Below are 72089 nucleotides of genomic sequence, written 5' to 3' on the forward strand. Positions count from 1 at the left end.
TTTCCTTCATACAGTGCAATGTATAATAATTAGAACAGAGCTGAACTAATTTAATTCATACAAACATATGAAAAGAAAGGTGAAAAAAGGCCATCAGTGCTCACCCTATCCCTTTGACTGCAACCTCTTGCATCATCTTCTCTCACCGCCAGCAATGCTAACTTCTGGGGAGGAAAGAAAAAAAAGCCTCTAGCTAATTTCAGAAATAATTCTGAGAAAATAGTCCCTAAGACAATTGAGCAAGCTCCAGGAGACCATGGTTACCTGTGGCTAAACATAATTAAACTAACCCCCACCCTTCCCAGATGTCCGAATTTACTCAGGAATGTAGGGCTATACAAGAGTGGAAATGGCCAACTTCATCCATTGGGCCAATCCCAAAGGTTAGACATCTTACCCCAATTTTCCCCTGACACCCTTCAGCAGCCTAGTGCTTTGTACAAACAATACCCTAGAGGTTTCAGTAAGCTTACTATTACTGTTAAACCTGGATTCTTTAATAATGCTAAAGTCTGCCCCAGATAATTTAACTCCCCAGCTTGTCCTGTGGATGCCATGTTAAACCGAGCTGGTTGTCCAGGTGGATGTTAGGATTCCACGCCACTATTTGAATAAGAGCATGTTCTCCTGGTGTACTGGCCACCATTCCTCCCTCATCCAACACCATTAAAATACATCAACTGGTTATCATCTCATTGTTATTTACCCATAAAACAGTGACGGCAATTCAAAGTAATCCATTGTACTTTGGGATGTTTCGGAGAGAAATAATAAGTCACTATAAAAACAAGTTCTTCTCTTTATCAACCAAAACACAAATTTCAGTCCTTCTCTGTATCTTTTACCAACAACCGTTCCCATTTTGCAGCAATGCAGCTTGTGTTCACTGCATTTTTGAGGATGCAAGTGAAACAGAAACAAAGTGCAAACTAGCTTTCTATTAGAATCATGCACCATTGACAGAGGAGCAATTGAGGTTTCAGAAAAATAGTATATGCCACATTAAACAGCTGGAGCTGGGTTACCCAAGGACTGCAGTAATCCGTTAGCCCCACTTGTGGCTGGGGCCTCCCTTGGGATCAATAATGATACGATGCTGGGGTCTCCAATTCTGTCTGGATCCAGTCTCAGTTCTGTTCTCAGTTCCGGTACCTCACTTAGGCTCAGTAAGGAAGTGGTGCTGACATCACCACGTCTGAGCCCAGTCCTAGTAGGCCCAGCATGCCTAAGACTCGAACTGCTGGTTTATCAGCCAGCATGCTTAGCCAACTAAGGAGAGTGCTGGGGAATGAACAATTTGCAACAGTCAGCTACTTACCAGGTTGTGTAAAGCTACAGTGGGCTGGATGAAATTGAGAAGTATACCAGATCTACAGGTATGGTAGTGCAGTGGTTATGTAACTGGACTAGTAATCCAGGAAAGGTGAGTCCATAGCCCACCATGGCAGTTTTGGAGATTTAGTGGAGGTGTTCAAAATTATGAGAGGATTTGATAGTGTAGATAGGGAGAAACTGTTTCCACTGGCAGGAGGGTCAGTAATCAGAGGACACAGATTTAAGATAATTGGTTAAAAAAAAACGGGGGAAATGAATGATTTTTGTTATGATCTGGAATGCACTGCCTGAAAAGGTGGTGGAAGCAGACTCAGTAAAAACTTTCAAAAGGGAATTGGATATATACAGGAAACTCTTTTTTATCCGGCACCGATGGGACCAGCGTGGTGCCAGTAGATAAAAAAGTCCAGATTACAGAGAGGTATACTTACTAAGGTACGAGAGCCCCGTACACGGCCACAGATCCAGGCGTCCCTGTTGAATGGCAACAGGTGCAGGAACCCCGGTTACACGGCCACAGATCTAGGAACCCCGGTTACATGGCCACTAATATGAAGTAAAACTTACCTGAACCTACTCCTGAATTTTGCCGGTTAAGAGAGATTTCCGGTTATTTAGGTGCCGGTAACAAGAGTTTCCTGTACTTTTTTTTTTCATAGAAGATAGGAGCAGGAGTAGGCCATTCGGCCCCTCGAGCCTGCTCCGCCATTCAATTCGATCATGGCTGATCATCCAAACTCAGTACCCTGTCCCTGCTTTCTCCCCATACCCCTTGATCCCTTTAGCCTTAAGAAATAGATCCAACTCCTTCTTGAATATAATTAAAGAATTGGCCTCTACTGCCTTCTGTGGTAGAGAATTCCACAGGTTCACCACTCTCTGGGTGAAGAAATTCCTCCTCATTTCTGTCCTAAATGGCTCACCCCTTATCCTTAGACTGTGACCCCTGGTTCTGGACTCCCCCGCCATCGGGAACATCCTTCCTGCATCTAGTCTGTCCAGTCCTGTCAGAATTTTATAAGTTTCAATGAGATCCCCTCTCATTCTTCTAAACTCCAGCGAGTATAAGCCCAATCGACCCAATGGCCTAGAAATTCACTATAGCCCCGTTTGGGGCGCCAGGGCGCTAAAAGTAGCGCCCCGGAAGCAGTCGCGACCGTCCGCCAGAAATTCAGTTGGCGTGCCCCAGAGGGAAGCACGGCGCTACTGGAGGCGTCCCGCATCCCTCTTGGGGCGCTGCAACTGAATATCGCTGTGCAACGTGCCGCAGCGCCACACGCTGCAGTACTGCAGGCCTTCCTCTCCTTCTTAAAGGGGAGGGGCCTTGTGCAGCACGATCGAGGATCGCGAGTGCCGGCAAAAGAGCCCGGCACCGAGGAGAAGTGCCGGGCTCTTGGAACGCAGTCGGCACTCCGCGGCGGGGCGGGGGGGCTCAGGAGCCCGGGGACGGCAGCACGGAGAGGTGCTGGCAGGTGGCCAGCAACAAAAATGGCCGCCCCGCATCTCCTTTAATTAGCACCTCTACCGTCGCAGGTAGGCCCCCCTGAACCGGTCGCACATAGTGTCCGGCGTTAAAGCAGGGGCGCATCTAAATATTGCGATCGGGGCGTTAGCGGGGCACTGCATACACCGATGACGTCATCGGTAGCGGCGCAACGCTAACGGCTAGCGCCGCCATTAGCGTCCCGCTGAATGTAGCGGGAGGCGTGGCCAGTGACTTCCGACCCACTTAGCGCCCTCGTAAGGCGCTAACGGGTGGCGCAGCCCACTGAATTTCTAGGCCAATCTCTCCTCATACGTTATTCCTGCCATCCCAGGTATCAGCCTGGTGAATCTTCGCTGAACTCCCTCCATGGCAAGAACATCCTTCCTCAGATAAGGCGACCAAAACTGCACACAATATTCAAATTTGCAGGGCTATGGGGAAAAAGCAGGGGAGCGGAAGGAATTGGAAAGCTTTTTCAAAGAGCCGGGTCGACCGAGTGGCCTCTTTCTGTACTGTATGATTCTACGATCTGACCCACCGAGTTTCTAAGTAATGTGGTGTGAGAGTATGTTTAAAAGTAGTTGTGATTTGCAAAGTGTCTGAGTATACTGCAATGGATAAGGATTGTTGGGTAGAAATGATTTGATCAATTCGATACTGATCTTAAGTTAGCTGCACAGAATTTTTAAAAAAATACCCAAACATTATCGGGGTGAAATTCGGTTTCACCCCGTTTGGGGGCAGTAACCAAATTATCACCGGAGATTTGGCGCCCGGCACGGAAGTACCGCCCCGGCCACTAAATTCGGCTTACCGCCCCAGTGAGGAGGCGGAGCGCTATCTTGGGCGCTCCACTTCCTCTTGGGACGATGTCGGGGGTGCAAAGCGCGGTAGCGCCAGAGCGCTACGTGACCGTTCTGCGTAGCACTGATGCGTTTCAGCGCCCCCTCCCCTTCCGTTAAAGGGGAGGGACATTTCGAGCTATGCAGGGCCGCCGATGGCCCACACTAGCCCACCAGGGTGGCGTGGTGCTGTGGCTGTAGCCCGGCACCAAGATAGCAGCCACAGACCATGCCAAGGGCTGCCACGGAGAGCCTGCTTGGAGGTCGGCCAAAAAAGATAAAATGGCAGCACAAGTCGCGGCTGCATCTTCCTTTAATTAGCGCTCGGAGCAGAGGTTGGCCGGGCTCGCGACCCACGAGGCTGGCGCTGACACCGCCCGCGGCAGCCTCGCGGGTGCAGCCGAATTTCTGCTGCAGGGTGGTAAGGGGTCGCGGCGGGGAGCTTAAGTGGCCACGACACATGGCGATGACGTCATCGCTGGTGGCGCAGTGGCGAAGGGCGCTACCGGCAGGTGCTATCGGGTAGCGCCTCAGTAGCACCCCGCCGAATTTCCCGCGCTGCCCCCGCCTGCTCGACAAGCCCTTTGTGCCCCGTTAGCGCCCCCCGGAGGTGCTAACGGCAGGTGCAAAGGAGCTGAATTTCGCAGCCTATTTCTTTTCAAATACCTCCAGTCATTAACGCAGCTCTCTGGGGTTTTTTTTTTAGTGATGCATTCAATGAAAGTATTATAAAATGAAAAACGTGACAGTGATTGACCACCGCCTCTCTTTATGGACTGTTGGAAAACTCAATAAAATTCACAGTAAAATAAAATGAAATTACGTGAGACATTTAAGAATGACTGGGATTTATTGAGGAAGATTGTTTTACAACAAGTACAATATAAATTATGTAAATCAATAAGGCGTGCAGTGTCTCATGAAAATTAAAGTTAATTGTATTACCTTAATACAAAACTCCCTGCTGTAATTAAGTTTTGGAGTTTTTATTAAAATTTGGTGAGATTGCAATGACTTCTTCTTTGACATGGGGCGAATGTAAGGCAGTCTGAGATGGGTTTGGAATGCATGTGCATAACTGCAAGTAGTATGGTAAATAAGGTTGGTGAGTTGCAGGTCACTACATGGGACTATGATACAGTGGAAATAACAGAGACCTTAATATTCCTGGCTACAGATATTCAGGAAAGATAGGGAAGGAAAAAAGAAGGGGGTGGCAGTATTGATCAAATAAACTATTATAGCACTGGAGAGGGATGATACATGTGAGGGGTCAAAGATAGATTCTATTTGGTTAGAATTAAGGAACAATAGAGGAGCTATTATGCTACTGGGCATATACTACAGGCTACCTAACGGGAAGAAGATAGAGGAACAAATTTTCAGGCAAATTACAGAAAGATCCAAGAATTACAGTGTAGTGATAATGGGGGACTTCAATTATCCTAATATATACTGGGATAGTAACAATTTAAAGGGCAAAGAGAGGGAGGAATTCCTGAAATGTTTACAGGAGAACTTTCTGTGATCAGTGTGTTTCCAGCCAACGAGGAAGGACGCAGTGCTGGATCTAGTTCTGGGGAATGATATGGGGAAAGTGGAGCCTGTTTCAGTGGGGGAGCATTTGGAGAACAGGGATCATAATATCAGGTTTAGAAAAGTTATGGAAAAGGACAAGGAACAATTGAGCGTAAAAATACTTAACGGAGGAGGGCTAACTTCCGTGAGTTGAAAAGGTATCTGGCCCAGGTGGATTGGAATCAAAAATTGGTAGGCACAACAGTAATTGAACAATGGGAGGCCTTTAAAGAGGAGATGGTCCACAAGCAGGATAAATCCAATCCGGCCAATTACCGCCCCATCAGCCTACTCTCAATCATCAGCAAAATGATGGAAGGTTTTGTTGACAGTGCTATCAAGCAGCATTTACTCACCAATAACCTGCTCCCGATACTTAGCTTGGGTTCTTCCAGGACCACTCAGCTTCAGACCTCATTACAGCCTTGGTCCAAAAATAGACAAAAGAACTGAATTGGTGAGGTGAGGTGAGAGTGACTGCCCTTGAAATCAAGGCAGCATTTGACTGAGTGTGGCACCAAGGAGCCCTAGTAAAATTAAAATCAATGGGGATCAGGGGGAAAACTCTCCATTGGCTGGAGTCATACCCAGCACAAAGGAAGATGGTTATGTTTGTTGGAGGCCAATCATCTCAGCCCCAAGATAACATCGCTGCAGCAGCTCCTCAGGGCAGTGTCCTAGGCCCAACCATCTTCAGCTGCTTCTGTAATGATCTTTCCTTCATCATAAGGGCAGAAGTGGGGATATCCGCTGGTGACTGCACAGTGTTCAGTTACATTTGTAGTTTCTCGGATAATGAAACAGTCCTTGCCCGCATGCAGCAAGACCTGGACAACATCCAGATTTGGGCTGTAAAGTGTCAAGTAACATTCACGCCACATAAGTGCCAAGCAATGACCATTTTCAACAAGAGAGAGTCTAACTACCCCTGCTTGACATTCAATAGAATTACCATTGTTGAATCCCCCACCATCAACATCCTAGGAGTCACCATTGACCAGAAACTTTACTGTGGTTACAAGAGCAGGTCAGAAGTTGGGCATTCTGCAGCGAGTGACACACCTCCTGACTCCCCAAAGCCTTTCCACCATCGACAACGCATAAATCAGGAGTGTGATGGAATACTCTCCACTTGCCTGGATGAGTGCAGCTCCAACAACACTCAAGAAGCTCGACACCATCCAGGACAAAGCAGCCGGCTTGATTGGCACCCCATCCACCACCTTAAACATTCACTCCCTCCACCACCGGTGTACCGTGGCTGCAGTGTGTACCATCTACAAGATGCACTGCAGCAACTGGACCCAGGCTTCTTCGACAGCACCTCCAAAATGTGCAACCTCGAGCACCTAGAAGGACAAAGGTAGCAGGTGCACGGGAACACCACCGCCTTCAATTTCCCCTCCAAGTCACACAGCATCCTGACTTGGAAGTATATCGCCATTCCTTCATCACCGCTGGGTCAAAATCATGGAACTCACCAGCACTTTTTCAAAGGCAATTTGGGATGCACAATAAATGCTGGCTTTGTCAGCGATGCCCATGTCCCATGACTGAATAAATTGAAAAAAAAAGTAGCAGACTTCAGGAGGACATAGACAGTCTGGTGAAATAGCAGACTCGTGGCAGATGAAATTTAATGTAGAGAAGTGTGATGTGATGCATTTTGGTAGGAAGAATGAGGAGAGGCAATAATAACTAAATTATACAATTTTAAAGGGGGTGTAGAAACCGAGAGACCTGAGGGTGTACATTCACAAACCTTTGAAGGTGGCAGGACAAGTTGAGAAGGCTGTTAAAAAAGCACATGGAATCCTGGGCTTTATTAATAGAGGCATAATCTACGAGCAAGGAAGTTATGCTAAACCTTTGTAAAACACTGGTTAGGCCTCAGCTGGAGTATTGTGTTCAATTCTGGGAATCCCACTTCAGGAAGGATGTCAAGGCCTTGGCGAGGGTACAGAAGAGATTCACTAGGATGATACCTGGGATGAGGGACTTAAGTTATGTGGAGAGACTGGAGAAGTTGGGGCTATTCTCCTTAGAGCAGAAAGTTTAAGAGGGTATCGATAGAGGTGCTCAAAATCATGAACGGTTTTGATAGAGTAAATAAGGAGAAACTGTTTCCAGTGACAGAAGGGTCAGTAACCAGAGGACACAGATTTAAGGTGATTGGCAAAAGAACCAGAGGCGACATGAGGAAACATTTTTTAACCAGCCAGTTGTTGTGATCTGGAATGCGCTACCTGAAAGAGTGGTGGAAGCAGATTCAATAGTAATTTCTGAAGGGAATTGGATAAATACTTGAAGGGAAGAATTTGCAGGGCTATGGTGAAAGAGCGGTGGAGTGGGACTAGTTGGATAGCTCTACTCTACAGGCACGATGGGCCAAATGGCGGCCTCCTGGGCTGTATCATTCTGTGATTCTAATGTGCTGTAGTGAGCCTGGCTGTGAATAAGTTCTGGTGCGGCCATTTTATCTCCAGTGATTCAACATGAATTAGCAACTGGGTGCCAATTTAAACACACAAAACATAGACTTTGATGCGAAACTGAAGTATGGCACTCATCCAAAACGCTCCTCCCCTCAGGCTGCTCTCTTCTCGATGGATGAGTAAATAGATCCCAATTTCGGCCTGCTTCCACTTAGACCACTTTGTCCTGTGTGGCCTCTGGTGCGGAGATTCCACGGGTGTACTGAGCCTTTATTTCTAGCCGCAGATGCAATGCTTCTGTTGCCAACTGTTGCTGAAGCTGAACATTGTGTCAGCTAATGCAATGATTTGCTAGTTGATTAATATAACCATGGAAGCATTGGAGATATATTTAAAGGAACTGATCTAGAAGCAATAAATCATTCCACTGCCAGACCACCAACTCCTTTATTTTTAGGTCTAAGTGGCAGCGGCGTAAAAAAGTGTCGTTAATCCATCAATATAGTGAGTGGCATTGATTTTAATAGGGGCGGGGCTATGATAATGACCTTCGAACTGTTTTTGGCAAGAGTAATGGCAGAATGGCACAAAAGTCCCAGGAAAATAAGGCGTGGCATAAATAATGGTATATGTCACTTACACCATAGTTTCCTCTTTCTTTTGGGCCGTTCAAGGGCCCCTATGACGTTGGTGCGCCTTTACAATGGTGCAAGTCCCCAGCTGAGCCCAATCCTGTCCTCCCCGGACATGCACATGCACCCACTTTCCAGCAGGGTTACTTGACAGAAATCAGCAGCAGCAACCTTGGCTGCTTTTTTTTGTCCTCCTCTAGGTTAAGGCACTGAGGCCAACTTTAACATTCTGGCTGCAACCTCACCCAGGAACAGCTGATTCAGCACCGAGCAGGAATGGAACCTGAAGCCTTCTGGTCTCACAGCTTAGCCACACAGTGCCTTTTCCAACTGCAACATCGAAGGAGTTCCAATGATGCATTTTATACATTTTTTTGTACTTTGCTTGTGTGCCTACTGATGCAGTTCGATTTAGTTTAAGAATTTGAATACAGTTATGTTGTTATGGTTCTGGAGAGATGCAGGCTCATCAGAAAATGTAACTAATGGTGCAGAATATTTCCGATCAAGAGACCTTTATGCCATTGATGTTGATAACCATCACAACTTTAGAAGGTGTCTTCTAAATTTATTTCTAAATTACTATAAGTGGAAATGTATGTTGCCTGGTTAAACCAATAATATTGCTGCAGTAGCAGGTACAGTACAGTATATTGCTTTTACAGAGAATAGCATTGTGTATTCGCAGGCAATTTCTTGCAGATTATTCAGTGTTTTTCTCTAATGTGTACCATTCCTTCCATTTTACGTGTTGATATAAATGCGATTTGCCACTTATGAGTTGAATTGTTCTCCTTCCTGCAAGTACAAGGAGATCCTCTCTTAAAACTTATAAAACCATGTGGGTGGCAACACAGAATTCAATTTGCTGCACAGCTTGCACACTTTTTTTTGAATTTGTGCAATAAAGTCAAAATGTTTCCTAATTACTTACACAATGGGGGGATATTGGAACTTGTTCATTGCGGTTGTGACATCACGGTGAGTCATGAAGAGCTCCTGGAGAAGAATAAACTAGATATGTTATTTATCCATCTGTAGTTTGTTTGCAGGTGATGGGACACTTTGGTTTGATACTGAATGAATTTGATATTTAATCTAGGGACAAAGAAAGATTGCTGTCTTTTTGGCATTTACTTTCTGCAGTTAATACTCCTAGCAGTGACATGTTAATGTTAAGCTATAAGTTAAAGCAATCTTGTGCTATGCACTGGCACCCACTTGGAATTTAATTGAGACTATTGCAAATTCAGTGCACTTAGGATCCTGAATGCAACCACAGAAAGAAGACTTCTCATCTGTCTAGGCTAGATTTCAACCCAGGCCCAGAACTTCCAGGTCAGTCTTCATACCCACTGCTCCATCCAGTCCCCTATAATATAATTAGTTCTATATTAATATTTGAACTTTCAATACATTCCACCATGTAATGGGAACTGTTTTCTAAACTCTCTCCAGATGTGACTGCTGCCAATGGCCCAGAAATTCGGGTCGGGGGCTTCCCGCGGGTGCAAGCCCCCGACCTACACTTACCTAGCGCGCCGGCAGTTGAGCTCTGGGCCTGCGTGGAATTCCTCTCCGGGGCTTGGCCCAGAGGCCGGCGCGCTGTGCTGGCGTGTCCCAGGGGCGTAGTTGGTGCGATGCGTCCCCTGGGATCGCGTGAGCCATGGGCAGCCAATCGGAGGAGAGAAAAGCCCATTCATAAGATTGACAGAAAGACCTGTCAAAACGTATGAATGCTGAGGGCCCAAAACAGTAGTTAACCTTCAAATAATTTTTTTTTTAAATCACACTTTTTAAATAAACTATAAATTACATTAAATAACTATTTCAAACAATAATTTAAATTTTTGAAGAAAATAATTTTATAAAAAAACGGGGCTAAAAATAAACTTACCTTGCTTTAAAGTATTTAAAAATAACAAACCTGTGGAAATTTTTTTTTAATTTTAATTAATTGACCACTTTTTAAAATGCAGTGCTTACGCCTGGTTTTTACATTTCTAAAATCTAAAGACTTACCCTCACGGAAAAACCGGTTTAAAAAAAAAAAAAAATGTAAGTTCAAAGCGCACGCGCAGACTCCCACGCGCACGCGTTCGACCTCTGAACCCCTTCGTTCAGAGGATCGGAAGTGCCGGTTTCCCGCACATGCGTAGTGCATGCAAGGAACCGGCACTTCCATCGGGTCCACGCGTGAGTACCCCGTGCGTACTCACGCGTTGGGACCCGAATTTCTGGGCCAATATCTATGCAATAGGATGCAAGTGTTAAATTCACAGAACAGTTTTGGGCTAAATACTTCCATGTTCTAGTCTGAAAATTTACCTCAAATTGGCTGCTGCGTTTCCAACAGTGACCAAACTTCAAAAATTGGCTGTAAAGGACTTTGGGACATCCTGAGGTTGTGAAAGGCGCTATATAAATGCAAGTCTATTTTTTTCTAGTTGTCACATGTTATACCCAACCTGGGAGCGGCTTTGCGTTTAACTGTGTCGTATCTAGTGGACAATTGACATTGGAAGATCCTGGCACATGACTTTGAAATGAAAGCAAAAACTGCAGTAATTCAATAACACAGCATTAGAATATGGTAATAATGCCCTTCATTTCTTTCCTACATTGTATCAGTGACTATACTTCAAAAGTACTTCATTGGCTGTTAGGTGCTTTGGAAAGTCCTGAGATCATGAAAGGCACTATATAAATGCAAGTTCTTTCTTTTTAATGTATATATTTCACTCAAGATAGATAATTCTTTGAGATATTGCTCCAGAAAGTGTCTAGGGTATCCAAATAAGATGCTACAGAAAGGGTCTAGGGTGTCCAAATGAGTCAGTCTGCCAATAGAATAAAACAAAGGTGACAGATTGTACCAATATTTAGCACTTTCCTTGAACCCAATATTAAACTTATAACAGCAAAATACTGTGGGTGCTGGAAATCTGAAATAACAACAGAAAACGCTGGAAAAACTCAGCAGGCCAGGCAGCATCTGTGGAGAGAGAAATAGAGTCAACGTTTCAGGTCTGGGACCCTTCCTCAGATGAAGAATGGTCCCAGACCTGAAACATTAACTCTGTTTCTCTCTCCACGGGTGCTGTCTGGCCTGCTGAGTTCTTCCAGCGTTTTCTGTTGTTATTAAACTTATAACATTTGACCATAGGGACTGATCTGACATTTCTTGGGAGCAGTTGGCGCTGACATTGGGTGCAAAAGATAAAAATAAACTTCCATTCTCCAGCTCTGGCATCCCTTTTTCTGTCCTCTGCCTAATTTTCTATAAAACTTCTAAGTTTCTTAAAGAAAGGGACCAATATTTCAAAGAATAGAGTGCCTTTCATGATCTCTGGACTTCCCAAAGCACCTTCCAGCCAATGAAGTACTTTGAAGTATAGTCACTGATGTAATGTAGGAAAGAAATGTAGGGCATTATTACCATATTCTAATGCTGTGTTATTGAATTACTGCAGTTTTTGCTTTCATTTCAAGGTCATGTGCCAGGATTGGGCTGTAGGCTGGGCCAATGCCCTGGAATTTGGGGCAGGGCTGAATTCCACTTCCTATTTTTCTCCACATGATGAAAAATTCCAACAGGGGAGAAGGAGCAGGTGCTTCTTGCACCAGTACCCTTCTGTTCTGACATCAGAAGAGGAGATGAGATGGCATCATCCCTAGTTCTGTCTCACTTGTATCTGCATATTAAAGGCATACTTGCAACATCTAGACAGAAATGAGGTTCATGTGGCAGTTTCATAATGGTATGTTCAAAATATGTATCTTATTTTTTGAACTGCCCATTGCCAGATTGGCCCACCCTTCCGAACCCCTCCCCCGATGCAGCGGCAGAATGCAGTTCTGACATTCAGCGGACGATCGAGGAGTGCCATAAAGGAACGGGATCGTGGCCGGGTTAGCCCGATGGCCGGAAGTCCGATCCTGCTGTACTTTTGGCAGCAAAATGGGCCTCCAGGAATTCAGGCTCCTAGTTACTAATTCCTGTGACTAATTTTGCCTTCAAAACAGGAGACGTTGAAGTATCCAGTCATAATAGGTGGTGGACCTATCCAGGGAGGAGGAGGCTCCATGACCATCCCCATCTTCAACAGTGGTGGAGCCCAGCATGCGATGCAAAAGACAAGGCTGAAGTGTTCGCAGCCAGAAGTACCAAGTGGACGATCCATTTGGACCTCCTCCTGAAGTCCCAACCATCACAGATGCCAGTCATCAGCCAATTCGATTCACTCCACGAAATGGCTTAGTGTACTGGATACAGCAAAGGCTATTAGTGTACTGGATACAGCAAGGCTATTAGTGTACTGGATACAGCAAAGGCTATGGGCCCAGGCAACATCCTGGCTGCAATGCTGAAGACTTGGGGCTAAAAATTGAGTAGCACCCTGGAAAAATTAGACCCCCCGTGATGGAAATTGAGTGGTAGCGCCCCAAGAGGGTAGCGGGGTGCTACTGGAAGCATCCCACTACCCTCTTGGGGCGTTGCGAGGGATGTCGTGCCGCGGCATTGCAGGCCTTCCTCCCCTTCTTAAAGGGGAGGGGCCTTGGGCAACGCGACCCGGGGCCCAGCTGGGCCCCGGGGGATCAGGAGTGCCGGGCTCATGGAGCGCAGCCGGCACTCCGCGGGGGCGCGGGTAAGGAGGCTGGGGACGGGAGCAGAGGCAGGTGCTGGCAGGCGGCCAGCAACAAAAATGGCCGCCTCGCACCTCATCTTTAAATAGTGCCTCCCCGGCCGCAGGTAGGCCTCCCTGACCCCATCGGACATAGCGTTCAGCGGTAAGTCAGGGGTGCACCTGAAGATCGCGAGCGGGGCGCTGCGCATGGTGATGACCTCATCACCAGCGGCACAGCGCCGCGGGGTGCTAACAGTTAGCACCACCGCTAACCTCCCGCTGAATTTCACGAGAAGGCGTTGGCGGCGCCGCGCCCGGGTGCTAGTTGCTTTGCGCCCTCTTAGGGCGCTAACTGGAGGCGCAAAGCAACCAATTTCTCCCTCTTGTGCTCCAGAATTAGCAGCGTCTCTAACCATGCTGTTCCAGTACAGCTACACCACTAGCAAAGCATCTGCCTGACAGTAGAAAATTGTCCATGTACATCCTGTCCAGGACAAATCCAATCCGGCCAATTACCACCTGTGATAAAAATAATAACTTCCGGGAAGTTATGTCATCACTTCCTGTGAACTGTGAACTGTGAACTATGAACTATGAACTGTGTACATACCTCACTTCCTGTCATGTGTCACTTCCTGTTGGACTGGTATAAATACTGGTCTGTTCAGTATTGTAAGAGGCTTCTACCAGAGGCATGGTAAAGACCTCTCTTGTATATAGTGTGTTTATAAGTTACTTAAAGCTTACTTTAAAGTTACTTGATGGTAAGCCTCCTTTTTCTTACATCAATTTAAGTAACTTAGTATTTACACTCACAAATACTAGACCTTCGGACAAACTCGGAATTAAGGATCCAGGGAACCACCCATCATGGAGAAAATCCTTAGACCTATTCGTCTGGACTTGGACCCGAATGCACCAGCAGCTGGCAGGGTATGGAAGCATTGGTACCGTACTTTTGAGAATTTTCTGGATGAATGTGAAGCGGATGCTCCTGCTAGATTGAAGATACTTATCAATTATGTGACCCCAAAAGTGTTCGAATATGTTGATGAATGGGATAATTACGATGAGGTGATTCGGGCACTTAAGAAACTGTATGCCAAGACCCCAAATGAGGTCTATGCTAGACATCTACTGGCCACAGCCCGACAAGGGCCAGGGGAATCAATTGACGAATTCCTGCAAGAACTTCGCAGGCTCAGCGTAGATTGTAACTTTCAGGCAGCCTCAGCTGAGCTGTACCGCCAAGAAATGATTCGTGATGCTTTCATCTGCGGGATTGCCTCTCCATTTATACGCCAGCGTCTACTAGAAAGTAAAACACTTGAGCTACAAAAAGCTTTTGACCTAGCTTGTTCACTGGATTTGGCAAAGAGAAATGCAGACCTCTATCAGCTGCCCAGATCTCGATCTGCTGCTGTAGCTGCAACCAGACAATTCAAGCGGTCTCAGGTGAACCCTATCATGGGGGAATCTAATTCTGATAATTCTGATGAAGAAGAGGAGGACGACCCCACTTTAGCAGCCTCTTGGCAATCTAGGAAGGAATGCTTCTTTTGTGGAGATGCTTTTCACCCTAGGAAAACCTGCCCTGCTCGCAATGCAATCTGCAGTTATTGCGGGAAAAAAGGACACTTTGCTAAAGTTTGCCTATCAAGGGCCTCTACGAGGGCCAATCCAGCTAAGGCCTACCGAACTGCCCCAATTAGGGCCTATCAAGATGCTCCAGCTAGGACCTATCAAGCTTCCTCTCGAGCTCTCTCCCGAAGAAGCACACCGAGAGTTTCAGCCACTCTCTGTGCAACGACACCAATTACAGCTGCTTGCCCACAGAACCTGTCTCATGCAGCCACAAAAATTTCAATTAAAGGGCATACCTTAGATGCCTTAATTGACTCAGGAAGTACTGATAGTTTCATTAAGGAACAGATTGTTGCGAAATTGAAACTACATGTCTTCCCATCGGACCAGGCAATTGCGATGGCCCAGTCATCACTTAATACCAGAATCTCCGGCTTTTGTGTTGTTGATATGACACTTCATGGTCGTATGTATCCCTCCACCCGACTTTCGGTGCTCAAGGACTTATGTAGTGATCTCCTCTTAGGACTGGACTTCCAAAAACAGCATAAGAAACTCACCATTGAGTTTGGTGGATCCAAACCCGGACTTACTATTTCTAATATACCGTCTAAATTACCATTTTGTGCATTATCAGCAGCTTCACTTGATGAACCCTCATTATTTGCCAGTATTCCGCCTCAATGCCAACCGATAATAACGAAATCACGGCGCTTTAATCAGGAAGACCAATCTTTTATTGCGGCTGAAATCTCTCGACTTCTAGCAGAGGATATCATTGAACCATGTTCGTCGCCCTGGCGGGCTCAAGTCGTCATTGTCAAGAACCCTCTAAAACCTCACAAACAGCGACTATGCATCGATTATTCGCAAACCATCAATCAATATACCGACTTGGACGCCTACCCATTGCCACGCATTGATGATATGGTTAATAAACTGGCCGAATACAAAGTGTTCTCAACTTACGATTTAAAAAGTGCCTATCATCAGTTACCCTTGAAGGTCTCAGATAAGCAGTACACAGCCTTTGAGGCTAATGGACGGCTGTACCAATTTCGTCGCCTCCCATTCGGGGTTACTAATGGAGTGGCTGTCTTTCAACGGGCAATGGATGGCCTGGTTAAGCAGGAAAACCTAAGGGACACTTTTCCCTATCTTGATAACATTACCATTGCAGGTCACGATCAACAGGAACACGACTCCAACCTCCAAAAATTTCGGGACGCCCTCCATCACCGTAATTTGACCCTGAATGAATCCAAATCTGTTGAGTCGCAACCGACCATCAACATCCTTGGCTACTGCGTAGGCAATGGTATCATTCAGCCAGACCCAGAAAGACTTCGCCCGCTCCAAGAGCTCCCGTCACCTAAGAATCCGGCTTCTTTACGTCGGGCTCTCGGTCTGTTTGCATACTACGCTAAATGGATTCCTCATTTTTCGGACAAAATCCAACCCTTGCTGCATGCTAGATCATTTCCACTGGGAACAGCGGCTGTTGCAGCCTTTAACCTTCTCAAAAAACAGTTGGAGAAAGCGGCTCTTCACTCCATTGATGAGAATCTCCCTTTCGTGGTTGAATGTGATGCCTCGGAGGTGGCGATCTCGGCTACTCTGAATCAGGAAGGTCGTCCTGTAGCATTTATGTCCAGGACCTTACAAGGTGCCGAGCTACATTATCCTCCGGTTGAGAAAGAAGCCACAGCCATCATAGAGGCAGTACGGAAGTGGAACCATTTTCTAGCTCGCCAGCACTTTACATTGATCACGGACCAACGATCAGTCGCCTTCATGCTCGATAATCGAAAGCGAACCAAAATTAAGAATAATAAAATACAACTTTGGAGGATGGAACTGGCCTCTTTTGGTTATACCATTCTCTATCGGCCTGGCAAGGAGAATGTGGCCCCGGACACCCTCACACGGGCATTCTGCTCCACTATGTCATCCTCCACTCTCATGGATGTCCACAATGGTTTGTGTCATCCTGGCGTTACGCGCATGCTACATTTCGTACGATCACGGAATCTCCCTTTTTCCACTGGAGATGTAAAGAAAATATGCTCAGAATGCCGGCTTTGTGCGGAATTAAAACCTCAGTTCTTCCGCCCCTCAGATGGTATACTCATACATGCAACCCAACCGATGCAACGACTTAGCATCGATTTTAAGGGCCCAGTGCCCTCTTCAACTCGGAACACATATTTGCTCACCATGATCGACGAATATTCACGTTTTCCGTTTGCCTTCCCCTGCTCCAATATGCTGGCGTCCACAGTAATCTGCTGCCTTGAGCAGGTATTTTCTCTCTGTGGCATGCCGGCTTATATTCACTCAGATCGGGGTCCATCCTTTATGTCGAGGGAACTCAAGGACTACCTCTCAGAACGGGGAATTGCTACAAGCAAAACAACACCATACCATCCCATCGGAAATGGGCAGGTAGAGAGGTATAACGGTATCATCTGGAATTCCGTACGTCTCGCTTTAAGATCTCGGGGCCTACCAGACCAGCAATGGGAAACAGTGCTTCCGGATGCATTGCACTCTATACGGTCCCTGCTTTCTACAGCCACAAATACTACACCTCATGAGCGGTTCTTTGGATTCCAGCGTCGCTCATCTCATGGGACATCACTCCCGTCATGGCTAACTACTCCTGGACCTGTATTACTCCGAAGATACGTTCGGACGTCTAAAAATGACCCTCTTGTAGACGAGGTCGAACTAACCGATGCCAACCCCACCTATGCAAACATACGATATTCCGACGGCCGAGAATCTACCGTATCATTACGGGATCTGGCTCCCTGCCCACCAGGACCTAGTGGGACATCGGGTGATGGCATTTCACCAGGAAACTCTTGGGACCTATCGGGTACCCCTCTCCAGGATCCTGATCGGACACCAACTAGCTTGGTGCCGGTAGAACCCCGTGCTCAAGGTTGCGACCCTCCCAGTACCACGCATGAAAGTACTGGTCTGCCACAGACCAGCTCTGCACCTCCCTTTGAACAGAGGCAGTCTGACTTTGAACCTATTGGGGCTCGTACTCGAAGCCATGATCTCCCCGACCCTTCACAGGGCAATCCAGGCCACACGGACTCTGACCAATGGCCAACCGCATGTAAGCGGACCAGCGACCCTCTACGACGGGAATCCAAACGGGTGCGACTCTTCCTTGTTCGGCGGCTGCGGACCAAAAGGTAGACCACAGCCTCCTAAACCTGCAGGAGGGAAGAATGTGATAAAAATAATAACTTCCGGGAAGTTATGTCATCACTTCCTGTGAACTGTGAACTGTGAACTATGAACTATGAACTGTGTACATACCTCACTTCCTGTCATGTGTCACTTCCTGTTGGACTGGTATAAATACTGGTCTGTTCAGTATTGTAAGAGGCTTCTACCAGAGGCATGGTAAAGACCTCTCTTGTATATAGTGTGTTTATAAGTTACTTAAAGCTTACTTTAAAGTTACTTGATGGTAAGCCTCCTTTTTCTTACATCACCACCCATCAGCCTGCACTCAATCATCAGCAAAGTGATGGAAGGTGTTGGCGACAGTGCTATCAAGCAGCACTTACTCACCAATACCTGCTCACTGATGCTTAGTTTGGTACCGCCAGGAACACTTGGCTCCAGACCTTATTGCAACCTTGGTCCAAACATGGATGAAAGAGTTGAATTCCAGAGGTTAGGTGAGAGTGACTGCCCTTGACATCAAGGCAACATTTGACTGAGTGTGACATCAAGGAGCCCTAGTAAAATTGAAGTCAATAGGGGTCGAGGGGGGAAACCCTCTACTGGCTGGAGTCATACCTAGCACAAAGGAAGATGATTGTGGTTGTTGGAGGCCAAACTTCTCAGCCCCAAGACATCGCTGCAGGAGTTCCTCAGGGCAGTATCCTAGGCCCAACCATCTTCAGCTGCTTCATCAATGACCTTTCCCCCCATCATACAGTCAGAAGTGGAGATGTTCGCTGATGATTGCACAGTATTCAGTTCCATTCGCAATTCCTCAGCTAATGAAGCAGCCCTTGCCTGCAAGCAGCAAGACCTGGACAACGTCTAGGCTTGGGCTGATAAGTGGCAAGTAACATTCGTGCCATACAAGTATCAGGCAATGACCATCTCCAACAAGAGAGAGTCTAACCACCTCCCCATGACATTCAACAGCGTTACCATTGCCGAATCCCTCACCATCAACATCCTGGGGGTCACCATTGACCAGAAACTTAACTGGACCAACCTCCTAAATTCTGTGGCTACAGGAGCAGGTCAGAGGCTAGGTATTCTGCAGCGAGTGTCTCACCTCCTGACTCCCCAAAGTCTTTCCACCACCTACAAGGCACAAGTAAGGAGTGTGATGGAATATTCTCCACTTGCCTGGTTGAGTGCAGCTCCAACACTCAAGAAGGTCCACACCATCCAGGACAAAGCAGTCCTTTTTATCGGCACCTCCACCACCACCTTAAACATTCACTCCCTCCATCACCGGCGTACCGTGGCTGCAGTGTGTACCATCTACAAGATGCACTGCAGCAACTCGCCAAGGCTTCTTTGACAGTAACTCCCAAATCCGTGACCTCTTCCACCTAGCGCTCTTTACCTAACAGCACTGTTGGAGTAACTTCACCACATGGACTGCAGTGGCTCAAGAAGGTGGCTCACCACCGCCTTATCGAGGGCAATTAGGGATGGCCAATAAATGCTGGCCTTGCTAGTGACCGCCCACATCCCGAGAATAAATAAATTAAAAAAGATGATATAAATATTTTGACTAGTTTTAACAGCAACTCTTCTGTTCTAATCATGGAAATTCTTGTTGGTAAAACGTCGTTGATTACGCGGCAGCAGCAGCTGTGCGACATCAGTTGGATAACCAGAAGAAAAGATGGGAAGATAACAGGCTAAGTAAAAAATTAGGTCATTTATAAGAGAGTTCCTCATTGACCTGTGTTGGGAATTACAATCCAAATTCGACACTGAATCTGCAAATGCTCTTTAGCTGTGGCCATGAAACCTGTATGTTGCCAGCTGCTTCCTGATATCTTATGCAGGAATTCGCAGTCAGACACATTGAATTGCATCCATGAGATCACAAATGCTTTATTCACAAGAGCAGCTCGATACATAACCCTCTCAAAAATTGAAAAACAGTAACAGTTTATGTGATTGTCGGCTTTCCTTAGTACCAGAAACAGTTTCTACGTACATTTTGGGAAACGGGCATCTAAACATACTGGAGCAAGAATTCCTAGGTTGGGAGAGGGTGGCATTAAGGAGTTGTGCCTGTGTGGCGGGGCAAGAATTTGGGATGGAACTGGGATTGATTATCATTGAAAAGATGGCCAGAAGATCGCCTGCAGCTTTTAAGAAGAATTCTTGCAGCCTTCACCTTCACCCAAGATAGGCCTTGGGAGTGCCCGACTGGAATAGCAGAGTGCCGCTCTGACTTGTGCCTCTCATTGGGGTGGGTGCTTCTGCTATGCCACTACAGCTTGACTATGAAAATGACCCCCTACCTGGAATTGGGGATAGGGTCAATGCCAGGTCACAGTAGCGAACGTACAACCTGCGCTGCCACAAAGAAAGTTAAAAGAACTCGCATTTATGTAGCGACTTTCACATCCTCAGGGAGGTCCAAAGCGCTTCACCGCCAATGGGGTACTTTTGAAGGGCAGTCGCTGTTGCAATGTACTGTTGTAAGTCAGCAGTGGACTCCAGAATTATGGGCCTAATATCTTCTGCTTACCTTACAGGAGAGTGTGCTGTGCCAAGAGGTGATTCATTACACCTATCTGTATAATTACCCCAACTTCACACACAGCCCTTCATTTTCTCATCTGTAAAGCAGATCCAGAAGTAATGTATATGTTTCAGTTTAGGGATGAGATGTTTCTTGAAATATTGGTACAGGTACATCTCTTTTTTTATATAGTAAAATAGGGGAAGTTGGGAGTGAGGGAATGGAGCATATTTTCACTTTGTATCAAGTATCATCCAGAGCTGGCTTTCAAGTGTCTATAAATATGAACTGAAGACATGGCTGATGATTCTTTATAATTCAGACACTCTTGACAGTAGATACGAACCATACAGATCTGCACGTTTGGTTACTCGGGATAGATTTGGCACGCTTAAGGTATGCTTCAAATATCTAATCACGTCTTCTGATGAGTGCCCAAATCGATTTGCGAAATATATTTAGTATTATCTGTTGTGTGGAATTTCTGTAAGGTGCGATTCTTCCAGAGGAGAGTCTACTCATCTTCGCTTTGGAGAGTAAAGTGTTGCAAAAGCTTGGTAATATAGATGAAGGAATTGTTGTAGGCAGAAAAATAAAAGCAAATGTAATCAAGCAGTACTCGATTCCTATCAGTGACTTACCATTCAACACCAATCTTCCTGAGCTCCATTTGGTCAAGTTCTTTTAAAAACCCTTCGAGTGTAACAGTTTTGTGATTGTAAATCACAATAAAGGCACCATTTCAAACCTGAAGATAAGTGATGCATGTCTTATGATAGTATCTGACAAATGGAAGCCTTTTATCAGTGTTTTATTATAAATAACAGTCCCTTTGTAATGCCTCGTTTTGACATCCCATTGTGCATTATCTCCCTAAACGTATTGTACCTTTTGTAGCTCATGCACGCTGTTGACTTTGGTATAGGCAGTGGAAGCTTCAGATGCAGAAATCTTGGGTGACATTCTGGAATTGGAGGCACATTACTTGCTGCTGCCATAGCATCCTGCACTCTTTGGCTACCAGCAATGGCTTCGAAGGTCAGCCTGCCTTTGGTGCAGAGGACTTGATTAGATATCTTAATAAGACATTTTACTATTCATCAAATCCTCTTGTGTTCTCACACACACCTGTTGCAGGCATGTGTCCAGATTCTGTACATGGTGTGGAGATGCCGGAGTTGGACTGGGGTGGACAAATGTAAGAAGTCACACAACACCAGGTTATAGTCCAACAGCTTTATTTGAAATCACAAGCTTTCGGAGCGCTGCTCCTTCTTCAGGTGAAGTGGAGAAATGCATAAAGACACAGCTTATATAGTCAGAGAATCATGTCAGATGTTTACAGGTAACCTTTCCAACTGCCATTTATCACACCTCGGCAGAGAGATAAACACAGCAGTCAAAGGTGTGAATGGTGTCCAAACAGGTCAGTCAGGGAAACGTTACATCAAAGAACAATGAGGTGGGGTCACAAGGGGTCAAATATTGCAGATGCTGGGGTCTGTATGAAAAACAAAAAAACAGACAGGAACACTCCTCGCCACGATGGACGTCTCGGCACTCTACACCAGTATCCCCTACGATGACGGCATCGCTGCGACAGCCTCAGTACTCAACACCAACAACAGCCAATCTCCAGACGCCATCCTACAACTCATCCGCTTCATCCTTGACCACAATGTCTTTACCTTCGACAACCAGTTCTTTACCCAAACACACGGAACAGCCATGGGGACCAAATTCGCACCCCAATACGCAAACATCTTCATGCACAAGTTCGAGCAAGACTTCTTCGCTGCACAGGATCTCCAACCAACGCTATACACCAGATACATCGACGACATTTTCTTCCTATGGACCCACGGCGAAGAATCACTGAAAAGACTACACGATAACATCAACAAGTTCCCCACCATCAAACTCACCATGGACTACTCCTCAGAATCAGTCTCATTCCTGGACACACGAATCTCCATCAAAGACGGACACCTCAGCACTTCACTCTACCGCAAGCCCACGGACAACCTCACGATGCTTCACTTCTCCAGCTTCCACCCTAACCACGTTAAAGAAGCCATCCCCTATGGACAAGCCCTGCGAATACACAGGATCTGCTCAGACGAGGAGGAACGCGATGGACACCTACAGACACTGAAAGACGCCCTTGTAAGAACGGGATATGACGCTCGACTCGTCGATCGACAGTTCCGACGGGCCACAGCGAAAAATCGCATAGACCTCCTCAGAAGACAAACACGGGACACAACCAACAGAGTACCCTTCGTCGTCCAGTACTTCCCCGGAGCGGAGAAACTACGCCATGTTCTTCGCAGCCTTCAACATGTCATCGATGACGACGAACACCTCGCTAAGGCCATCCCCACGCCTCCACTACTCGCTTTCAAACAGCCGCCTAACCTCAAACAGACCATCGTTCGCAGCAAATTACCCAGCTTTCAGGAGAACAGCGACCACGACACCACACAACCCTGCCACAGCAACCTCTGCAAGACATGCCAGATCATCAACACAGATGCCATCATCACACGTGAGGACACCACCCACCAGGTACATGGTACATACTCATGTGACTCGGCCAACGTTGTCTACCTCATACGTTGCATGGTACATCGGCGAGACCATGCAGACACTGCGACAACGGATGAACGGACACCGCGCAACAATCACCAGGCAGGAGTGTTCCCTCCCAGTCGGGGAACACTTCAGCAGTCAAGGACATTCAGCCTCCGCTCTTCGGGTAAGCATTCTCCAAGGTGGCCTTCGAGACACACGACAACGCAAAATCGTCGAGCAGAAACTGATAGCCAAGTTCCACACCCATGAGGACGGCCTCAACCGAGATCTTGGGTTCATGTCACGCTACATGTAACCCCACCTGATGCAGGGTCATCCAGACTCGAGTCGACATTGGCTTGTTCTCTCTACACAGATGCGGCCGGACCTGCTGATTTCCAGCCAAAAAAAATGTTTTTTGTCTGTTTTTTTGTTTTTCATACAGACCCTAGCATCTGCAATATTTGACCCCTTGTGACCCCACCTCATTGTTCTTTGATGTAATGTTTCCCTGACTGACCTGTTTGGACACCATTCACACCTTTGACTGCTGTGTTTATCTCTCTGCTGAGGTGTGATAAATGGCAGTTGGAAAGGTTACCTGTAAACATCTGACATGATTCTCTGACTATATAAGCTGTGTCTTTATGCATTTCTCCACTTCACCTGAAGAAGGAGCAGCGCTCCGAAAGCTTGTGATTTCAAATAAAGCTGTTGGACTATAACCTGGTGTTGTGTGACTTCTTACAGATTCTGTATGATAATGGTCATGTTTTGGGCAGGGAAGACCATTGGTCCAATTAGCCTATCCTTCCAAACCTCCCATCAGTTCTTTACCGTGATTCTGCAATTAATAGCCCTGTATCCATTTCCTTGTAGGAAATCCTTTTGAAAACATGCCATCTTCCACCACCCTGCTGGTAACCTGTTCCATAATTTTATCACCCTCTAACTATAGAAAGATTACAAACATTTGAAAGTGATGGGCAGGTAAATACCTAATGCTCCATCCAGCCTGACCCACACAGTTATGATGCCTCATGCATCACGATACCACCCATCTGGAGCCAGGCAATAAAGCAGATTTTAAAAACTCAGGCCAATTTGGAGAAAAAAATTGGAACATTTCTTTCCGACCTCCTTAGGTGATCAAAACTAGTCCTTGAGATCACCTGATTTACGTTACAGGATACCTACCTCTTGCACGAGGTATCTCCGCCCCAGCCAGAAACAGGTCCAGTTCTCGCTTGAAGGAATACAGCGGATCAGCGTTCATTACACAAACTGGCAACCTGTTCCACAGGTTCACTATTCTCTGGGAAAAGAGATTAATTTATAAACCTCAATCAAATCTCCCTAAATTTATGCTTCTCTTAAGTATATCTGGGCAACTAAAGTGTTTTGAACTGGGAATTAATATTCTGGGCCTCTGCACCCTTTCCAAAGCCTTAATATCCCCACCACGTGAGAAGACCAAAAATGGACACAGTATTCTAACTGAGACCTAATCAAGGTCTTGTACAAGAAAGGACAAAATGGTATGCTTTGTTTTATCGTGAATTGTCCTGTGAATACACCTTAGAACTCTGTTCACTTTAGCTATAGCTTCATGGCCTTTAGAGATTGATGCACTATAACATCCAGATCTCTCTCTTTCACCACTGGCTTCAATTCTTTTCCCGGTAGGGTGTATGTATGTTTAGCATTTGATCTGCCCACAGACGTGGCACTACACTTTTTTAAGTTAAACATCATTTACCAAACAAAGGTCCACTCCCCCAGCACATCAAGATCTGTTTGTAGTAGTCGAGATCCCCTATAGGTCTACAAACTTGTGGATCAATCCCCAATAACTACAAAAGTTGCCACCGTCCTCAAATCCTGTGCCCAACAGAAGTAACTTTTCTGGATTCAAATTCTCCATACTTATACATAATATTAAAGACTCTATTAAAGCCTCGCTCATACTCCTCTTCCCCATAGAGAAAGATAATCTCTACTTGTAAGTCAACCTCGTAGCCCTCGTCTTTACTCTGTCCAATAATTCTATATCTTTTCTGTAATGTGGACCCCAATATTAATATGAAGGCGACTTCCAAGTGAGGAGGAGGCATTGTATGGCGAAAGCCGAAAGTCAACACAGCGGGTTGGAATCTGCGATCTCAACTCAATTGAACCAATACATTTTGACTTCCGGGTTTTGCGTCTCCAAGCTGTGCAACAGGCGTGCTGCGCACCCACATGGTGCAATCTCAGCTGTATTTAAAGGGACAGTGCACAACTGGAAATTGGAGGTGTTCAGGATGGATGGTGGACATAGAGCAAGAGCAGCACCCAGATTTAATGACGCCTCGCTGGAATTACTTCTGGGTGCAGTCAGGAGCAGGAGGGACCTACTTTTCCCCAGCAATGGGAGGAAGAAACCAGCGACTCTCACTAAGAAGGCATGGTTGGAGTTAGCTGAGAAGGTGGGCAGCAGGAGCGTTGTGCAATGTAGGAAGTGGTTTAATGACCAAACCAGGTGAGGAAAAGTGAGTACATTTGTTGATTCACCTACATCCTGTGATTTAAGCCCCTGTCCCCTTGCACTCTGTCTTGCTAATCGTTCTTCATCACATCATTCCTCACACCCACTCAATTTTCAGCAGGACTTGGCCTTCACTTTCTATGCACTTCGTCACCTTCCAATTTATCCATCCACCGCTGCCACTCACCACAAATTATGAATTATTTCCTTAAATGTTTGTCATTGCTTATCTACCGTCAAATCTTTTAATCTAGTTTCCCAATCTATCTTAGCCAACTCGCCCCTTATAGCTACGTAGTTTGCTTTGTTCAGATTTAAGACTGTAGGGGGGAAAATTCAGTTGTTTGCGCCTCCCGTTAGCGCCTTAAGAGGGCGCTAATGGGGCGCAAAGCAACTAGCGCCCGTGCGCGGCGATGTTTGCGCTGCTCACGAAATTAACTAGACATTTTGCAGCGGCGCTAAACATTACCGCCACGATCTCCTGCGCTGGCAGATCGTGACATCAGTCGAGTGTGCAATGCCCCAGTAGCACCCTGGACTGGATAGCCCCCTGCTTTACCACCTGCCGCTAGCAACGACAGGTTGAGGGGAGCGTTTTGCAGTCAGGAAGGGACTGGGGGAGCACTATTTAAAGGCGACCGCTTCCTGCCTTTGACTCCACTCACTTCCTCCAAATCAAAGGTGTTGCTATGGGAACTCGCATGGGTCCTAGCTATGCCTGCTTTTTCGTGGGATATGTGGAACACTCTTTATTCCAGTCCTACTCAGGTCCCCTCCCTCACCTCTTTTTCCAGTACATTGATGACTGTATCGGTGCCGTTTCCTGCTCTCGCCCTGAACTAGATAATTTCATTCACTTTGCTTCCAATTTCCACCCTTCCCTCACCTTCACATGGTCCATCTCCGACTCTTCCCTTCCCTTCCCTTCCTCAACTTCTCCGTCTCCATCTCTGGAGATAGGTTATTGACAAACATTCACTACAAGCCCACTGACTCCCACAGCTACCTGGACTACACTTCCTCCCACCCCGCCTCCTGTAAGGACTCTATTCCATTTTCCCAGTTTCTCCGTCTCCACCGCATCTGCTCCGACGATGCCACCTTCCATACCAGTGCTTCCGACAAGTCTTCCTTTTTCCTCAACCGAGGATTCCCCTCTACAGTGGTTGACATGGCCCTTAACCGTGTCCGTTCTATCTCCCGCACTTCTGCCCTCACCCCTGCCCCTCCCTCCCGGAACCATGATAGAGTTCCCCTTGTCCTCACCTTTCACCCCACCAGCCTCCACAGTCAATGGATCATCCTCCGCCATTTCCGTCACCTCCAGCGTGATCCCACCACCAAACGCATCTTCCCCTCACCTCCCCTTTCAGCATTCCGTAGGGACCGCTCCCTCCGCAACATCCTAGTCCACTCCTCTATCGCCCCCAACGCCTCTTCCCCTTCACCCAGCACCTTCCTGTGCAAGCACAGGAGATGCAACACATGCCCTTGCACCTCCCCACTTCCCACTATGCAGGGCCCCAAACACCCCTTCCAGGTGAAACAGCGATTTACTTGTACTTCTTGCAATTTAGTATACTGTATTCACTGCTCACGATGTGGTCTCCTCTACATTGGGGAGACCAAACGCAGATTGGGTGACCGCTTTGCGGAACACCTCCGTTCAGTCCGTAAGGGGGACCCCGAGCTTTCGGTCGCCTGTCACTTCAATTCATCACTCCATTCACACTCAGACCTCACTGTCCTCGGCCTCTTGCATCGTTCCATGGAAGGTCAGCGTAAGCTCAAGGAACAGCACCTCATCTTTCAATTAGGCACTTTACAGCCCTCTGGACTCAACATTGAGTTCAACAACTTCAGATCATAACCCCGGCCCCTACCATATATGATGTGCCTCAATAATTCCGAGACTCGAAGTTAGCAGAACAAAACAAGGCTTTTATTAACTTAGAACGTAACACGTAAGCGAGAGAGATGTCTTCCTTCTGGAGACTGAGGCCAGACTGAGCCAGCCTACAAACGGGGCCAGGTATGGGCGGAGCCCTACACACAGCACATTCCAGCACATTCCAGTATACAATACAGCACATTCCAGTACACAATACAATGAGGTCTGGGGGAAGGGAAATGGCACTGAAACTGATCTCAGTCACAGGCAGTGATGATGATGAATATTTCATCACATTCACCCCTTCTATAGATTTAGTCTGTTCGGGGGTTTGATAGTCCTCTGCGACCGACGTGGCTGTTGCGGTGCCGCGGGTGTCGGCTGGGTGTCCCCGGTAGCCTCCTGGGTCTCTGCCGGGGGTGCCGCCAGGGTTGTTGAAGGGGTAGTTGGTGGGGGTGCCGTTGGTCGGTGTTCTTCCGGGGGTGATGAAAGAGTAGTGGGTGGGTAAGAGTTGCTGTGATCGTCGTTGCCGCTATTGCCGTGGTTGTTGTCGATGCCGGCTGGGGCGACGTCTTTTATGGACACGGTGTCCTCCCTTCCGTCGGCGTGCCGGACATATGCGCATTGGGGGTTGGCGTGGAGTAGGTGTACTGGCTCCACGAGAGGGTCCGTCTTGTGGCCCCTCACATGCCTTCGCACGAGTACCGGACCTGGGGTGGAGAGCCATGACGGCATGGATACGCCTGAGGTGGATTTCCGGGGAAAGACAAACATTCGTTCATGAGGCGTGGTATTAGTGGCCGTACACAATAGCGACCGTATCGAATGGAGCACATCCGAGAGGACTTCCTGCCAGCGGGAGATAGGGAGGCCCTTGGTCCTTAGAGCTAGAGTGACTGCTTTCCATACTGTCCCGTTCTCTCGCTCCACTTGGCCGTTACCCCGGGGGTTGTAGCTGGTGGTACGGCTCGTGGCGATCCCCTTGGACAGCATGTACTGGCGTAGCTCTTCACTCATGAAGGACGCCCCCCTATCCGTATGGATGTAGCTCGGCATACCGAACAGGCAGAACAGGCTGTTGGGGCATTTAATGACCGTGGCGCTGGTCATGTCTGGGCAGGGGAAGGCGAATGGGAACCGGGAGTATTCGTCCACAATGTTCAGGAAGTAAACATTGCGGTCGATGGACGGGAGGGGGCCCTTGAAATCTAAGCTGAGCCGCTCAAAGGGCCGTGTAGCTTTGATTAAGTGGGCTCTATCTGGGCGGTAGAACCGAGGCTTGCACTCAGCGCAAGTGCGGCAGTTCCTGGTCAGAGACCGAACTTCCTCAATCGAGTAGGGTAAGTTACGGGACTTTATGAAGTGGAACAGCCGCGTGACCCCTGGGTGGCAGAGGTCGTTGCGGAGGGTCTGTAGCCGATCCCTGGTGGCGCTGGCACACATCCCTCGTGAGAGGGCATCAGGGGATTCGTTAAGGGCCCCTGGCCGGTAAATGATGTCGTACTCGAAGGTGGAGAGCTCGATCCGCCACCTAAGAATCTTATCATTTTTAATCTTCCCCCTCTGTTTATTATTGAACATAAACGCTACCGACCGCTGGTCGGTAAGTAGGGTGAAGCGTTTGCCGGCTAGGTAGTGGCGCCAGTGGCGCACTGCCTCCACGATGGCTTGGGCCTCCTTTTCCACGGAGGAGTGTCTGATCTCGGGCCCTTGTAGGGTCCTCGAGAAGAAAGCTACGGGCCGCCCCGCCTGGTTGAGGGTGGCCGCCAAGGCGAAGTCAGACGCATCACTTTCCACTTGAAATGGAGTGTTCTCGTCCACTGCCTGTAGCGTGGCCCGCTCAATATCCTGCTTAATGCTTTTGAAGGCGGCGTGGGCCTCAGCAGAGAGCGGAAAAGAGGATGCTTTCAAGAGGGGGCGGGCTTTGTCGGAGTAGTTGGGGACCCATTGGGAATAATAAGAAAATAACCCCAGGCACCTTTTCAGGGCTTTGGGAGTGTTGGGCAGGGGCAGCTCCCGTAGGGGGCGCAATCGGTCGGGGTCTGGTCCGATTTCCCCATTCTCCACCACGCTGCCTAGTATGCAGAGGCGCGTGGTGTTGTAAACGCACTTGTCCTCGTTGTAGGTGAGGTTGAGTTTTTGTGCGGTTTTCAGGAACCTCTCGAGGTTCGAGTCGTGATCCTGCTGGTTGTGACCGCAGATGGTGACGTTGTCGAGGTAGGGGAAGGTTGCCTGCAAGTGGTGGTCATCGACCATGCGGTCCATCTCCCTCTGGAAGACCGAGACCCCATTCGTCACCCCAAAGGGGACTCTGAGGAATTGGTAGAGGCGTCCGTTCGCCTCGAAGGCGGTGTACGGGCGGTCCTCTGGTCTGATAGGGAGCTGGTGGTACGCTGACTTGAGGTCGATGGTGGAGAACACCCGGTATTGGGCGATTTGGTTCACCATTTCTGATATGCGGGGTAGCGGGTAGGCGTCTAGTAGGGTGTACCTGTTGATCGTTTGACTATAGTCGATCACCATCCGTTTCTTCTCGCTACCCCTTACCACTACCACTTGGGCGCGCCACGGGCTGTTGCTGCGTTCAATAATGCGCTCTTTCAGGAGCCTGTCTACCTCGGTCGCGATAAACCGCCTGTCCTCCCAGCTGTACCTCCAGCTTTTGGTCGCTATTGGCCGGCAGTTAGGGGTAAGGTTCGCGAATAGCGAAGGCGGCTTTACCTTCAGGGTAGCCAGACCGCACACTGTGAGGGGCGGCTGGGACCCACCGTACTTGAGCGTGACGCTTTGGTGGTTGCACTGGAAATCCAGGCCCAAGATCACGCTCGCACATAGGTTCTTCATGATTAATACTTTAAAATTATCATATACAGTTCCGTTAACGCACAATTGTACCGTGCAGTAACCCAGAATGGTCGATGTCTGGGTTTTGTCAGCCATAGAGATGGTACCCTGAGTAGGGACCACCTTTAGGGAGAGTTGTTGTGCCAGTTCTGGGTGGATAAAGCTCTCCGTGCTTCCACTGTCAATTAAGCATTTAACCCGGCACCCGTTTACCTCGATGTCCACCATTGATCTGGATAGCGGGTGCGGCCTGGTCTGGTCCACTGTGACCGATGCCACTGTAGGGCCCTGATCGATACAAGATGGCGTCCACGCTGTCTGCTCACAAGATGGCGGACCCCACGAGGTCAGGCAAGATGGCGTCCAAGATGGCCGCTCCCACGGTGCACACGCGGCGGTGGCGGGTTTTCCGGCGGTTGGTTTTCCGGCGGGGTTCCCTCTGCACACCTTCCCGAAGTGCCCCTTCTTACCGCACTTAAAGCAGGTGGTGCCTTTCGCCGGGCACAGGTTTCTGGTGTGCTTTGGCTGCCCGCAGAAGTAGCAGTTGGGTCCCTGACGCGTCGCGGCTGTCGTAGGGCTTCTGGCGGGGAGAGCAGGGCCCAGCCGGTGTCGGGCTGTCGGGCGGGGAAGATGCCTTCCAAGATGGCGGCGCCCTCGGTGCACACGTGGCGGCGTGGACGGCGCGGGCTGAAGAGTAGGCGTCCGAGTTTCTCTGGGCCACATCCAGGGATCGCGCGGTGTCCGCAGCCTGTTTCAGGTCCCACCCCGTTTTTTCCAGCAGTCTTTGCCGGATGTAAGTGGAGCTGAGGCCTGTGATGAAGGCATCGCGAACAAGCTCGTCAGTGTACACTGCGGCTTTTACATCTCGGCACTTGCAGTCTTTGCCAAGCATTTTCAGGGTGCTTAGGAACTCCTCCACCGATTCCCCAGGTCGCTGTGCGCGGGTAGCGAGCAGGTGCCTAGCATACACCTCATTCGTAGGCTGCTGGTAATGCGCCTTTAAGATGTCGCAGGCGGCCAGGTACGTCTCGGCGTCTTGGATGAGGGGGTAAACCCGGTGGCTTACCCAATTCCGCAGAATTCCGAGTCTCATCCTCGCAGCGTCCGTAGCGTCTTTGACGGCTGCGGAATTGTCCTGGAGAATTCCATACACTCAAACCAGTGTCCGAAGCGTGCTGATGCGTCCGGAGCATGTTGATCCAAATCCAAACGTTCGGGTTTCAGGAGTTGATCCATAGTGTTGAAAAATAAGTTAATAAAATTGATGTGCCTCAATAATTCCGACACTCGAAGTTAGCAGAACAAAACAAGGCTTTTATTAACTTAGAACGTAACACGTAAGCGAGAGAGATGCCTTCCTTCTGGAGACTGAGGCCAGACTGAGCCAGCCTACAAACGGGGCCAGGTATGGGCAGAGCCCTACACACAGCACATTCCAGCACATTCCAGTATACAATACAGCACATTCCAGTACACAATACAATGAGGTCTGGGGGAAGGGAAATGGCACTGAAACCGATCTCAGTCACAGGCAGTGATGATGATGAATATTTCATCACAATATATATATATTTTTTATCCACACTTTTTGTTTGGCCTTCTGTTCTTCTCTCCCACATGGCAGGTGTCTTTCATTCTGCCAGCGCAATTCACACTTCATCTAGAGCCATCCTTTGTTTCTTAACCTGTCCCATTACCATCACCTTTTGCCTTGAATATCTCTTAATGTCTCTCAATGTCTCTTAATCTCTCCTGCCTTCTATCCTATCACAGACCTTCCCTTTTGTTCTTTCACCCCCCCCCCTTTCCCAGCCACTACACTTGTTTAAAAATCTGTTCCATTTCCTGCTTTTTTCCAGTTCTGACAAAAGGTCATCGACCTGAAACGTTAACTCTGTTTCTCTCTTCACAGATGCTGCCTGACCTGCTGAGTGTCTCCAGCATTCTCTGTTTTTATTCCTGCCTTTTTTTGTTGGTGACATTTTTGCACCACGCATTCTGAGAGAGAGAGAGACTTCTGGAGAGAGTCAACGTTTCTTTGTATCGATTTAGAAAAGACTGTGGGGGCTGCACTCTGAGCTCTTTCCCTGGGTTTCTCCATTGTTCTTTCCAACAGATTTGATGCACAGGTCTCTCCAGGCCGAGATTCAAGACTGCAATGAGCAGGATGTGGATGGAGAGCAAGATGAACCCTCCCCTTTAAGAACTGGCTGGCGCCATTGTGCCTGTGTTCCATTGCTGACTGACATCACATGAGCTCCGCCAGCACTCTGAGGTAGCGCCTCGTTCCTCGGCCTTTGCGCCTTAAGACAGGTGTGAAGCGCCTGATTTAGCGCTCCAATCACCTCCAGGGGCGATAAAAGCCAAATTTGCAGTCGGAGGCTAAACTTTGCGCCCGACTGATAATCGCGCCCCAAACGGGGCGATACTGAATTTTTCCCCCATAGTTTCAGACTTAACTAAATCACTCTCAAACTCAATATAAAATTCTGTCATATTATGATCAATCTTTTCCAGAGGTTCCTTTACTGCAAGGTCTCATTGCACAACACTAGATCTAAAATAGCCTGTTCCCTAGTTGGTTCTAGAAAACCACCTTGAATGCATTCCATGAACTCGTCCTCCACACTATTACTGCAAATTTAGTTTGCTCAGTCTATTTAAAGGTTAAAGTCCCCCACAATTATTGTATTACCCTTGTTACAAACACCTCTAATTTCCTAATTTCTACTCTGCCCAACACTATAACCACTGATGGGGGCCTATAAACTACTCCCACCAGTGTTTTCTGCCCCTGTTGTTTCTTAGCTCCACCCAAACTGATTCTACATCTTGATTTTCCGAGCTAAGATCCTTTCTCTTTACTGCCTTTATCCCACCCTTTATTATCAGGACTACCCTCTCTCCTATTCCGTTTTGCCTCTCTCTTCTAAAAGTCAAGTATGCTGGAATATTTAGTTTCTAACCTTGGTCACTCTACAACCACGTCACCATAATGGCTATTACATGAAACCCATTTATTTCTATCTGTGCTATTAATTCATCTCTATTTTGTTGTGAATGCTTTGCGCATTCAGATATAGTGCCTTTAGCTTTAACTTTTTTCTATTTTTCCCTGTCGTCACTTTATTCACTAATGCAATATTACCTTTGTTCAGCTCTCTGTCCCTTCCTGACCTACTCTGCTTATTTTTACCCAAATCGCTACTCTGCTGGACCGCCTTGACATTTCTCTTACTGATTTTGAATTTACCCTTTCCTGAATCCTCCCACCCCCCTTCATTAGTTTAAAGCCCTCGCTACTGCCCTAGTTATTCGATTTGCCATGTTCTCCTCATCCGAAGATGAGAGATGAGCTCCTTTGTCCTCTACCTCCTCTCTGCTGCGCAGTGATGTGCAGGACGCAGCACACCACTATTATTCTGGAGACCCTCGCTGACGTGTATTGAAGGGGGCCTCCAGACCTGTCTAGGCACCTGAAGCGCATCCTTAACATTCCGATTGCTTGCTCTGTGACACACCTGGTGGTCATATGGCTCTAGTTGTAGCGCTCCCGCACCTCATTGGTGGGGTTCCTCACAGGTGTCATGAGCCAAGTTTGAAATGGGTATGCCTTGCCGCTTACGAGCCAGCCCTTAAGTCTGCTTCTGGAATTAAAGATCTGAAATGTTGGCCTGCTGCAGTATGAATGCATCATGACAACTCCCAGGGAATCTGGCGCAGACCTGCATGAACCTCTTTTTTTGGTTGCACACCAGCTTTGCATTGATGGACGAATATTCCTTGCCATTTATAAAATCACCTGGTTGCTGTGTTGGTGCTCAGATTGCCATGTGTGTGCACCCTGTAACTGTGTGAATCCAGCCAGAGGCGAATCAGACTGTCCGCTCGTTCTGGCACGTTAAATTTAGAGCAAAGTTAAAATCAATTTACAAAGACCTCATTAACGTCTCCGAATGGTGGTAATTGCAGCAATAACTACCTGCCCGCCTGCAATAATTAAATCCCTGACTGCAGCGAATAGGTTTCTTGCCGACATCCAATTGTGCCTCTGTTCAACCTGGAAGTGGGTGCGTTGGAGCCAGGTTGCAGTCCCGATCGAGCATTTATTCATTTTAACCGCCCACCCGATCTTTGGGACTAAAATTCCCCCCATGGAGTCCAAATCTGAATACTAGATGCAGACTTACCAAGGCCAGCTACAACTTCAAGATCATTCCTAAATTTATAAGCCACACCTACATATACATCCCAACATTTTATTTACATTTTTCACCACCTATGAACATTAAACCAACTTATTCACTAAACCTTCAGCTAACTTTCCTGTTGCCTTGAGCACATGGCCTAGAAATTCAGTTGGTTGCGCCAGCCGGTAGCGCCTTAGGAGGAGTAGATGTCGGGCGCTAGGCGACTAGCGGCCGGGCGCAGCGCGATCTGCGCCTCGCCCCAACTTCACTCACGATTTAGCGGCGGCGCAAAGTCTTTGCGCGCGCTCAGCTGCGCGCGCAGATCATGACGTCATTTCCTCGTGCAACGCCCTTTGTGCGCCCCCAACCGGAAATTCAGTCGCGACGCCCCATTGTGCGCCTGGCGCCCCTAGCGACTGTTAGAGTGGAACGGTGCTCAGTTGATGCGGGGGGCGCAAATTAAAGGGCACTCCTCCTGCACTATAAGAGGCTGCCATTTCGCAGCACTCCTTCTTGAGAGACGGATCTTTGCAGAGAGACCAAGGTAGAGAGCTTTCTGCTTTGGCCCAACACTCGGACAGGTACTTGTGGCTTCAGGCCACAGCTTTCCACTTGTCTTTGCCTTCATTGACATATCATTGTTTGCCAGCATATTATGGGGGCTGCAATGGGTGCAAACGCTGGCTTTCTCAATTGCATCCAAAGGGCTCACAGACGCCGTGAGAGAGTGGCAGCCCTGGCTAGACGGAGAGGGGGCAACAGGTGTCGGGAAAGGAGGCCTTACCCACCCAGGCTATACCGCCAGCAGTTCTCCTATCGCAACATGTCTGACGAGCAGTGTGTTCGGAGGCTGCGATTCAGAAGGGAGGTGGTCACAGAGATCTGCCACCTGCTTGGCGGTGATCTGCAGCCACAGCTGAGGAGCAGGACGTCTCTGTCGGTGGCAGTGAAGGTGACGGTGGCTCTCAACTTCTATGCCACCGGCTCCTTCCAATCCGCTACTGGGGACATTTCCAACATCTCCCAGTTCGCCGTGCATTGCTGCATCCGCCAGGTGACCAATGCCCTTTTCAAAAGGAGACGTCAGTTCATCTCCTTCTCCATGGCCCTTGCCAAGCAGCAACAGCGTGCAATGGGCTTTGCAGCATTCGCGGGCTTCCCCATGGTGCAGGGCGCCTTTGACTGCGCGCATGTGGCTTTGCGGGCACCTCTGGAGAATGCCGAGGATTACCGCAACCGGAAGGGCTACCATTCGCTGAACGTCCAGCTGGTGTGTGACCACAGGCAGTTCATCCTAGCTGTCAATGCCCGCTTTCCAGGCAGCAGCCACGATGCCTTCATCCTGCGACAGACTTCTGTGGCAGACATGTTCCAGGCCCAGCCTCACCCACAAGGATGGCTTATCGGGGACAAAGGCTACCCTTTGTGTACCTGGCTGATGACCCCGCTCCGTGCGCCCAGCACCCCTGCTGAAGAGGGATACAACGATAGCCATCAAGCAACCAGGAACATCATCGAACAAACAATCGGCATCCTGAAGCAACGGTTCCGCTGTCTGGATCGTTCCGGTGGAGCCCTACAATATTCGCCGGAGCGAGTCTCCCATTTCGTGGTCGTTTGCTGCATGCTGCACAACCTGGCTATCCGCAGGACTCAGCCACTGCCACCAGACATTGGAGGACCACCTGAGGAGGAGGAGGAGGAGGAGGATCAGCACAGGAGGGAGGCAGAAAGTGCAAGGGCCGCCTGTCGCCGGCTTATTGAACGTCGGTTCTAGGCCCCCTCTCAGGGAATGGCTTGTGCCAATGTCAGCAGATGAATGTAGCCGCTCCACAAGCCCTCAGCCGAGCAGGGCAACCCGGACTTTACAAAAAAACCATGCACAGTGCAATTTAAGAACAATAATTTATTGCAAACCTCTGCCCTTCCCACATTACATCCTCATGTGGAGAAGCCCCCTCCAAAAACACAAAACTACCAGTCTCGGCCTTACAAAAAGAAAGAAAGACACCAGTCTCGGCCTTACAAAAACACAACTACACCAATCTCGGCCTTACAAAAAGAAAGAAAGACACCAGTCTCGGCCTTACAAAAACACAACTCCACCAATCTCGGCCATACAAAAAGCACCAGGCATTTGTGCATACCTTCTACTTTTTGCCCTGCGAGGGCGATGCCTTTCGCATCCTTGCCTGGCCCCTGCCCGCCCTGCAGCTCCTCCTCAATGGGAGCCCAGTGGCTGCAGCAAGGCTGGGGGAAGGCTGCTGAGGGGCAGATGGCGAGACGGCAGATGCCCTTGGGGGTCGGCCTGCACCAGCTCTGGCCTTGGAGTGGCCGGCTGCTGACTGCTCCAACTCTGGTTGGGCGGCAGCAGTCTGTCCAGCGGCTCGTGGCAGCTGCAATGGCGGAGTGGCAGTGTCGGCTGCAGGAATGATGCCAACCTGGCAGATCGCAGGTGCTCGCTGGTCGCCTGAGACATTGGCACTCACACGGGCCAGCACTGCAGCATGCGCAGCAAACAGCTGAAGAACAGACTGCTGGGCTGCTGCTGCACGGCGAGTGCCCTGGCGATGCCTGGCTGATCCAGCGAGGGTGGCAGCAGTTAGTGCCCGTGTGGCCCTGGTCTGTGTCCGCATGACAACAGCCAGTGAATGGACGGCACGACTAAGCACTTGGCTCGAAGCCGCCTGTGCTGCCGCGAAGTCCTGTAGACTCCTGGCCTGTGCTGCACTGAATTGATCCAGACTCCTGGCCTGTGCTGCTCTAAATTGCTGCACACTCCTTGACAAAGACTCAATGGAGTCAGGCATCCTTGCCACTGCAGCCATGAGCTCATTGTGCCTGCGCTCAGCCTGGACAGCCATTTCCTCCAGGAGCCGCACCTCCTCTGCGCTGACCGTCGCAGGACTGGAGGCCGCACTCACCCTCTGGGGAGAAGTCCGCCGAGCTTCCCCACCCCTCCCGCGTTGCTGCAGGCCGCTGGGCCCCGGAGCTTCACTCTCCTCCGACCCTTCCCCCCGGCTCCCCTCCAGGGAAGACGTGTCCCCTACATCGCCATGAGCTGGCGCGGCTGAGGGTGGCACTGATGGGCCGGCTTCCTCTTCCTCCTCCTCGTATTCCGAAGCGCTGACAGTGGCAGCTTGAGGGCCCGCCTCCTCACCTGGCGATTCACCATCTGAAAGCAGGAAGGCACAAGAGTAGCTTTAGAGTGAGGACAGGGCGGCAGCGAGGGAGGCATGAGTGGTGCCATTCACTGCATTGGTCGGACAGTGGCAAAGGATGCTGATCTGAGGCGCAAGTGGAACGAGCGAGGTCAAAAAGGTGATGCCCTTACCATTGGTGCCCAGAACAGGGTCGGCATCTCCACTGGCGACGGGGCCAATCAGCCGGCCTGCCATAATGCGCTCCACACGCTGGTCGAGGTCGGAGAGCTCTTTTACGTCAGGACGGCCTCCCCCGGTGTCAGTTCGTTTCCGCCGGTTGTGCGCCACCTTGGCCTGCAAGAGAAAGGATGGCCTCTAAGTACAGTGTGAAGCCCTGATCTTGTCTGCACTGCCTCCCATGGTCGAATAGCTTGTACAGTGTGAAGCCCTGATCTTGTCTGCACTGCCTCCCATGGTTGAATAGCTTGTACAGTGTGTAAAGTGCTGAATGTGCAAGTGATTTTCATGCCAGTCCCATAGCTGCTGGATGAGGGCTGGCCATTAGGGCTTTCAGGTCCCTTTGCCCATAAAGTGAGGTGCACATGCAGGATGAGGAGGACACTGGAAAGGGTACTCACCCTGACAACCCGAGTGAGGTCGTTGAACTTCTTCCGGCATTGCACAGGAGTCCTGGCAACCACGCTGTTGGAAGACACCCTGTTTGAGACCTCCCTCCAGGCTTTCCGGTAGGCGCTGGGCAGCGGCCTCTTGCCACCTTCTGGGAACAGAACATGGCGCCTGCGCTCCACTCCGCCAACCAGCAGCCTCAGGTCACCGTCGCTGAAGCACTGCGCTCTCTCCCTGGCCTTCTCCATAGCCCTGGGCGTTGTGCAGATGAAGCTGAAGTGGTCAGGCCTAGGTTGAGGGCTGCAGTGTGCAGGGCATGGCAGGCAAACAAATCCACCCTCCCCCTTTAAGAGCTGACCGGCGCCAGAGTGTCTGCCGTCAATCAACAACTCGCCGCACCTGCGCTGCGCCCGGCCTCGGGGGTATCGCTCAGCACCGCCGGCTTAGCGCCTAAAGATAGTCGTGCATCGCCTGTTTTAGCGCAGCAGCAACCTCTTGGGGCGATGCGACTGAATATCGGCGAAGGTGGCGCGACTTTGCGCCGGGCGCAAACTTTAGCGGCCGCCCGACTTTACCGCCCCAAAAGTGGCTATATTGAATTTCTAGGCCATTGACTTTTAATATGTAATTCATATCATTTTTTTCTTTTGCCTAATCTCATTGCTTTACACTTATCCATGTTGATCTATATCTGCCACTTCTCTTCCCATTGACCTAGTTTGTCCAGGTGGCCTTGTTTTATTGCACATTGGTTAGCATCACTGGCCAATATGTCCAATTTGGTATCATTGGTTAACACCCTAACATGGGTGAAGCGAATCAACTTAATTGTCTGATGCTTTACCAAACAGTACGCATGGTATTTTGAGGTTCTGTTCCAACGTATTAGATTGTACAGCTCTATACATGTTTATCAACTCTGAGAATGATGGCAAGATATCCTGTATGGTTCACAATACCCACATTCCATTTCTCCTTCAGCCTCAGAATTTGATTTGAAAAAAAAGTCAGGCTAAGAAACTCCTGTGGCAGTGTGACTTCTATGTTTGTGCCTAGCAACGTGTGTGTTTCTCTGGCATTGCTTTCTTTACCAGCTGTGTCACACGTACTTATATTGATTAAGCAGAAGACTGAGGGCGGTGTGTTGGTGAGCTGATGGCCTCTGTACTGCTGATTGTCAATTTTCCTACTGTCCCACCCTACTTTTCTTGATGGTAACATCTGGCTGTGTGACTGTAGCCTTTCAGCTTGGTTTAATTGGTAGCGCTTTTCCCTTCGAGCCAGAAAGTTGCAGGTTTGAGCCCCACAACAGGACTCAAACTCATAATCTAGGCTGAACACTCCACTACATTATTGCCGATGCTGCCCTTCATATAAGATGTTAAATAAAGGCTCCTTCTCTACGTTCAGGTGGACTTTAAAGATTCCAAGGCACTATTTGAAGAAGAATGTTTGTTTTCATGGTCTCCTGGCCAACATTTCTTTTTCAAAACCATTCGATAAAAAATAAAGAGATCATTCATCTTCCTGCTGTTTGTGGGAAATGGCTGCTGTATTCCTTACACAGTAGTTCCTGCACTCTAAAAAGAAATTGTGTGGAATGCTTTGAAATCTCTCGATAACGTGATAAGGCATTAGATAAATGCAAGTGTTTATTGGGGTAGAGTTTTCGCTCGGTTGCGCTGATCTTTTCTGCCAAGATCAGCGTAACCCATGCAAAAGATCGCGGAACTTTAAGTGCAAATTACGTCCAACGCAAATTGAGTGCCTGCGATCTTTTGTGCTAGTTTTTTAAAAATTGCGCTAGAACACGGCTCCACCCACAAAACTGACCAGGCCCCCAGAATGAATTAATCACCATTGGGAGTTTGTACTAATTGTGCTCATTTACAGGCCTTCGAGGAGGCTCCAAAAATTAAACTGGATCTTTTGGGCACAAGGACACTAACAGGTAAGTTTTAAATGCTTTTGGAAGTATTTTTTTTAATTTACTACGAAACTGACTACTAAACCCCAGTATAACTAGGAAATATGTTTATTTTAAAAAAAGTCATTTTCAGTCATTTAACCTCTGGTTAATCACAGGTGGTGGATTGACACTGTGATTAAAAATGCTTATTTTTTGTGATAAACCCATTTTCAGTTGTATTAATCAAACTGCGCCAGGTTAACACACTTAAATATATCAAGGAATATTTTTTAAAGCAAATTTTTTTTAAATGCTGCCCAATTGTGCTGGTTCATGGCAGAGTTTGTGTTTGGCGATATGCAAATGAGTTTGAGTGGAAACTTGAGGGGGAAAAAACACTTCGCCAAACTGGCACAATTTTGGGCGTAATTTGCGCCCAGATCTTCGATTGCGCCCAAAGCGCAAACTGTACCCCATTATTTTTAAATTAAAGCTCTCAGCACTTGTAGCCGCGTACGGTAGCATAGTGACTATGTTACTGGACTAGTGATCCAGAGGCTTGGATTAATGATCTATAGATATGAGTTCAAATCCCACCACAACAGCTGGGGAATTTCAATTCAGTTAATTAAATAAACCTGGATCATAAAAGCTTGAATCAGTAATGGTGACCATGAAACTATCGGATTGTTGTAAAAATCCATCTGGTTCACTAATGTCCTTTAGGGAAGGAAATCTGCTGTCATTACCTGGTCTGGCCTAATTTATCCTTATGTGGCTCGGTGTCCAATTTTTTGTCTTAAAATACTTCTGTGAAGCGCCTTCGGACGTTTTACTACGTTAAAGGCGCTATATAAATACAAGTTGTTGTTGTTATATGTGACTCCAGACCCACAGCAATATGGTTGACTCTTAACTGCCCTCTGAAATGGCCTAGCGAGCCACTCGGTTGTTTCAAGAAGGCGGCTCACCACCACCTTATCGAGGTCAATTAGGGATGGGCAATAAATGCTGGCCTTGCCAGCGAAGCCCACATCCTGTGAATGAATTGAAAAAAAAGCCAAGCAGCTTTTGCATATGTGTTTATCATTTTAGCAACTTACAAAATGTGTTCAATGAATCATAGCAGAATCAGAACAGGTTGTATAATAGAATATTTGTTTCTTTTTTGTCCAATTGCATTCTTTAAGGAGAATATTCTAGGCAATTGATGAAGTCCATTTTGTACAGCAATATAATCTACTGACCCTGTGGGAATAATTTGCATTTTTCCCGTAGGACATGGTTAAAAATTTAATTTTAAATTGTGAGCAGAAACGTGACTGGAGAAGTTGATCAAGCAAGGAGTGGCGTTAATAGTTTCCATGGAGATGACTGGAGGCTGCACTGCCCCTTTTGAATGAGGAGGGTGTTATGGATATGTTTGAGAAAGGGAAGTTTCAGGCAAAATCGTTGATTAAAATATAGAAAACTCCATAGAGAATGAACCACTGGCTTTTAATTGTAACGTCTTTTTGTCCTAATAAATCAGTTTGAATTTTAAACAATAGCAGAACATTTATTTACAAACCTGATTAATGAGCAAAAATTTTGAAATGCAGGAGTGGCAGATTTTTATTCCCTGGGTGCATTATTTGGGAAAAAAAGAGGAAAAATGGTCTAATTGTGCAGTGAGGGAATCAAAGGATTGTGTGTTGAGTACCAGTGGGAATTTCAGAGCTCAGATCTGAAAAGATGTAGATGCACTTGAAAGAGAAATATGTCAAACGCTGGATAAGCCAAAAGTTGAAAAGCTGAATAAAAATGAAGGTTTTAATTTTATTATACTCCACTGCAGGGCACTTGTTAATGAAGCAATGATGGATCCAGTTAAAGCATACTACTGCTAATTATCTGTTGTAACTCACTGACATTGGTAACACTTCTGTGCCAAAAATAACAAGTATCAAGTCAATTTACCATGTAGTATTTGTGTGACATTAAGGACAGATTGCATAAACTTGCCTTCTATTCCCTTGTGTTTATAAGGTTTTGAGGGGTGTTGAATCGAGGTGTTTAAAATGATCAAGGGATTTGATAGGGTAGCTACAGACAATCGATTTCCTCCGGTGGCGGAATCCAGAACAAGGGGGCACAATCTTAAAATGAGAGCTAGGCCATTTCGGAGTGAAATCAGTAAGTAGTTTTTCGCACAAAGGGTAGTGGAAATCTGGAACTCTCATACCCAGAAGGCTGTGCATGCTGGGGGTCAACTTAAATCTTCAAGACTGAGGTCGATAATTTTTTGATAGGTTAGGTAAGGTTATCAAAGGATATGGAACAAAGGCGGGTAAATGGAATTGAGCTACAGATTAGCCATGACCTAATTGAATGGTGGAACTTGCATTTATATAGCACCTTTCCCGACCACCGGACGTCCCAAAGCACTTTACAGCCAATGAAGTACTTTTTGGAATATAGTCACTGTTGTAATATAGGAAATGCGGCAGCCAATTTGCACACAGCAAGCTCCCACAAACAGCAAGATGATAATGACCAGATAATCTGTTTTAGTCATGTTGATTGAGGGATAAATATTGTCTGGGACACTGGGATAACTTCCCTGCTCGTCTTTGAACTAGTGCCACATGATCTTTTACGTCCACCTGAGAGAGCAGACAGGGCCTCAGAGCAACGTCTCATCCAGAAGACGGCACTGAAACATGTGGAATGGCGTGAAGCTCCTGTACTTATGTGACAGATACTTAAAAGTTAGGGCTTGCCCATTCCAGTGTAAGAGGAGCTGAATGTCCTACTCCTGTTCCTATAAGGAGTGATTGATTTAATTTGAAAGATAACATGGCGGCTCAGTTGGTAGATGTATATAGTGTGGAACTGATCCATGCACATTAAGGAAGTTCTGGGTTGACATACTAGTCTGTGCTGAGTTGGCTGTCTCAATTGGGGTAGCGTTGGAGTCACTACAATTAACTTCAGTGCCCCTGAACTAGAGAGGGGGGGGGAAATCAGGCCAGGTTCCCAATCCTGATCACAATCCAATGACGTCTGTTGGAAAGTTCATATGTTTGGATTTCAAATGATGATAGAATGTCCATGGCTGGAATCTCTGTCAATACTCATTATCTATAGTTACACGTGAACAATGGCCAGCAGAACCAGATAACAATCCGCACCCCTATTGTACCTGAGTATAATTCAATGGCCTGGATTTTGCGGTAGAAATAACAATGAGGCTTTCAGCGCTCAGCGTTATTAAAATGTAACTTGGACAGCAACTTGCAGCAACCACACATGCACAGTTAAACACGGAAATCAGGAAGTTGCTGTCCGAATTGCCCTGCTCCTCTAGAAGCTGCGCTCTAAAAGTATCTCACCGAGAGACTCGGCATTGAAACACATAGAATGGCGTGAAGTTACTGTACTTGCGTGACAGATACTTAAAAGTTAGGGCTTATCCATTCCCGTGTAAGTAAATTTTTAATGGCGTGATAAGTCTTAATTACTGCCAAGCAACTTCTCTGGTACCAAAAATTAACTTTAATAAATGTGGATTCTCATTCGTTCAACTTTTAATTATTGTTAGAGATTTAAAAAAATAAAAAATATATTTTTTTTGCTTTTTCTGTGTCATTTTATCTCTCTCTCTTAATCCCATCTTTCTCTCTATTTCGCTTTCTGTACATGATTTGGCATTGTATTAAATATTCTTAACTGATGCTTCCTGGTTCAGACTCATTGAGGAATCTTCAATTTGATTGGTTAAGGAGATACACAGTTGCTTGCATTGTTCATGCAGGTCCCAGATCCCCTGTAGAGGGCGCTGCGCCGAATTGGCTTTCTAATCACAGCAAGTTCCAGTGCAAAACTCCACAGAAAGTCTGTGGGTAAGTGTAATGAATGGCTGGTGCCGTTTGTTCATCGCTCACAGCAAAATAAGGCCCAGTGTCTTCAGGAGATGGGGGGAGAAAATCGGAGGGGAAATTTTTATATCCCACTTTAATATGATCAAGAAATAAAGAGGAAAGCAAGAAATTACCCTGATTTCAAATATAATTACACCTTATAAAAAAGATCTAAACGTTTCTATGAAAATTCTGCCAAATGTCTTGAAGATAACAGGAGTAATTGTACAAGCTGTGCCCCTAGAATGAGCTATGCCCATTGGGACGGCATATCAGAAGTTGCTTTTCCTATGATTCAGTGACCACATTTTAAAAAGTTCTTCATTGGCTGTAAAGCGCTTTGAGACGTCTTCAGGTTGTGAAAGGTGCTATATAAATGCAAGTCTTTCTTTTCCTATCTAAAATGTACACAAGGCAACAATTTTGAGACCACATCTTGAGTATTGTGTGCAGTTTTGGTCGCCTTATCTGAGGAAGGATGTTCTTGCCATGGAGGGATTGCAGCGAAGATTCACCAGACTGATACCTGGGATGGCAGGAATGACGTATGAGGAAAGATTGGGTCGATTGGGCTTATACTCGCTGGAGTTTAGAAGAATGAGAGGGGATCTCATTGAAACTTATAAAATTCTGACAGGACTAGACAGACTAGATGCAGGAAGGATGTTCCCGATGGCCGGGGAGTCCAGAACCAGGGGTCACAGTCTAAGGATAAGGGGTAAGCCATTTAGGACAGAGATGAGGAGGAATTTCTTCACCCAGAGAGTGGTGAACCTGTGGAATTCTCTACCACAGAAGGCAGTAGAGGCCAACTTATTAAATATATTCAAGAAGGAGTTAGATATATTTCTTAAGGCTAAAGTGATCAAGGGATATGGGGAGAAAGCAGGGACAGGGTACTGAGTTTGGATGATCAGCCATGACCTCATTGAATGGCGGAGCAGGCTCGAGGGGCCGAATGGCCTACTCCTGCTCCTATCTTCTATGTTTCTATGTTTGTTGTCTTTTTTATTCTAACTCTTATTTTTGTGGTGTCCAATCCCCTTGGGTCTCCATCTGGTATCACACATCTTTATCCAATCAAACCAATTGACGTGCTCGCAGGCCCCACCAATACTTCTCTTGAGCCAGACTGTAGTACAGTAGCCTTCGCAAGAGCAGCATATGCTCACTGGTCCTGTGAGTCTTGCCTCCCTCTTTGTGGGTAAGTTCTTCATCTCTGCTTAGATGCCACTGCTTGAAGAAAGCTAATAAACTGCCATGCCAAACAGCTGATGTTGAAATGTAATAAGGATGTCCAGCTGAGTAAACAAATGCATGTAAATGTAACGATGCATGAAATTGCTGCTGGTGTTTTTTATATAAAAAATGGGACTGGTGACTGTCTTTTTTTGTACTTTTCTTGCTCGCTTTCCATCTCCTCCGCGTGCCACACATTTCTCAGCCCTGAAGGCAGACAGGCAGCTTGCACCCAGGCTTCTGACAATTACACCCGGAAGCTGATCTGCAGAGTGTGTGAGAGAGTATTTTTCCAATTTATGCTTCTCCCTGGATAAGCAAATCTCCTCTTTTTGCCAACATCTCTTCATGGCTTGATCAAGACAGGAACTCAGCTTTTGGGAGCTGCATAGAAATGACAACTTGGAATTATAACTAGAAATTACAACATTTCCGCCTCAGCTCAGTGTTGGTGCTCTCACCTATGAGTCAAGTCCAACTTCAGAGACTTGAGCACATAACCTAGGCTGGCTCTTCAATGCACTGTCGGAGGTGCTGTACTTTGGATGAGACGTTAAACTGAGGCCCTGTCTGCTCTCTCGGGTGGATGTAAAACACTCTGTGGCACTATTCAAAGAAGAGCAGAGGAGTTCTAGATAATATTTATCCTGTGTGCCTGCCATATCCCTTTATTCCACTTTCCTTCAACCGCCTATTCTTAAATATTGATAATGCTCTCTGCCCCAATCACTAACTCGGGTAGTGCAGTCCACAGCCTCACGATCCTCTGTTTCAAAAAAAATATTTCTCCTGCTTTGTCGTAAAAATCTTGCATTAACTCTTATACCTATTATTAATTCTTATGTCCTCTTGCTCTAGACCCTCCAATCACAGGAAGAGTTGGATTGTACTTTCTTTTTTCTTCCTTCTCTTTCTGCCAATTTTCTTCTTGCCTCACTCTTCTCAGGTGGATGTGAACGATCTGGTAACACTATTTGAATAAGAGTTGGGAGTTCTCTTAGTGTTCCGGCCAACATTTATCCACAACCAACACTACCAAAAAACAGGTTATCTGGCCATTTATTTCATTGTAGTTTGTGTGCAAATTGACTGCTGCATTTCCTACATTACAACGGCTACCACACTTCAAAAATACTTCATTCGCTGTGAAGCACTTTGAGACGCCCTAAGATCACATTGATGCAAGTTATTTCTTTCATTGTAATTAATTGAAGTTCCTTTTTAAAATTGAAAAATTAAATTGCCGTGCTCATAAAAATTGTCGCTATTTTTTTTAAAAGGTGGAGAATAAACTTCAGTAACACTTTACTCCGCTTCACCCATGGAGGTTGGTGTTAAAAGGTGGGGGTGGGGGGAGCTGATAATTTTAGCGCTATTCCAGTTTTTGTTTGCTCTGTGAAAAAAGAATTTATTAGCACTAATGTTTTGGTGTTATTTAATTGCTTACTGCTTAATTTTGTAAATTAAGAGGCTTGTTAATGATTCTTAATGCAGACTAATGATATTCAGTTGCCTGCAGTTAATTCTGCGCTGATGCTCGTTGTTCCCTACCTGAGTTGGAGCTGTGGTATTTCTAGGATAAGTAAAGATGCTGGTGAGCATTACGGCTGCAATATGTGCTGCTTTGCATTGTTGCACGAAACAGAGGTCAGAACACAGGAATGAAGACTCCACCGATACTCAACTAACCACACCAACTACTCCCAAGAAAAGATCCTCTACATTCTCTATCCCTAAAACATGTGCAAAGATTGACTGTCCCCATGGAGCTGCTTGGGAGCTATACCAGCCCCTATGTGATGAGCTGCAGAAACTTAACTAGACCAGCCACATAAATACTGTGGCTACAAAAGCAGGTCAGAGGCTAGGTTATCTGTGGTGAGTGTCTCACCTCCTGACGCCCCAAAGCCTTTCCACCATCTACAAGGCACAAGTAAGGAGTGTGACGGAATACTCTCCACTTGCCTGGATTGTGGCTGCAGTGTGTACCATCTACAAGATGCACTACAGCAACTCGCCAAGGCTTCTTCGACAGCACCTCCCAAACCCATGAGCTCTACCACCTAGAAGGACAAGGGCAGCAGGTGCATGGGAACACCGTCACCTGCAAGTTCCCCTCCAAGTTGCACACCATCCCGACTTGGAAATATAATCGCTGGGCCAAAATCCTGGAACTCCCTCCCTAACAGCACTATGGGAGTACCTTCACCACACGGACTGCAGTAGCTCAAGAAGGCGGCTCACCACCACCTTAAGGGCATTTAATGATGGGCAATAAATATTGGCCTTGCCAGTGATGCTTGCATCCCAGGAACAAATAAAGAAAAAATTAGGAGGGGTGACCTAAAGCTTGGTGAAAGAGGTTGGGTTTTAAGAAAGGTTCTGAAGGAGGAGAGGAAAGTGGAGAGGCAGAACAGCTTAAGCAGGGAATTCCAGAGCGTGGCAGCCTAAGCAGCTGAAGGCATGTCCACCAGTGGTGCGATGAAGGGAGAAGGGAGCACAGCAAGGAGGTCACAATGAAAGGGAAGAGCGATACCACAAAGGGATTTAACACGAGGGTGAGAATTTTAAATTGGACCTCTTTGGAAAATAGGAGCCAATGTAGGTTAGCAAGAACTGGGGTGAAGGTGGCTAGGACTTGGTGTGGGATAGGATATGGGCAGCAGAGTTTTAGACAAGCTGAATAACGCTTGCCATCGATTCCATCCAGCTCCTTGACCGCTGTCTCAGATTGAACCAGAATGTTCACAACTTCAGTGTCCTCTTCAATCCTGAGCTAAGCTTCTGCTCCTCTCCCTCACAAAGACCTTCTACTTCTACCTCTATAACTTCACCTGCCTCAACCCCTACCAGCCCACCTGCTAAAACTGTCATCCATGCCTTTGATCTGGCTGATTTGTACCTCAGCTCCATTCACCCACCTTTGATCCCTATCCCTTGATGCACTTACCTAACAAAAGTCTATCGATCTCCGTGTAGAAAATTTCAGTTGGCCCAACACCCACAGCCTACTGGGGAACAGAGTTACAGAGTTCCACTACCTGTGCTTCCTGATTTCACTCCGAAATGGCCAAGCTCTAATTTTAAGATTGTGCCCCCTTGTTCTGGATTCCCCACCAGGGGAAATAGTTTCTCTCTATCTACCCTATTGAATCCCTTTATTGTTTTATATACATATAAATTAGATCCCCTCTCGACCGTCTAAAATCTCGCCATTTAGAAACATTCTGATTTGTTGTTTTTGGATCCCCACATTTAACTCCATCTGCCACAGTTTTGCCACTCACGTAATCTGTCTCTGTCCCTTTACAACTTCCTGCTCCCATCTACACAACTTACTGTCCCTCCTAAGTTGGTGTCATCTGCACCCTTGGATATCCAACACTCTATTCCTTCATCCAAGTCATGGATATATATGGTGAAAAGCTGAGGCCCCAGTACAGATCCCTGTGGAACACCACTTGTCACATCCTGCCAATCAGAATACATGCTCCTACTTTGGAGGAACTTATTCCTAGAAAAATCTCACAGCCAATAAATTTAACTGGGCAGGCTTCCCTGAACCATCCCCATCTGGTACCACTTCTGACTCTGGGATTGGTATAGAACGAGCATAATGTTCTGTTTTAGCAAACGGTGCAGACAAAGGAAAGTGTCAGATGTATCTGCTTATTTGTATGAGAGAATGAGGGATAGGCCTTTTGAATCTGAGGATGTCCCATTCATGCCTTGCTGTGCCAAACCATGCATAGGGGATACCAATTAACTTACACAATTTCAAACACAGAATACGAATGATAGTGGGTGTACATATCTGTTCCCCTTAAAATACTTCTCTCTGCATTTCCAGAGAGTCATTGGCCTTTTTTGGACTGTCTATCCTTTCCGTATAGAAGTAAATGTACAATAACTGCCAAGCTGAATTTTCAGTCTATGGTGCAGTCTGTGCAAGTCTTAAACTTGCATATTAGTTTCTACTGTCACTCCATAATTGTTCATGTTGCAAAGGAGTTTAACATTTGCACTGCAAGCAGCTTTTGATTGATGGTCTCACAATCCCTATCTGTCCTTTGAACCTTTGTTGGCTTACTTTTGCACAAGTCATTTAACTTCTTCCTGACCCCATATGTGACCTAAGAAGACAGGACACAGTGCTAGTAACCACTTTGGTGATGTCAGCTCTCGCTGAGCCAAACGTAATACTACTTATCTCCAGAATTGCACTGCAAGTTTGGACAGAGACTTATCAGAGAAATGAGCTTTCCTTGTGCCTGACTGAGAAACAGTAGCACCAGAATTTCTCATGGGGTAGTGAACTGAAACATATGTTAGTAAAGTGTGAAAGTGGCATTGTCAAAATTGGCCAGATTTCTGCATTAATGCCAAGATGGTGAAAGATTGTACCTGGGCAAGAACATTAGGGCTAGTAAACCTCCAAAATGTGATTGCACCAGCAATCATCAAAACAGTGTAATTCGTACATCAGCTAGTATAAATTACTCTCTTAATTGTGCCAGCCCATACCTGCACTAGTGCCAGCAAACCATTACTTTAGTTTGTTCCTGTCAATCGAACATCCGGGAGGTAACAGATGCTCTCTGCAGAATGAGAAGGGCGTACATCTCATTCCCCATCACCAGAGAGAAGCAGCATGAGCACTCATGTGGCTTTGCAAGGATAGCGGGCTTCCCCATGGTTCAGGGCACCATTAATTGCACCCAAGTGGCATTGCGGGCACCTCATCACGATGCAGAGGTGTTCTGTAACTGCAAAGGCTACCGCTCCCTGAACGTTCAGTTGGTGTGTGACCACAGACAGCTCATCCTCGCCATCAATGCCCGCTATCCTGGCAACAGCCATGATGCATTCATCCTGCAACAGACCGGTATCCTAGCACTGTTCCACCCACCACATGAAGCTCGTGGATGGCTGCTCGGAGACAAGGGTTATCCACTCGCCACCTGGCTGATGGCACCCCTCCGCAACCCCAACACTTCTGCTCAGCACGCACACAGTGAGAGCCATAGCGCCACCAGGAACCTGATCGAACAGACTATTGGGGTGCTAAAGCAATGGTTCCGCTGCCTTGACTGCTCTGGAGGAGCCCTGATCGAATTTCCCTTTTCATCGTTGTGTGCTGCATGCTGCACAACCTGGCCATTCTGAGGGCCCAGCCATTGCCACCAGGGATTGCAGGTCCACCTCAGGAGGAGGAAGAGGAGGAGGAGGCAGAGGAGGAGGATAAAGAGGAGGAGGGAGCCACTCAGTCTTGCTTGTGCAAGGGCCGTGTGTGATTGCCTCATTAGACAGTGCTTCCAATGAATGAGATAGCACATGGCGTTTGCGCAGCACAACCACATCATTACAGCCAGCTCACAGCCCCTATCACTGGGCAAAGGTCAAATGAGAAACATCACAAAATGTGCAACGTCAAATTAACAATTTATTATCGAACACAACTCTCTTATGAAACACAACTATTCATAAACAAGCACCACCATTTATCAACAAACACAACTCTTATCAAACTGAACTATTTGTTACCAAACACAAATACAGGTACACTATCCCTTATCCGAAAGCCTTGGGACCAGCTGAGTTTCGGTTTTCTGAATTTTTCGAATTTCAGAAGGTATTATAAGACTGGGAAATTTGTATTTAATATAAATTGTAAAAGTTCAGGCTACCTCTTGCGACTGTTCCGTGTCTCATTCCCCTTCCTGCTTCTCTGGAAAGCCGGATATCGGCTGACTCCTACTAAGCTGGCCTGCAAATCAGGTCGGGTGGGGGGGGAGAAAAGAATATCGGACGGGCCGCGGTTCGGGTCGGGTCGGGAGAAACGTAGAAACATAGAAGATAGGAGCAGGAGTAGGCCATTCGGCCCTTTGAGCCTGCTCCGCCATTCAACGAGATCATGGCTGATCATCCAAACCCTAGCACCCGGTCCCTACACCGATCGCCATCCCACCCAAGCCCTATCCCCGTAACCCTGTAACCCCACGTATTTAATCCTCCCTAAGACTAAGGGTCAATTTTTATCATGGCCAATCAACCTAACCCGCACATCTTTGAAAAGAATATCGGACTGGCCGCGGTTCGGGTCGGGTCGGGGGGAGAAAAGAATATTGGACGGGCCGCTGTATTGTTGGGTTCACTCTCCCGGTACATCCTTCACACTGCCCGGCTCGGCCTGCAATCTCCTACCCAGGAGGGAACTCTGTGACCCTCTGCCCTGCTGAGCGTAAGTCGTGCGCCACTCTGGTCATGTCGTGCGCACGACTTACGCTGAACAAAAAAACTTTCGGTTTTTAGAGGTTTTTGGTTTTTGCAAGTTCGGATAAAGGATAGTCTACCTGTATTTATTTACAAGCCTAACTATTTGTTCACAAACACTGATGTGCCATCAATAACTCAAAGACAAGGAATTAAAGGATTCAACTGAAGGCTTTTAATCACTAAGAACATTGCATGTCTTTCCACATCGGATTCGTCTGGCAGAAATGACTCATACAGCTCTTGAGACCTTTATATGACAAAAGACAGGGGCGGAGCCAATACACACAATAGGAAAAGAGGGGGCGGTACACACAATACAATGCAGGTAAAACACAGGGGCTGATGAAGGCATATATTTCATCACATTCACCCCGTCTACAGATTTAGTCTGTCCGGGGGTGTGATAGTCCTTCCTGAACGCCGCAACAGTACCTCGGGTTCCGACCGGGAGTCCGTGGTGCCCTCCTGGGCATACCCCTGTGCTGGGGGTGTTGCAGGTACTTCTGGGGGTGGTGAGGATACCTCTGGGGATGGTGGAGGTTCTTCTGGGGGTGGTGAGGATGGGTCGTCGTCGCTTCCTGCCGAGGCGAGGTCCTTTATGGACACGGTGTCCTCACGCCCGTTGGCGTGCTTGACGTATGCGTACTGTGGGTTTGCGTGGAGTAGGTGTACTGCCTCCACGAGGGGATCCGTTTTGTGGCCCCTCACATGCTTCCGTAATAGGACTGTCCCTGGGGTGGAGAGCCACGAAGGTAGGGACACTCCTGAGGTTGATTTGCGGGGAAAAACAAACATCTTCTCGTGAGGAGTGGCGTTAGTAGCAGTACACAGTAGCGACCTTATCGAGTGGAGTACGTCTGGGAGGACCTCTTGCCAGCGGGAGGTAGGGAGGCCTTTAGAACTTAGTGCTAAGGTGACCGCCTTCCACACCGTCGCGTTCTCCCTCTCCACTTGCCCATTACCCCGGGGGTTATAACTAGTGGTCCGACTCGTGGCTCTCCCCTTCGACAGCAGGTATTGGCGCAGTTCGTCGCTCATGAACGACGCCCCCCTGTCAGTGTGGATGTAGTTAGGCATGCCGAACGTGCAAAACAGGCTGCCGAGGCACTTGATGACCGTGGCACTGGTCATGTCTGGGCAGGGGTAGGCGAATGGGAAGCGGGAGTACTCGTCCACAATGTTGAGAAAGTACACATTGCAGTCGGTGGAGGGGAGTGGTCCCTTGAAATCTAAGCTCAGGCGCTCGAATGGCCGTGTAGCTTTGATCAGGTGGGCTCGGTCGGGCCTGAAAAAACGGGGCTTGCATTCCGCACAGGTGCGGCAGTCCCTGGTCATAGACCGGACCTCCTCGATGGAATAGGGCAGGTTACGGGATTTTATAAAGTGGAATAGCCGGGTGACCCCCGGGTGGCAGAGGCCATTGTGGAGGCCCTGTAGCCTGTCTCCCTGGATGCTGGCACACATCCCTTGTGATAGGGCGTTGGGGGATTCGTTGAGGGCCCCCGGCCTATATATTATGTCGTACTCAAACGTGGAGAGTTCGATCCGCCACCTGAGAATTTTGTCGTTCTTGATCTTCCCCCTCTGTTTGTTGTTAAACATGAAGGCTACCGACCGCTGGTCGGTAAGCAGGGTGAAGCGTTTGCCGGCTAGGTAGTGCCTCCAGTGCCGCACTGCCTCCACTATGGCCTGGGCCTCCTTCTCTACCGAGGAGTGCCTGATCTCGGGCCCTTGGAGGGTTCTTGAGAAAAAGGCTACGGGCCGCCCATCCTGGTTGAGGGTGGCTGCTAAAGCGAAGTCGGACGCATCGCTTTCGACCTGGAAAGGGATGTTTTCGTCCACTGCCTGCAGCGCGGCCTTCTCAATGCCGTGTTTAATGCTGTTGAAGGCGGCGTGGGCCTCGGCCGTGAGCGGGAAGGACGTTGATTTCAGGAGGGGACGGGCCTTGTTGGGGACCCATTGGGCGTAATAGGAGAAAAACCCCAGGCACCTTTTCAGGGCCTTGGGAGTGTTTGGTAGGGGTAGCTCCCGTAGGGGGCGCAATCGGTCAGGGTCCGGACCGATTTCCCCGTTTTCCACCACGCAGCCCAGGATACAGAGGCGCATGGTGCTAAAGACACACTTATCCTCGTTGTAGGTGAGATTGAGTCTGAGGGCGGTTTTCAGAAATCTCGCGAGGTTCGAGTCGTGGTCTTGCTGGTTGTGGCCGCAGATGGTGACGTTGTCTAGGTATGGATAGGTGGCTGTTAACTGGTCCTCATCGACCATGCGGTCCATCTCCCGCTGGAAGACCGAGACCCCATTCGTTACCCCAAAGGGGACTCTGAGGAAGTGGTAGAGGCGTCCGTTCGCCTCGAAGGCGGTGTATGGACGGTCCTCCAGCCTAATGGGGAGCTGGTGGTATGCCGATTTTAGGTCGATGGTGGAAAACACCCGGTATTGCGCGATTTGGTTAACCATATCCGCTATGCGGGGCAGAGGGTAGGCGTCTAGCTGGGTGTATAGATTAACCGTCTGACTATATACTATCACCATCCGCTTCTTTTCGCTACCCTTAACTACTACTACCTGGGCGCGCCACGGGCTGGTACTGCATTCAATGATACCCTCCCGCTTGAGTCTTTCTACTTCCGACGCAATGAACCGTCTGTCCTCCCAGCTGTACCGCCTACTCTTGGTCGCTATGGGTCGACAGTTGGGTGCGAGGTTGGCGAACAGAGAGGGCGGCTTGACCTTCAGGGTAGCCAGACCGCACACTGTGAGGGGCGGCTGGGACCCACCGTAGGTGAGCGTGATACTTTGGTGGTGGCACTGGAAGTCCAGACCCAAGATCACGCTCACACAGAGATCTGGCATTATCAATAGTTTAAAATCTCTGTAATCAGTGCCTTTTACCGACAACATAACCGCGCAGAAACCTGTAATTTTTGAGGTATGGGTCTTATCAGCCATGGCGATTTTGCCCTGTGTAGGGACTATCGTTAGTGAAAGTCGTTTTACCAGGCTAGGATGAATAAAGCTTTCGGTGCTCCCGCAGTCAATCAAGCATTTAACCTTGTTCCCGTTTACCTCTATGTCCATCATCGACCTAGACAACGGATGCGGCCTGGATTGATCCACCGTGATCGAGGCCACCAGTGGATCCTGGAGGTCCGTGTAGTCGGGACAAGATGGTGGACTCCATGAGGGTGGACAAGATGGCGTCCAAGATGGCCGCCCCCACGGCGCGCACGCGGCAGTGGCGGAGTTGGAGGCGGGGTTCCCTCTGCAGACTTTGCTGAAATGTCCTTTCTTCCCGCATTTAAAACAGGTGGTGCCCTTCGCTGGGCACAGATGCCTGGAGTGTTTGTCTTGGCTGCAGAAGTAGCATTTCGGGCCCTGATGCATCGCGGCAGTAGTGGGGCTCCTGGGTGGAGGCTGGGGCTCCGATGGTACTGGGCTGGCCTGAGACCTGGGAGGTGAAGATGGCTTCCAAGATGGCGGCCCCCACGGCGCGCACGAGGCGGAGTGGGCCGCGTGGCCTGAGGAACAGGATTCAGAGTTCCTCTGGGCCATATCCAGCGATTGCGCTATGCCCATAGCCTGTTTTAAGTCCAGTCCCTCCTTTTGAAACAGTTTCTGCCGAATGTAATTTGAACTGAGGCCCGCAATAAAGGAGTCTCGGATCAGCTCCTCCGTGTACACGATGGCAGACACGGCCTTACAGTTACAGTCTCTGCCCAGTACTTTTAGGCTTAGCATGAAGTCCTCTAGTGACTCACCATGCCGCTGCGTGCGAGTAGTCAGAAGATGCCTGGCGTACCCCTCGTTTATTGGCTGCACGTAGTGGGCCTTCAGAATGGTGCAGGCATCCCCGTAGCTGGTGGCATCTCGGATGAGAGGGGAGACCCGATGACTCACCCAGTTTCGCAGGATTCCCAGTTTCACGTCTCCGGTGGCGGTCGCGGCTGCGATGGCGGTGGCTGAGCTTTCGATGAAAAATTCGAAGCATTGGAACCAGTGTCCGAACTGTGTGGCTGCGTCTGAGGCATGGGGGTCCAGATCCAAGCGCTCTGGTTTCAGGAGTCGATCCATCTTGGTGTTTTAGTGATTAAAATTGATGTGCCATCAATAACTCAAAGACAAGGAATTAAAGGATTCAACTGAAGGCTTTTAATCACTAAGAACATTGCATGTCTTTCCACATCGGATTCGTCTGGCAGAAATGACTCATACAGCTCTTGAGACCTTTATATGACAAAAGACGGGGCGGAGCCAATACGCACAATAGGAAAAGGGGCGGTACACACAATACAATGCAGGTAAAACACAGGGGCTGATGAAGGCATATATTTCATCACAAACACAACAATATATTTACAAACACATCAATTTATTAACACACACTACCCCCATTTGCTACTAAATTATTCTTTACTCCCCTTCTTCAATGATTTCCCTCCCCTTTTGAGTTCCCCCCCTCCCAACCCTACTGCTCCTCTGTAATGTGGCCCCAGTGGCTGCAGCAAGGCTGGTGGAAGGCTGGTGGAAGACTGCTGAGTCCGGGAGTCAGAGACTGCAGATGGCCTTGCAGGATGCCCTCGACCAGCTCTGGGCCTGGAAGGCCTGGCTGCAGACCCCAGCATAGGCGGCAGCAGTCTGGGATGGCTGGGCTACAGACTGCGTCAAGTGCAATGACGGAGTGGCAGTGGTGGGAGCAGGAATGCTGTCATCCTGAGAGAGGACAGCACCTTCCTGCTCGACCGACACACTGCCCACTCCCCCGGGGCAAAACCTCAGCATCCGGAGCAATCTGCTTGAGCACAGATTGCTGGCCTGCTGTGGCACCGTGAGATCCCCGGTGGACAATGAACAACCCAGCGACGATGGCAGTAGTCAGTGCTTGCGTGGCATCAATTTGATACTGCGTGAGAGCAGTCTGAGATTGGATGCCAGCAACCATTGACTCCATTACAGAACAAATCATTGCATTTCTTCTGCCTGTGCTGCAATAGCTGCTGCCACCTCACCCATGACACGTGGCATGAGGTCTGGGCAACCATCCTTGGCAAACTGTGAGCAGAGCTGAGTGCAGTGTTGGAGGCGGACTCCTCCACACTCCTTGCCAGTGCATCCATGCTCTTGGGCACCCGTACCATTTTCCCATGAGCTCGGTGTGCATGCCCAATGCCTGTCTGGTCAACGCCTGCACATTGACATCCTCATCTGAGTCCTGTGCAGCAGAACTCGCGCACGAGCTCACCCTCCAGGGAGATGGCCCCCGAGCGTCCCTTTCCCCGGGTGCCAATCAAGCGAGCTGCTTTGTCCTGGATGGTGTCGCGCTTCTTGAGTGTGGTTGGAGCTGCGCTCATCCAGGCAAGTGGAGAGTATTCCTTCACATTCCTTGCTTGTGCCTTGTAGATGGTGGAAAGGCTTTGGGGAGTCAGGAGGTGAGACACTCGCCGCAGAATACCTAGCCTCTGACCTGCTCTTGTTGCCACTGTATTTATGTGGCTGGTCCAGTTAAGTTTCTGGTCAATGGTGAGCCCCAGGATGTTGATGGTGGGGGATTCGGCGATGGTAATGCCATTGAATATCAAGGGACGGTGGTTAGACTCTCATTTGTTGGAGATAGTCATTGCCTGGCACTTCTGTGGTGCGAATATTACCTGCCACTTATCAGCCCAAGCCTGAACGTCATTCAGGTCTTGTTGCATGCAGGCATGGACTGCTTTATTATCTGAGGAGTTGTGAATGGTGCTGAACACTGTGCAGTCATCAGCGAACATCCTCATTTCTGACCTTATGTTGGAGAGAATGTCATTGATGAAGCAGCTGAAGATGGTTGGGACTAGGACACTGCCCTGAGGATCTCCTGCAGTGATATCCTGGGGCTGTTTGACCTCCAACCACCACTTGCAGTTGTGAGCAAGCTTGGCCTCCAAGAAAAAGGAAAGCGTGTGAGTGAGTGTGTAGCTATGTGTTTGGCAGATGTGCCTACCATAGTTGAATAGCTGTTAATGTATGCAAGGCGTGAGATGTGGATGTGACTTTTAGTAGGTGGGCATAGTTGGTGGGTGAGTGTTGAGGATGTGGCGGTTTATACAGTGTGTGCACAGAGTGAGGTTGAGATGATGGCATGTAGAGGTTTTTGAAGCATGTATTCACCCTGACCACCCGAGTGAGGTTGTTGAATTTCTTCCGGCACTGGGTGAGAGTTCTGTGGACCACACTTCTGGCCGACATGTCCTGGCGACCTCCCTCCACAATCTCCTAAAGGCCTGTGGCAATGGCCTCCTGCCAGTGTCCGGGAAGAGCACTGTCTGTCGCCGTTCCATGGCCGCGACCAGAGCCTCCAAAGCGTGGTCACTGAACGGGCTCTCTCTCTCTCTGGTCCTCTGATCAGCGATGACTTCTTTGAGTGAAGGCTTGCAGCTCCTTGCAGGCCCCATTCACAAGCAGCAGCGATCAGAGTGAGGCTGTGCAGCATGATTAAACCTCCCGCTTAAGAACTGGAAGGCGCCAGTCTGTCTGACGACTTTATAATTGACAGTGCTGGAACTTGATTAGCGCTCTGAAGGTAGCGCCCCGCTCTCTGACGTTGGTGCCCTAAGAGAAGTGTATCGCGCTTGATTTCGCGCTCCACTTCCCTCTTGAGGCACTAAAGCACAATTTCGCGGTCGTCAGCGCTAATTAGCACCGGGCGCTAAAGTTAGCACTCGGGCGATGTTAGTGCCCCAAAATGGTCGATTCCGAGTTTTTCCCCCAAAGACTTGCATTTCTATAGCGTCTTTCACGACCACCGACATCCCAAAGCGCTTTACAGCCAGTGAAGTACTTTTGAAGTGTAGTCACTGCTGTAATGTAGGAAACGCGGCAGCCAATGTGCGCACAGCAAGCTCCCACAAACAGCAAAGTGATAATGACCAGATAACCCGTTTTTTGTGATATTGATTGAGGGATAAATATTGGCCAGGACACTGGGGAGAACTCCCCTGCTCTTCTTCAAAATAGTGCCATGGGATCTTTTACATGAATCTGAGAGAGCAAACGGGGCCTCGGTTTAGCATCTCATTCAAAAGATGGCACCTCTGACAGTGCAGCACTCCCTCAGCACTGCACTGGAGTGTCCGCCTGGAATTTTTGTGCTCAAATCTCTGGATTGGGATTTGAACCCACAACCGTCTGACTCAGAGGCGAGTGTGCTACCCACTGAGCCACAGCTGACACGTAATTATTTCATTACCCCCCAGTTGACGTTTTAGCAGTCTTCTTTACTCAAACTAGTTTGTGTTCCTCTTCTCTGCCCCCACATGAGCCTTTATTTGTACCTGGAAATTTTAAGATTGTCGACAAATTCTGCATGCTGGGGAACTGAAATGAACATTATCATTCATTAATGCTGTTTCTTCACACTTCTGTAACTTAAGTTTTTGCAATTTAATAAAAAAAAGAAAATTGATGCGAATGAGGCTAAACAAGACGGCATGTAATCATGTAATCCTGATACAGATTTTATATTGCACATTTTGATTATACATTGCTGCATTGTGCTAAATAAATGAGGAGCTGTAGAAGCAGACTCTGGAAACCCATGTCTTCCTTCTAATGAAATCCCTTGGGTCAGAATTGAATACTCCTAATCTTAACAACCTTCTCCAAAATCTTGCTGTGAGATGAATGAGCTTTGTTACTAGAGATCCTTGAACAGTAAATTGGACTGAATGTTGCTCAATTTTATCAGCATACTCTTCATAACTCATAAATCCTTCAAAGCGTTCTCAGATACTGGATGATGCTTCTGCAGAATTACTGTCATTGATATTTGCCATGCTAGGATAACCTCAGTGCAATATTAGCTATGGACTGAATATAAAATGGGACATTACATCAGGAGCAGGGGTAGAGCTCTCAGTGCATCAACAGCCCCAGGTTAACAAAATTATTAATCTTGTTTCCAGTTTTTATATGTGGAAATCATTACCGTGACGGTGACTGTCTGCAACACGCTCCTCGTGGTTCAAGTGGCATTCTTATCAGGCTGAAAAGGCAATTCACCAGTTTCAGTATATAGAGGAGGGTGCAATGAATCGATCAGTGGCATAATCCTGTTATATCGTCGATCGGATCTGCTGCAAAAAAAATTAAAACAAAGAAAGTAACCCATCTGTCTTGTGCATATTCCTGGTCCGCTCAGTCACCTTTTAACTGAGATTTCAGAGCAAGCTTTTCCCTCCTTAGGAATTGATTGTTCCTGAAAACAAGCAGAGCCTTTCTGAAGTCTCGCTGTTGATGCTGTAGCATCTCTTTAAGGTGCTGCTTACCATGTGGACATCCACAGGGACATTTTGCAATCACAGAAATGAAATTTAAATCTCCCCATGGTAAACCCCTTGAAATGTGTACATGTATCTTTTTATATATATAAAACGGTTGGTCCGTCTGTCTTTCTGTCTTTCTGTCTGTCTGTTTGTTTTTCTGTCTGTCTGTTTGTCTTTCTGTCTGGTTGTCTGTCCGGCTATACAATCAAAAGTTATAGAGCGTACCTACACATATGTTATATCAAAAGAAAGCTTATCATTAGGGGAGTCTAATAGGCGTATTTACTTTTTGATCAGACAAAAATTGTTCAGACAGTATACAAAAAAGGTTCAAAAAACGGCAACATTCCGCTCATTAGCATTGAGTGACGTGATGATTGACCAATCGTACAGGGGATTAACCTGATGGTTGACCAATCGGTGCGTCACGGGGGGCGTTTCATTGCTTCTGAGCTGAGGTGAGTGGCTGCCATCTTGATTCCTAATGATTTATTTTCCCCACTTTCTGTGTGTTTATTTTTCCCACTTTCTGTGTGTGTGGAGGGGAAATTGTTTTTAAAAAAAGTAAATTAATTTGTAAATATTTTTTGTAAGCTGATTAATTTTCCTACCTTTCAACTTCTTTTTTCCCTCCTGACTCACTACCTCCGCCAGGTGCCGCAACCTTGGAGGCTTACCCCACCTGCAGGCCTCGAAGCCTCGGCCTCTCCTAGCCAGCCACGCCCGAGCTAGGCACCGCCCGTCCCGCCCCGCGATCGCTGCCATCTTGGTAAAGGCTGGCGGCGCGGGACTGAGACGAGCGTAGCCATCACCGCCATCTTAGTAAAGGCTGGCGGGGCGGGAGTCAGCGCACGCGTCAACGTCGGCCCGGAGCGCGACCTGAGCTAAGGTGACTCCGGCCGGGCCTCACGCGCTAGGCCGCGCACCGGCCGGCCCTGAGGCACTGATCCGCGGAGGGGGGCGGGAGAGGAGAGAGGGAGGGAGAGGAGAGGGGGAGGGAGGGAGAGAGCTAAGGTGAGTCCGGCCGGGCCTCACGCGCTAGGCCGCGCACCGGCCGGCCCTGAGGCGCTGACCCGTGGAGGTGGAGGGAGGGAGAGGGAGGGAGAGGGGGGGAGGGAGAGGAGAGGGGGGAGGGAGGGAGGGAGAAGAGGGAGGGAGGGAGAGGAGAGGGGTGAGGGAGGGAGAGGAGAGGGGGAGGGAGGGAGGAGAGGGGGGAGGGAGGAGAGGGGGGAGGGAGGAGAGGAGAGGGGTGAGGGAGGGAGAGGAGAGGGGGAGGGAGGGAGAGGAGAGGGGGAGGGAGGGAGAGGAGAGGGGGGAGGGAGGGAGAGGGGGGGAGGGAGAGGAGAGGGGGGGGAGGGAGAGGAAAGGGGGGAGGGAGAGGAGAGGGGGAGGGAGAGGTGTGGGAGGGAGGGAGAGGAGAGGGGAGGGGGCAGGGTGGGAGGGAGGGAGAGGGGAGGGGGGGCAGGGAGGGAGGGGGGAGGGATGGAGGGAGGGAGAGGAGAGGGAGGGAGAGGAGGGGAGGGAGAGGAGGGGGAGGAAGAGAGGGGAGGGGGAGGGAGGGAGAGGGGAGGGGGAGGGAGGGAGAGGGGAGGGGGCGGGAGGGAGAGGAGAGAGGGAGTGAGGGAGAGGGGAGGGAGAGGAGAGGGGGAGGGAGAGGAGAGGGGGAGGGAGAGGAGAGAGGGAGGGAGAGGAGAGGGGGAGGGAGAGGAGAGGGGGAGGGAGAGGAGAGGGGAGGAAGGGAGAGGAGAGGGAGAGGAGGGGGAGGGAGGGAGAGCAGAGGGGGAGGGAGGGAGAGCAGAGGGGGAGGGAGAGTGAGGAAAGGGGAGGGAGGGAAAGAGTGAGGGGGTGGGACAGGGAGGGAGAGCTCGCCTTCTTCCTTCCTTCCTTCGCAGAGGTCGATTGGGTCAGGCCTGAGGCGCTCCTTCCCCCCTCTCTCTCCAGGCTAATCCCGAACTAAATCCACCAGTCTCTCTCTCTCTCTTCCCCCCGTCTCTCTCTCTCTCTTCCCCCCGTCTCTCTCTCTCTCTTCCCCCCGTCTCTCTCTTCTCCCCCAGTCTCTCTCTTCTCCCAGTCTCTCTCTCTCTCTCTTCAAACAACAACATGCCTTCAAAAAACCCTCGGCACCGCCGGGCACTCCAGCTAGTTTTATATATTTGAAGATTGTTACTGCCTTCAGGAAAACAGTACAGTATGAAGCTAGGGAGAATGAAATACCTGGATGGACTCCCTTATGAATGGGTTACAGATATATTCACAGAATCACAGAAACCCCACAGTGCAGATAGAGGCCATTTCGGCCCATCGAGCCTGCACCGACACATATCCCACCCGATTCCCCGTAACCCCTACTCCAACACATATCCCACCCTATCCCCGTAACCCCATGTATTTAATCCCCCTAACACTAAGGGTCAATTTATCATAGCCAATCAACCTAACCCGCACATCTTTGGACTGTGGGAGGAAACCGGAGCACCCGGAGAAAACCCACGCAAACACGGGGAGAATGTGCAAACTCTGGCTGAGTTTGGCAAATATTGGCTGAGCTATCGTGCTTAATAAATAGCCAACTTAACTGGGAAATAGTGACAACTTGGAAGTTCTCTTGTTCGTAAGGAATTCGCAGTGATTGGTGAGAAAACGGCCCCAAATGTAAGCTTTCTATGTTAACGGCTTCCCACAGATGATGTGGCACTAAAACTATATTTGAATGAGGTAGGGAAGGGAAAGAGGGAGACGGGCTTTTGCCATCGTCATGAAAGACAAATGGAAAATATATGGACGGGGGGGATGTATGTATCAAGACCCAGAAACGTAGGAAAAAATTGTAGGGAAAAACGTGCTACCAATGTAAAAAGGGAGAGGGGGAAGAGCCATCAGCATTCACTGTGCTTCAAACTTTCCACCACCTGATATATTTTCTTGGAAGGCAAGTGAAGTTCATTTGTCTGTGTGAATTCAGGTTCGATTTTTTTCCGTTACATATTTTTTAAAATCCCCATCTCCAGTCTGGATCCTGGTACAGGAAACTTTGTGATAATCCGGCACCGACGGGACCGAGCTGTTGCCGTCCCATCAAAACTGCCGGACAAACCAGCGCTAATGTTAAAACATACGGAAGCTTTTGAGCTCCGCACCTAGCAACAAACCCTGTTGCTTAGCAACAGCTTCTAAACAGTCGGCCGTAGCTTGCAAGCGTCTCTGTAGCTAAGCAACAGCTTCAGCTAGACCTTGCAGAGCCTGACTAGTGAAAAAAAAGCAACGAAAAGAAAAAAAACTTACTGAACCGACTCCTGAATTTTGCCGGTGGCTCGAGCATTCCGGACAGTTAACCTCCGGATAAACCAAAGTTTCCTGTACTATAATGATAAAAGGGTGTAGTGCTATATAAAATTTATCAACCGTATTAGTGGCGATGACAATAGAAGACTATTGGTAAAAAGTGCAGATTTTATATTCCTCATCTAGGAGGAAATGAACCTGTGGTGACACTAAGCTCAGGTATTAAGATGCATCTATAGTGCTTTTACCACAAGCTAGCCTGTGTAGTATTGTTGATTTGTGGGGGGTTTTGTAGTATGTCCACTTATACTGCTGAGTGTTTACACAGTTTAAATGACAGATATTGTCCTTTCAAGCTTGGGTTGTGTCTGGAGAAAGTATTTTTTAAGTTACAGTATATAACACTAGGATGAGGTACTTATGGCTGCAAGCCTATCACTATTTATGGTGGGAACAATTTGAGGTGATGACTTAAGTATATCACACATGAAGCCTATTGCACAATCTTTAAGTGTATTGGCACCAAAAAGCTAAATAAACCCAGTGACCAAACTCTTGAGGGTGAATCATGGGGCTGGGATCAGGAAAGTGACGAATTCACTGCCTCTCATCCAAACATAGATCCTTGACTCACTCGAGGACGACATATTCGCTATGCTTATACTTCCACTGCAGTGTGTTTGGAATATGTTTAAAACCTGCCCTCAACAGTAATCACAGTTTGTGGAACGTGTCCACAGTGACATACCTCTTTATTTTTCCACTTGTAATGCACTGGTAAAATCCTAAACTCTTATGACAAACTAAATGTTAACTTTACCCCTGCAAAAATGTAGTTAGAAAAGTGAAGAACAGCCCAGCCACCTTGCCTGGCCTCTTGCTAAGCACGTATTCAGGGCCCATCCAGACAGCTTGCATCTCTGTTCTACATTGGTGCAAAGCTCCTGTTATTCAACTCCCTTCTGAATGATACATCACTTCGATTTTTTTAAATCATCATCCAAGATCCCATTCACAGTGCTCGGTGAAAGTCTATTCCATTAGTTCTCCACTCTTGGAGGTGAGATTACTCCCTAGTATTTGTAACGCACAAATTTGTGATGTAAATTAGCACGTGCCAAAATAGCTAAAGAGGAAATTGGAAGAGAGGAAGGGGTTTAGGAAACTCAATGTTCAACATATCCAATTATGACTCGGCATCAACCAACAAAGCAAGCCGAATGCTGAATTAAATAGTGAAAGTCCGAGCTAAAGGAAGTTATGCTTAAATTGTACATTACTCTGGTCAGACTGCACTTTGAGTGCTGTGCCCAATTCTGGTCACTGAGATACAAGGCAGATACTCAAACCTGGAGGTGATGTAGAGAAGTACCACAAGGTAGAAACCTAGAATCTGAGGACTGAGTTATGATTTGGAGAAAATATATGAACATAAGAAATAGGAGCAGGAGTCGGCCATTCGGCCCCTCGAGCCTGCTCCGCCATTCAATAAGATCATGGCTGATCTGATCTTGGCCTCAACTCTACTTTCTTGCCTGCTCCCCATAACTCTTGAACCTGTTTTTCAAAAATCTGTCTATCTCCATCTTGAATATATTGGTGCAGTAATTCCGGTCCCAACGCGTGAGTACGGACGGTGTACTCACGCGTGGGCCCGTTGGAAGTGCCGGATTCCAGCATGCACAGCGCATGCGCGGGAAACCGGCAATTCCTCTCCATCGAACTAAGGGGTTAAGAGATCCAACGCGTGCGCGCAGGACTCTGCGCGCACGCGTTGAACTTCCTTCGTTTAGACAGGTTTGCGCGTCTGCAAGGGACTGAACTTTTTGGAAATGAAAAAAGGAGGCGTAAGCAGTGGATTCTTGAAGGTAAGTGGTCTATTATTTAAAACTATTACATTTTTTCCACAGCTTCATTGTTTTTAAGGACTTTACAGTAAGGTAAGTTTATTTTTAGACCCGAATTCGTAAAAAAAAAATTTTTTCAAAAATTTTATTAATTATTTTAAATAGTTTTTTAAAAGTTATTTATAGTTTATTTAATTATTGGGATGTTTTTTAAAATTTTAATTAAAGTTAAACTAGTCTTTTGGGCGCCCGTACTTTTCATGAGTTTGACAGTCTTTACTATCAAACTCATGAATGAGTTTCCCCTCCCCTGATTGGTTGTACAATGCCCACCTGATCCCAGCCGGCACATCACACTAACTACGCCGCTGGATCAGGTAAGCACATCGCGCCGACATCGGAACCGGGCCAGTGACAGGAAATGCAAGCAGGCCCGGGCTTCAGATGTCAGCGCGCAAGCACCCGATCCTAATTTCTGGCCCATACAATGACTCAGCCTCCACAGCTCTCTGGGGTAGAGAATTCCAAAGATTCACGACCCTCTGAGAGAAGAAATTCCTCCTCATCTCTGTTTTAAAAGGGCGACCCTTATTCTGAAACTATGCCCCCTAGTTCTAGATTCCCCCACGAGGGGAAATATCCTCCCTGCATCTACCCTGTCAATCTCACTCAGAATCTTATATGTTTCAATAAGATCACCTCTCATTCTTTTAAACTCCAATGAGTATAGGCCCAACCTTTTCTCATAAGACAACCCCTTCATCTCAGGAATCAACCTAGTGAACCTTCTCTGAACTGTCTCCAATGCAAGTACTGTATATCCCTCCTTAAATAAGGAAACCAAAACTGTACGCAGTACTCCAGGTTTGGTCTCACCAACGCCCTGTACAGTTGTAGCAAGATTTCCCTACTTTTATACACCATCCCCCTTCCAATAAAGGCCAATATTCCATATGTCTTCCTAATTACTTGCTGTACCTGCATGCTAACTTTTTGTGTTTCATGTATGAGGACCCCCAGATCCCTCTGTATCGCAGCATTCTGTAGTCTCTCCCCATTTAAATAATATTTTGCTTTTTTTATTCTTCCTACCAAAGTGGATAACCTCACATTTTCTCACATTGTACTCCATCTGCCAAATTTTTGCCCACTCACTTAACCTATCTATATCCCTTTGCAAACTCTTTGTGTACTCCTTATAACTTGCTAACCCACCTATCTTTGTATCGTCAGCAAATTTGGCAACAGTACACTCGGTCCTTCATCCAAGTCATTAATATAGATTGTAAATAGTTGAGGTCCCAGCACTGATTCCTGTGACACCCCACTATTTACACTTTGCCAACCTGAAAAATTACCCATTTATTCTGACTCTCTGTTTTCTGTTAGTTAGCCAATCCTCTATCCAATCTAATATATTACCCCCAACACCGTGAGCTGTTATCTTGTGCAGTAACCTTTTATGCGGCACCTTATCGAATGCCTTCTGGAAATCCAAATACACTGCATCTACTGGCTCCCCTTTATCTACCCTGCTCGTTACATCCTCAAAGAACTCTAGTATATTTGTCAAACACAATTTCCCTTTCATACAATCAAGCAGAGTCAACATGGTTTTATTATGATTTTCTAAATGTCCTGCTATTATTTCCTTAATAATGGATTCCAGCATTTTCCCAATGACAGATATTAGGCTAACTGGTCTATAGTTTCCTGCATTCTGTCTCCCTACTTTCTTGAATAGGAGAGTTACATTTGCGGTTTTCCAATCCGCTGGGACCTCTCCAGGGAATTTTGGAAGGTTACAACCAATGCACCCACTATCTCTGCAGCCACTTCTTTTAAAACCCTAGGATGCAGGCCATCAGGCCCAGGGGACTTGTCAGCCTTTAGTCCCATTAGTTTGCCTAGTACTTTTTCTCTTGTGATAGTGATTGTTTTAAGTTCCTCCCTCCCTATAACCTCTTGATTATCAATTATTATCGGGATGCTTTTATTGTCTTCTACCGCGAAGACCGATACAAAATATTTGTTCAAAGTCTCTGCCATTTCCCTGTTTCCCATTATTAATTCCCCAGTCTCATCCTCTAAGGGACCAATGTTTACTTTAGCTACTCTCTTCCTTTTTATATACCTATAGAAGTTCTTACTGTCTTTTTATATTTTTTTGCTAGTGTACTCTCATAATCTATCTTCTCCCTCTTAATTTTTTTTTAGTCATCCTTTGCTGGTTTCTAAAAATGTCCCACTCCTCTGGCCTACCACTAATCTTTGTAACATTGTATGCCTTTTCCTTCAATTTGATACCATCCTTAACTTCCTTAGTTAGCCACGGATGGTTCATCCTTCTCGTAGAGTCTTTCTTTCTCACTGGAATAAACCTTTGCCGAGAGTTATGAAATATCTCCTTAAATATCTGCCACTGCTTTTCTACCGTCTTACCCTTTAATCTATTTCCCAGTCCACTTTAGCCAACTCTGTCTTCATACCTTTGTAATTGCTTTTATTTAAGTTTAGGACACTAGTTTCAGACTCAAGTTTCTCACCCTCAAACTGAATTTGAAATTCAATCACGCTATGATCACTCTCCCCTAGAGGATCCTTTACAATGAGATCATTTATTAATCCTGTCTCATTTCACATTACCAGATCTAAAATAGCCTGCTCCCTGTTTGGTTCCACAACGTATTGTTCTAAGAAACCATCCTGAATACATTCTATGAACTCGTCCTCAAGGCTATCCTTGCCAATTTGTTTTGTCCAATCTATATGAAGATTAAAATCGCCCTTGATTATTGCAAAAATATGGCTTGTCAACCTTGAAAAGAAGCTGAGAAAGATAATCTTGGGGCCTCTACTGTTTCCAATTCATATTAAAAGCTTGGTTCAGGAACTGAATGTAAAGTGGTCAGATTCACAGGTGATACTAAACTAAGAGGGTAGTTGAATCTGAGGAGGCAGTGCAGGAATGACAGTGAGTAAGGCAAAAATATAAATGGACAGATCAATGGAAGATTGAATTTAATGTAGACAAATGTAAAGTGCTAACATCTGTATTATATGAAAAGACTGGAGAAACTTGAGCTTTTAAGCCTTGAAAAGAGGCAGCTAAGAGATAACATTCTAAAGGTACATAAGATTGCTAATGGCATAGAAAAAATAAATTGCAACATGACAAACTATACGTGACAAGGGGCACAGGTTCACATGAATGAAATATTGGATTCCGTGTCCACCCTGTCCTGCAGTGTTGCACTATGACTGGAGCATATGCTATCTACAGGATGCACTGCAGCAGCTCGTCTACCACCAAGAGGGGAAAGAGCAGCAATACCAATGGAACACCTCCAAATCTCGCGGCATCCTGACGTGGACATGTATTGCTGCCATTCCTTCATTGTTGCTGGGTTAAAATCATGGAATTTCCTACGTAACGCCATTGTGGGAACACCATCACCACAAGTTCTGCAGTAGTTCAAGGAAAAGACCCAGCACCACCTTGGGGAAACTAGGGATGGGAAATAAATGACGGCCGAGCCTACGCCGCTAACATCCTGTAAACTAATTTTTTTTTAAAGTGCACATTTAGGACTGCTGTCAGAAAGTTCTTCACACAAAGACTGGTCAGCACTGGTTAGGATAGCGGAGATGAAAACCCTGTTGGAAGCTGTGACGGGGGAACTGTCATGTATTTCTGGATGGATGAACATTCCTGTGATACTGTATCAGTCTTGTGATATGAGCGAATTAATACACTTGTTATGAATACTGCTAAGAATTTTTTCACCACCTAAGAACACAGTAGTTACTTAAATTACATTTAGCTTGTGCTTTTAACTTATAATCCTGTCCCCCTAGTTCTGCTCTAATTTAGCACAAAGAACTAATTCAAGTCCACTAAATGCAGATTCTATTGGTGGTTCTGCTGGTTATGTTTTGCCCCTTATGAGAAACATAAACAACACACCTTAAATAGGGTCATAATACTCAGCAGCATGTTACTTTTGTCTAAACTACTTTCATCTATTTAATTCAAAGCAGTGGGTTTTCCATTAAAATACTTGATTTAAGCATTGCTACCAACTGTTATATGTTGCTTTGCAAGAATCAGGGTGGTACTATCAAGAGCAAGGGAGAAATGGAAAACAAATTTTGTTGAAAGCTCCTTTTAAAACTGACATATACTTATTGAGGAAATGAATGGGAAATTAAATTTTCAACTAGTTCTGTCAGTTTAATTGAAACTTTTTTCATGGTAACTGATGTCATTTTACTTCAATATAGTTATTACCAAAATTGGCTCGTTATCTGCATGAAAAATGTATGACTGCTTTGTGACAAACCACGGCTTTTCTTCATCTTGTATTTTTTTTGTGCATCCAAGGGCATATGACCAGAAAAATATTTGTTGCTCTTTCTGGTACAATGTTTACCCAGTAAATATTTTGGGTGAACCTGTGAGTGACCTTGTATTCTGCATTTCTACCACTGGTGAGAACGACCTCAATAGTTAATGAAAGAAAAGCACTAACTGTCACTATTGCAGTATCCCATACTTCATTTTTATTTATGAATTTTCTCCACCTCTCCTGAAGGCATTGAATTCCCTCATGCAAAGAGTAAATGAGCTGGTTGCAGTGTTTCACTGCTGGGATTCTGGTGGTGCCAGACCTCCTCGAGAGTGTGCATTGTGATGAACCTGCATCTGTGTTATCCATGTTATTTTACTCTCCCTATTGTATGTGTCTTGTGCCCTCCTCAACCTCGCTAATACATCCTCCTGTGTGCACCTGTGTTGGTGGTGATAGTGATGCAGGGTGCTGTGTGTACCTGTGTTGGTGGTGATAGTGATGCAGGGTGCTGTGTGTACCTGTGTTGGTGGTGATAGTGATGCAGGGTGCTGTGTGTACCTGTGTTGGTGGTGATAGTGATGCAGGGTGCTGTGTGTACCTGTGTTGGTGGTGATAGTGATGCAGGGTGCTGTGTGTACCTGTGTTGGTGGTGATAGTGATGCAGGGTGCTGTGTGTACCTGTGTTGGTGGTGATAGTGATGCAGGGTGCTGTGTGTACCTGTGTTGGTGGTGATAGTGATGCAGGGTGCTGTGTGTACCTGTGTTGGTGGTGATAGTGATGCAGGGTGCTGTGTGTACCTGTGTTGGTGGTGATAGTGATGCAGGGTGCTGTGTGTACCTGTGTTGGTGGTGATAGTGATGCAGGGTGCTGTGTGTACCTGTGTTGGTGGTGATAGTGATGCAGGGTGCTGTGTGTACCTGTGTTGGTGGTGATAGTGATGCAGGGCGCTATGAGGTGTGACCATTCTTGGTAATGATGGCTCTGGCTTAATCTGCTGTTCCAATTCTGAGAACAGAAGAGCAAGAAAATGTTTAAACACCCACTTTCAAACACTACATCACTCTCTGGTGCTACTGAAGCCTAGCGTGTGCCTGCATCAGGTTCAGTTTGTAGGACAGCATTACCTGCAATGAACATTACGGAACTAGCCACAAGGTTTGAGAAAGCTTAGGGCTTCACGGGTGCCTAATCCTTTGATGCCCTCCCAGTCACTGATGTCAAAGATGAACTACTCAAAATGGATCAAGAACTTGAGTCGTTTAAGGCCACTAGCTGTACACGTCTGTTCCTGCTGTCTGAAGACCATCTTGTCCTCGTACCGCTTAACATCTTCCTGAATGAAAGGATTAAATCACTGGCAGAATGACTTCCTTTCACGTCTCCTTAAGGCAGGTGCTTGTAATGCACAACAGTATTGTTTGGTTGCCGTAGCAGATTTCTTAATTTGTGACATCTTTTGCCAAATATCCTTACAGGTCCTACATTTACCCTTTCTGCAACCTCCTCCCATGTACACACTGGATGCTTTAAGGAGCAGGCAGCTATCAGTCTTTATAAACCTTATTCCTCCTCTCCCTTGGTTTTTCCAGCAATTGGTCAGCGAACCTCACTTTCCTTTCTCTTAAAGGCTTCACAGATCACAATTTCTACGTAGACATCTTTTATGGACTCTCTTGTGCTGTTTCAGACACTTTTTGTGCATTTAACAAGTGCTAGTGCTAGGCAGTATTATTGATTCTGCCGCTTCTCTGTTATTTAGACTGCTTTCTCGTATTTTTAAGTGTGCGCTTTACCGTACCTCCTTAAAATAGAAGAATCATCAGTTAACGAGCATGTTTTGTAGCAAGAGCTTGTATTTTTAGAGGGAAAAAAGTGGATGTTGAATAAGGCGGAAAATTGAATACCGAGACATTAGGGTGAGGGGGGCTGAAAGCACTGTCACACAAAAGCGCTTTGAGATTTTTGAAAGTAAGGAGGGAGTTGGCAAGGTGGAGGGAGATAGTTGGTGAGTTTGGAGGGGCGGAAGTGTAGTGGCTAAACAAGTGACTACTGGTAATAGAGCAGGAGACCAGAGAAGCCTGATGTTAGAGGAGTGGAAGGTACGTGCGGGAACATAAGGCTGAAGGAGACTGCTCTAATATGGTGGGTCAAGACCGTGTAGGGAATTGAAAGTAAGGACAAAAATGTTGACATCAACTGGTTAGGGCAAAAGGAGCCAGTGGGTCTTGAAAAGGACAAGGATTATGGGAGTGCAGATGGGAATTCAGGCTGTGGTGTTTTAAATGAACTGTAACTTGTGGATGGTTCAAGTGGGCAAGCTGGCTAGGGACGTATTGAAGGCATGATCCAGGGTTTTAGTGGTAGTGGAAGAGAAGCTGAGTGGAGGTGACCAGTAGTGTGGAGGAAAGTGAACTTGGTCATGGAATGTAATGTCGGGGAGGAAGCTGAGCTTGGGTCAGGCAGCATGTTAAGGTTCTGCACCTCCTGACTCAGCCTGAGGTGCAGCCTGAGGTGAGCAAAATAGTAACGAGGAGGGGGCCAAGGATGGACCCCTGGCATATGCCAGAGTTGACCATACAGGTAGAAGAGAAGATGTCATTGGAAGCTCTATAATGGCTGGGTTCTGAAAGATATGAGTAACCAGGAAACTACAATGCCATGAGGTGGATTGCAGAGGGGAGACGTTGGATGAGGATGGAGTGGTTAATGGTGGAATATTGAGGAGGATGAGGAGAGGTAGAGAGGCACAGTAAAGTTGCACAGGATGTCATTTCTGACTTTGACCAGAGAAATCTCAAATTTCACTGATGGGGCAGAAGCCCAATCGGAGTGTCTTGAACAAAGAGTTGAAGGCAAAGCAGGAGGGTAGATGCAAGAGAATGATGTGTTCCGGGAACTTGGAAAGAATGG

The sequence above is a fragment of the Somniosus microcephalus genome, chromosome 22, assembly GCF_052327205.1.
Source record: "Somniosus microcephalus isolate GS21.2 chromosome 22, FLI_Smic_1.0, whole genome shotgun sequence".
NCBI lineage: Eukaryota > Metazoa > Chordata > Chondrichthyes > Squaliformes > Somniosidae > Somniosus > Somniosus microcephalus.